Source organism: Narcine bancroftii, chromosome 3 (assembly GCF_036971445.1).
Source record: "Narcine bancroftii isolate sNarBan1 chromosome 3, sNarBan1.hap1, whole genome shotgun sequence".
Lineage (NCBI taxonomy): Eukaryota > Metazoa > Chordata > Chondrichthyes > Torpediniformes > Narcinidae > Narcine > Narcine bancroftii.
In genome coordinates, this window is record NC_091471.1 from 328,202,079 (window position 1) to 328,257,523 (window position 55,445).

At 49.0% G+C, this 55,445-nt stretch overlaps 1 protein-coding gene across 3 annotated transcripts; it reads left to right on the top strand.

Annotated features, from left to right (window-relative positions):
- Nucleotides 1-19,474: 19,474 nt before the first annotated feature.
- On the top strand, nucleotides 19,475-46,440 carry LOC138759164 (rho guanine nucleotide exchange factor 3-like). 3 transcript variants are annotated; one of them, XM_069929176.1, is made up of 12 exons: nucleotides 19,475-20,188; nucleotides 21,334-21,385; nucleotides 32,930-32,995; nucleotides 36,597-36,659; nucleotides 37,156-37,320; nucleotides 37,584-37,646; nucleotides 39,666-39,762; nucleotides 41,434-41,510; nucleotides 42,612-42,869; nucleotides 43,251-43,421; nucleotides 44,709-44,901; nucleotides 45,576-46,440. In XM_069929176.1, the coding sequence occupies exons 1-12, from the start codon at nucleotides 20,151-20,153 to the stop codon at nucleotides 45,836-45,838; spliced, it is 1,506 nt and encodes a 501-aa protein (XP_069785277.1). In that variant the 5' UTR covers nucleotides 19,475-20,150; the 3' UTR covers nucleotides 45,839-46,440. The 3 variants fall into 3 exon arrangements, with proteins under 3 accessions (XP_069785277.1, XP_069785280.1, XP_069785278.1); XM_069929179.1 differs by lacking the exon at nucleotides 37,156-37,320; XM_069929177.1 differs by lacking the exon at nucleotides 36,597-36,659.
- The last annotated feature ends 9,005 nt before the right edge of the window (nucleotides 46,441-55,445 follow it).

Genomic DNA, 55,445 nt, shown 5'->3' on the forward strand with positions numbered 1-55,445 from the left:
TCCATAGAACACTACAGCACAGAAAACAGGCCTTTTGGCCCTTCTATGCTGAACTATTTTTCTGCTTCGTCTCACTGACCCTACCGCTCCCGTCCATGCACCTATCCGAATTCTTCTTAAATGTTAAAAATTGAGCCCTCATTCACCACCTCAGCTTGTTCCACACCCCCACCACTCTCTGTGTGAAGACATTCCCCCCTAAACCTTTCCCCTTGCACCCTGACATGCACGTACAGATTGTTAACAGGCCTTTCCAGCCCTCGAGCCCAATTAACCTTTGAGCCCTACGTTTTGAACAGCGGGAAGAAACCGGAGCCACCCCCACCATGGGGGAAAATCCATGCCAACATGGGGTGGGGGGGGGGCGAATTTCAGCCCCTGCCGCAGTAATGGCATTGTGCTAGGCCAGACGTTCCGCCCCATACTGTCAATTTATGCAGGTGCAGGAAATGCTGTAAATTACATTAAAAAAAATTAAAGAAGAGAAAGTGAGGGACTCGTTGTCCGTTCCGTCTGGCAGCAGAGGGGAAGACGTCGTCCTTGTGGCGCTAAGCGCTTGTCTTCAGGCTCCTGAACCTTTTCCCTAATGGTAGCCGATTGATGGCCTGGGGGATGGGGGGTCTTTTAAGACGCCACCTCATGTCGATGTCCTCGATGGAGTGAAGTCTGGTGCACAGGATGTTGCAGGCCGAGTTCACAACCCTCTGGGGTTTATTCTTGTCCTGAGAGTTGGCGCCTCCGTCCCAGGCCAGAACGCTCTCTGTGGTCCACCTGTAGACATTTATGGGAGTCTTTAATGGTGTCCCAAATGCGCTCTGCGTTGGCTCAGTGCATATTCCTGCAGTCGGGGAAGGTGGAGTTGGGGGAGGGGGGTTGGTGCGGGGTAGGAGGGGAAGAGGTCGCAGTGGAATTGCTTGGAGGATTGTGTTCAGTTCTGGTCACCTCATTCTAGGAAGGATGTGGAAGCTGTGGAGAGAGGGCAGAGGAGATTGACCTAGATGTTGCCTGGGTTGGAGAACAAGTCTTATGGGGCAAGTTTAGTTGACCCTTTGGAGTGTAGAAGGATGAGAGGAGGCTTGATCAAGGTTGACAAGATTCTGAGAGGCAGCGGCAGGGTGGACGGCCAGCGCCTGTTTCCCAGGGCGGGATCAGCAAATAGCAGGGGTCGTCTGTACAAAGTGAAGGAAGGGGAATTTAGGGGAGATGATTTATTCACATATAAAGTGGTGGGTGCATGAAATGGAGGTGGCACTATAGGGGACATTTAAAAGACTCTCAGGCTGGCATGTGGATAAAAGAAAGATAGCGGGTTACACGTGTGAAGAAGGGAAGGTTTTATTTACATGAGCTGGCACAACAAAGCAGACCAAAGGGCCTGTATGGTGCTGCTCCACATTGTAAACTGGGAGGGATCCAGTAGCCAAAGGATTTGGGGTGAGCAGGTGCCATTTCATCCATCTGAACCACCGTTTCATCTGTCTGAACCGCCATTTCATCCATCCGAACTGCTCTTTCATCCGTCCGAACTGCTCTTTCATCCGTTTGAGCTGCCATTTCACCATTCTGAACAGCCGTTTCATCATTCTGAACAGCTGTCTCATCATTCTCTGCCATTTCATCATGGTGACGTGCCGTTTCATCCATCCAAACTTCCATTTCATCCTTCTGAAACCCCTTTCTTCCTTCCTCCCATTCATGGCAGATTCCCAAGGTACAGGTCAGCCCGCTGTTAACGCAGCCTCGCTTGGACAGAGGGACGGAGATTCCCCCAGCCTCAGATGGAGGGGCAGAGAAACCCCCAGCCTCGGGTGGAGATGTGGAAAGCCCCACAGCCTCGGACAGAACAGTAGAAAACCCCCCAGCCTCGGACGAAGATGCGAAAAGCCCCCCAGCCTTGAACGGAGACGTGAAGAACCCCCCAGCTTTGGACATTTTCATCTCACTTTCGGACAGTGGGATAGAAAGACTCCCTCCCTTGGACAGAGGAACAGAGAAGCTCCCTCTCTCAGATAGAGGGATGGAGAGCCCCCCACCCTCCGACATGCTCCCCCCACCTTCAGACAGAGAGATTGAAAGACCCTTTCCCTCAGAGAGAGTAACAGAGAAGCCCCCTCTCCCAGATAGAGGGATGGAGAGCCCTCCACCCTCCAACGTGCTCCCCCAACCTTCAGACAGAGAAATTGAAAGTCCCCTTCCCTCGGACAGAGGAGCAGAGAGGCCCCCTCTCTCAGATAGAGGGATGGAGAATCCCCCACCCTCCTACGTGCTCCCCCCACCTTTGGACAGAGGGATAGAAAGACCACCTCCTTCAGACAGAGCAATGGAGATAGCCTCACCCATGTTCAGAGCTAAAGAAACACCCCCACCTTCGGACGAGTTGACCCCACCGCCCAGAGATGGAGGGTCGGAGAGACCCCTGCCTTTGAATGATTTCCCCTCCGATTGGAGGGAAGCGAGGACCGGCCTTGACCCCCCCGGTGAGCAACCTGAGCCCCTGCCTGGAGATCTGGCCGGCAAAGAGGGGCTTCCTCTGGGAGTGGGATGGGTGAACGCCCGGGAGCTCAGCGGACCGTCTGGGAGCTCCTCGTCCCCGGTGCCCGCGCGGGTGGTTAGATGGCAGCCCCCGATGGAAGGCACTTTGCAGGACAGGCCTCAGGCCTCTCCCTGCCCAGGGATGGACCCTTGGCCCGGGCAAGAAGAAGGGCAAGCCAGGGCAGGCACAGGGACCCAGGGGGAGGTGGGGATCGAGCCGGACCTGGAGGCTCTGGTCACTCTGAAAGAGGTGGTAACACTGACCTCCCGCTGGGTGCAGGTTCTGGTCTTCATGAGAGTGGCTGCTGACAGTGCCAGCTCCCTGCTCTGGTGCACCCTCTACTTGCTCTCCATCCTCCTGCCTTAGGTCAGCCCCCTCCTCCTCCTCTGTCCCCTTCCCCCCCTCTCTCCCTCCGTCTCCCCCTCTGTCCCCTCCGTCCCTTCCACCTGCTCTCCACCTTCCTAGGTCAGGCCCTCTTCCCCTCCATTCCCTCTGTCTGACCCCTCTGTCCCTTCTCCCTTCATCCCCTCACACTCTGTCTCTCCTCTCCATATGCCCCCCTCCATTAACCTCTCCCCCTCCACCTCCCACTCCTCTGTCTCCCCTTCTGTCCTTTCCCCCCGACAATCTCCCTCTACCTTCTCTCTTCCATTTTGCCCTCAATCAGCCCCCCATCTCCTCTCTCCGAGGCTCCTCCCCCTTCTGTCCCCTCTTGCCTCCCCCCCCACTTCCCCAGCTCCATCTTCCTCACTGCCTCCAGCCTCTCTATCCAACCCCCACTCTCTCGTCCCCTCCCCCTCTCTCCTGGCCCCTCTTCCAATCTCTCACCCTTCTCTGACCTTTCCTCTCTCACACCCTCTCTGATCCCCTCTCTCTAACCCCCCCGGATCCCCTCCTCCTCCTCTCTAACCCTCCAATCCTCACCCTTTCTTCAACCTTAATCTCCTGTTCAACAGCCCCTCTCCTCCCTCTTCGACTCCCTCTCTGAACCCCCCCTCTTCCTGAACCTCTCTCCCCCCCATGACCCCTTCTCCCCCTCTCTGGCCACCTCTGCCCTCACCTATCCTCACCCCTTCATCCCCCTCTCCAACTCCCCCTGACCCCCTCTCCCAGCCTCTCCTGCCACCTCTGCCCTATCCCCCCTCCTCACCTACCCTCACCCCTCTGACCGCCCCTTCCCCCCTCCAATCCCTTATCCCCTATCTGAACACCCTCTCCAGCCACCTCTGCCCTATCTCCCCTCCCTCTCTGACCCCATCTCCAAACCCTTCTCCTCATCTTTGACCCCACTCTCTGACCCCTCTCTTCAACCCCCCCATCTGACCCTCTCCCCCCCTCTCCGAACCCCATATTCCCCTCCCCTTGCCTATCCCCCGATCTCAGCTACCCTCTCCCCCTCTGTGACTCCCATCTCCTGGCCCTTCCCCCCCTAGCCATCCCCCCCCTAGCCATCTGTCCCCTCCTCTCCATACCTCTCCATCTGTCCCCCATCCCTTTCACCCTCTCCCCCCCCCCCTCACCCCCTAACCATCCACCCTCTGAATTCCGACCCCTGCCGTGTGCCCTCTGAAAACCCATGTAGACTCTGTTTTCCCCACCTCTCCCAACTGTGAAACCCAATACCCCAGGTTTGAATCCCCGGCCTTCCGCCTCCCCCCCCCCCCACCTCGAGCCTGGAGAGATTCCCTCTGCTGCAGCCTGACTCCCAACGTGTCCAGGTGGGGAGGTGCTTCCCTCAAGGAAGCCAGTCTATGCCCATTTCCGTCTCTCGAGGGTTGAATGCACTCCTGACGGGTGAGGGGGCCCCCTGGAGCCACCTGCTGGCATGCCCAATGTGACTCCATCGGGTAAGCTCTTGGGGAGGTGGGGGGAAGGGGTCTGAAGCAGGTGGTCTGGGAGAGCCAAGCTGAACCCTTCGCTGTGTTGCCCTCACTACAGCAACCCCCTCCTGCACTATCTTTGTGTGTGCGTGTGCGTGTGTGTGTGTGTGTGTGTATGTGTACAATCTGTGCGTCTGTCCCTGTGTGTCAAACACTTGTATCATTTCAACCAAAGATAATAAAGTGTTGGCAAGTAACCTGGTGTTCTGCAACTCGAGTTCAAGTGCATTGTCTCAATGTGAGGGCAGCTGCGTAAATCTCCCACTTGGAGCCCTGTGCTCAGTCCTTGATGCCATAAGGAGGTGGAAGCTGTGGAAAGGGGGCAGAGGATATTGCCTGGTTTGGGGAGCAGGCCTCATGAAAACCGGTGGAGTGTGAACTTGGAGTGGTGGGGGATGAGATCAGGCAAGCAACATTGCAGACACTTCCAATTAAAGGTGGAACAGACCCAACGCTGGGGATAAAGCGTTCAGTATCCTGATTGGAGTGGTCTAGTATGAAAGGCCAAACCTCACCCATTCCTATCCTAGAACATGGAATGGCTGATTTACTGGGATGCGTGTGAAAGGGGCTTGAAATATTAATAGGAAGGTTTAATTGTATAAAAATGAATATATTTCCCCAGAGACCAGTACTTCAGATGCTGCCATCAAAACTTTTTTCAAGATCTAAATATGCAAGGAAATTTATTTGGAAAAGGAAAAATGACAAAAGTTTTGTTTGAAAAATTAACATGGAAATTTGAATCAATGTCCAAATTACAAATTGCAATTTACAAATTACAGTGACCAAATTACAATTTACACTTTATAAATTACAATTTATAATTTTACCAAATTACCAAATCAAATGATCAAATTTTAAAAATGATCACAGAGTAGCACAATTGAGGTTTCTCTCTACTTTTTTCCCCCCAAGAGGGAGCGAATAAAAGAGGAGAAGATCAGTCAGAGAATTTTATATATAAATGGAGACCAAGATACTCCACCTCTCTAAAATATTGCAGTAAAATACATTTGGAAATAGGAATAAAATTTTCAGGAATGATATTGAGTCAGAATTAATTTATTCCTTTTACAATAAATAATAAACTTTTTAATACTTGCTTTAACAAATGGAGTAAGACAGTAAAATATTGTTTTCAAGGTACGACTTTATATTTGTCGGAGGCTGGTACATACCTCCCAGGGTGGAGTTATGAGCCCAGTGGACCCCAAAACCCAGCAGCAATAGAAATTCACCAAGACAAATGGTTACTTAAACAAAAGTTACTTTTAATTTTCTTTAAAAATAAAAACAGGATCAAACTTTAACTTATTACTATTAACCTGACATAACCCCCTTCTAATTCTAAGTGCACGTGTATGTAATGTGTGTGTATAACTTCAGAAAAGTTTTTTGATTCACAGTCCAATCTCACTTCCCACTCCTTCAAGTTCACCGGGATCAGGCAATTCTTATTCTGTGCACGGAATTTAACATTTATGAATCTTCACCAGGCTCTGGTGCTTGAAGGGTAAATGGTTACCACTCAGAAAGGTTCTTGTTGGTTTTCAGAGAGAAATTTGTTGCTTGTTGGACACAAACTGATTCCTTCCGATCAGCCACTTCAGTGTCTTGCCGAAGAAACTTGCCCCATCATGGTTTTCCAGATGATAATTTCTTTCTTTCAGGTCTCCACAGAGTTCCTTTTCTGTTTCCCTTATCTCAGGTGAAACATTATACAGTCCTCTCCCCTTGTCTGGACCACAAAGGCTTTGAACAGGCTGAACTCAGAAAGCACAACCCGTCTTCAACATGGGGATTCAAAACCAGCTTCAAATGGCACTGCAGAAAACCATCAGTCTCTCTGTCTCTGTCTCTCTCTCTCTGTGTCACACTCAGAGAAAAACCTGTTTTACTCTCTCTGCTTGCAAAACCACATAACCTTCCTAAAACAGCGCACTCCACAAAAACAGCTTGCTGACTCCCAAAATCAATTTGTGAGTGATCCTCTCCATTTCCTGAGGTGGGCCCTTCCATTTGCACCTCGGTGAAAATCTCCAGCATAGGAGTCTATTGTCTTTGCAGACTTGAAGGCACCACCTTGTGTATAACTCTTGCATTTTAAAGTGAGATCTGTTTTGGTGGCTTTTTTTTAATCTATTTGTAACCTATCTAAAACTACACAATCTATCTTCCAAAAACATATCTGTACATGATATAAGATATAATTTGTCACAGTGGCCATTGCAGGCTCAAAATCTGTGCAGTCTCTGATGTCCTGCAAGAAGGCACGGAGGGTGGTGGTGGTGGTGGTGGGGGGGGGGGGGGGGGGTGGTGCTTGGTGCATAGGACCATGAGCTTTTTCCGATTTGTACTGTTGACCCTTGCTTGATGATCGCCTTGACCACATGCTTCCAGATCTCAACGTCCGGGTGCTGAGAGTCGATGTCCAACTCTCAGGAGTGAGAAATCTCTCCACGGTCCTTTCACATTTGAGCTGATTACATTGTGGTGCAGCAAACAGAGAACTCAGAATGGCTGCATGACAGGCTTGAGTCAGCTTAAAGCAGAAAGCACAGGGTCTGTGTGTGGCTCCCGGTCCCACCTGCCCGACTGGTTTAGGAAAGGGCCGGCTTGAGTCTTTATATGGGCCGGGGATTGGCAGGTGGGGCCAGTCTCCCGGGTTACCTAACTGCAGGTACAAGGGTGGCCCCCTGAAGTAGGCTGGTAGGAGTGGGCCATAGTGGTGATTATATCACCACAGCTTGACTTAAAATCAACACATATGAAATGATTAAAAAGAAAATATCACATTGTTACAAATTATTGAATTCAGGTTGAACGATATAAACCAGGGGTTCTCAACTTTTTTTCTTCCCACTCACATAAAAACTAGGTGTAGGAGCAGGCCATTTGGCCCTTCAAGCCTACCCCACCATTAATTTTGATCAGGGCTGATAAGTCCCCGTACCTGCCTTCTCCCCATAACCCCTCCCCTTATCCCCTTCGCCACAAGGGCCAAATCTAACTCTTAAATATAGATAAGGAACCGGCTTCAACTGCGGCAAAGATTCCACAGTTTCACCACTCTTGAGAGAATTTTTTTTTTCTCATCTCACTCCTAGAAGACTTCCCCCTTATCCTTCAAATGTGACCCCTGGTTCTGGTTCTCCCCAATATCAGGAACAACCTTCCTGCGTCGAGCTTTAAGAATTTTATATGTTTCTATAAGATCCCCCCTCAATCTTCTAAATTCCAATGAGTATCCAGCCTTTCGTCATATGCAAGTCCTGCCATCCCTGGTGTCAATCTACTGAACCTTCTCTGCATTTTCTCTATGGCAAGGATGTCTTTCCTGAGATAAGAAGACCAGAACTGTACACAATGGTCCAGGTGTGGTTTCACCAGGGCCCTGTACAGCTGCAGTAGATCCTCCCTGCTCCTGTATTCGAATCCTCTTGCTATGAATGCCAATATACCATTCGCTTTCCCCACTGCCTGCTGAACCTGCATGTCCACTTTCAACAACTGGTACAAAGCAACACCCAAGACTCGTTGCATCTCCCCTTGTCCTAATCGGACACCATTTAGGTAATAATCTCCTCTCCTGTTCTTGCCTCCAAAGTGGACAACTTCACATTTATCCACTATAAGTAATCCTGATGCCATCGGTGCTCTGTGATCAGGGAGGGGTTGCTTTAAGGTGGGATGTAAGTGGGAAGGGAAGGTTGAGAATCCCTGCTCTAGACCTAATTGTTACTGAAATATTTTACTTGAGTAAAATTGTCACTGGCCCAAATTGCCTTTGGAGTTATGAAATTGTGCACATAACTTTGTGAGGTGTCTGAGGAGATTCGGTGTGAAACTCATAAACGTCTACGTGGACCCATGGAGGTCATTCTGGCTGGTTGCATCACTGCCTGATATGGAGATGCCAACTCTCAGGACAAGAATAAACCCCAGAGCGTTGTTAACTGGGCCTGCAACATCACAGGCACCAGACTTCATTCCATCTAGGACATCGACACGAGGTGGCGTCTTAAACAAGGAGCCTCTATCCTCAAAGACCCCCCCCTCCACCCTGCAGGCCTCACCCTGCTACCATCGGGGAAAAGGTCCAGGATCCTGAAGATGAGCACAAGGATAGCTTCTTCCCCTCTGCTGTCAGATTCCTGAATGATCAGACTCTGCCTGACTTTTCGTGCTCTATTTTTTACAGTAATGTTGTAGGATGGTTATAATATGAGTGTTTACCCTGTGACGCTGCTGCAAAACACCGAGTTTCATGACTCGTTCATGACAATAAATCCTGATCCTGATTCTGAAACCATTGCAGCTTAGGCAGAATTCTGGAAAGTCAGTCCAAAGTTCAGTCATAGAAATCCTGCGTTGAAATTCAGACTTTTAAACTGACGCCAAGAGGTAATCACGAAGGAGGTGAGCGATCAGACTGCTGAAAACTCATGAATCCTTGTTGAGTTGCTTCCAGAGAAATGTCCTTTCGTACGACTGGTTGTCACACCCACCCTCCCCCACCTTTTCCTTGTGTATGCATTCCAGCCTATCCCTCCCACTCAATATCATTGTGGAACGGAGCAGGGGTGGCGCGAGACCATTTGGCATTCAGCCCATTGAGTCAGCCCCGCCATTCAATCATGAGGTGATCCATTTCCCCACTCAGCCCCACTGTCTGGGCTTTCTCCCCATGACCTTCAATGCCTTGGCTCATTGAGAACCTCTCCCTTAAATACACGCAATGACCCGACCTTTACATCTGCTCACTTCCACAAATTCCACAGATTCACCTCCCTCTGTGTCTCTGTTCTACGTGGGTGCCCTTCAATCCTGAAGTTGTCCCAGACTCTCCAACTGCGGGGAAACGACCTTTCCACATCTACTCTGTCCTCCCCCCCAATTCTCCTAAATTCCATCCAGGAGCCGTCAACCGCTCCCTGTACGATGACTCTTTCATTCCTGGAGTGAACCTCCTCTGAACCCTCTACAACGTCAGCACGTTCTTTCTTCAGCGAGGAGACATCAGGGGTAAGGACAGTGAGGCAGGAAATCCTGGATGGGGTGGGACATGGGGTGGGGTTGGAAAAAGGGGTTGATGGGGGAAGAGGGTGAGAAAGGGATGGTAGCGTAGGGAAAGGTCTCTGAAAATGGGAGGTTTTTCAACAAGAGAGAAAGGGTAGGAAGAATTGAAATAGGGAGAATGAAGAGGTGGAAGTGTCTGACCATCCCATAGATCCATGGAACACAACAGCATAGAAAGCAGGCCATTCAGTCCTTCTGGTCTGCGCTGAAATATCAAACCGCTAATCCCACTCACCTGCACCCAGTCCATAATCCTCCCAGACCTCTCCCATCCACATATCTATCAATTTATTTTTAAAAAGCACAATCAAGTCCACATTCAGTGTTAGCTAATTCCACGCTCCCACTAGCCTCTGAGTGAAGAAGTTCCCCCTGAACCTTTCCCCTTTCACTCTAAAGCCATGTCCTCTCGTATTGATCTCCCCCGATCTAAGTGGAAAGAGCCTATGTTTACTCTGTCAATCGCCTTCATAATTTTAAACACCTCGAACAAATCTCCCCTCATTCTTCTACACTCCAGGGAATAAAGTTCAAACCTGTTTAACCTTTCCCTGTAACTTAGTTCCTGAAGTCCAGGCAACATCCTAGTAAATTTTCTCTGCCCTCTTTCTATCTTACTGATATGTTTCCTGTAGTTTGGTGACCAAAACTGCACACAATTCTCCTAATTTAGCCTCACCAACGTCTTGTACAACTTTACCATAACATCCCAACTCCTAGACTCAATGCTTTGATTTATGAAGGCCAATGTGCCAAAAGTTCTCTTTATGACCCTGTCCACCTGTGACGCCCAGAGAATTATGTCTCTGTATTCCCAGATCCCTCTGTTCTACTGCCCGCCTCAGGACCCGGTTGATCAGTCCTTCCAAAATGCAACACCTCCCCATTGTCTGCATTAAACTCCATTGGACATTTTGCAGGCCATTTTTCCAGCTGGTCCAGAACCCTCTGCAAGCTTTGAAAAACTTTATCCCTGCCCACAACACCTCTGATCTTAGAGTATTCAAAGGGAAAGAAGTGTGGGAGCAGAAAAGATGCACAAAGGACGATGCCTGGGTCTGGAGAGACTGTTCTTTCTGATCTTAGGGAGGGGGAGAGCGACAGGAGGGACAATAGGGACATCACTATGGAGGGAGAACAGTTCCTCCCCACCCTTTTCATGCCACAACTGTAGGGGACTGGAGGGAATTTCAAAGAAAGTGAGAGGTTAAGGGGACTGGAGGGGGTTACAGAGGGAGAGGTGTAGGGGACCGGAGGGCGTTACAGAGACAGGGAGGGTTGTTAGAGACTGGAGGGAATTACAGAGTCGGAGGGTTGTAGGAGACTGGAGGGTGGTTACAGAGACGGAGAGGTGTAGGAGACTGCAGGGGGGTTACAGAGACTGGGAGGGGTGCAGGGGACCAGAGGAGGTTACAGAGACAGGGAGGGGTGGAGTTGACCGAAGGGGGTTACAGAGATGGGGAGGGATGTAGGTGAATGGAGGGGGTTACAGAGACAGGGAGGAGTGGAGTTGACCGGAGAGGGTTACAGAGACGGGGAGGGGGTGCAGTCCAATGGTCTGCTGTGCTGTATGCTGCTGAGTCCAGCCAGGGAGGAACGGACAGGAGACAAGACTGGAGGGTTTGGCAGCCTCGGCAAAGGTCAAGCAAATTCCCTGTGAGTCAGGCGCCGGGGTCAGAGAGCTGGCATTAGAAACCCGACTCCCCGGCACTGCCTGTCTGGCCTTGGATCTATCTTGCAGGGCAGGAATAGATCAACAGCACTGGTCACATTCCCGACACCAGTCACCGCCTACATGATACAGCCAGCTCCCTGCCCCTGGAACGCCCTCCTGTCCCCTACACCTCTCCCTTTCTTTATAAACCCCTCCGGTCCCCTACACCCCTCCCTATCTCTATAAAACCCTCCGGTCCCCTAGACCTCTCCCTGTTTCCTTAAAACCCTCCAGTCCCCTATACCCCTCCCTGTATCTGTAACCCCCTCCGGTCCCCTACACCTCTCCCTATCTCTGTAAACCCTTCCTGTCCTCCACACCCCTCCTTGTCTCTGTAAACCCTTCCTGTCCTCCACACTCCTCCCTGTCTCTGTAACACCCCCCCTCCGGTCCCCCACATCCCTCCCTGTCTCTGTAACCCCCTCCGGTCCCCCACACCCCTCCCTGTCTCTGTAACCCCCTCCGGTCCCCTCCACCGCTCCCTGTCTCTGTAACCCCCTCCGGTCCCCCACACTCCTCTCTGTCTCTGTAACCCCCCTCCGGTCCACACATCCCTCCCTGTCTCTGTAACCCCCTCCGGTCCCCCACACCCCTCCCTGTCTCTGTAACCCCCTCCGGTCCCCTCCACCGCTCCCTGTCTCTGTAACCCCCTCCGGTCCCCCACACTCCTCTCTGTCTCTGTAACCCCCCTCCGGTCCACACATCCCTCCCTGTCTCTATAACACCCTCCGTTCCTCCACACTCCTCCCTTTCTCTGTAACACCCTCTGTTCCCCCACACCTCTCCCTGTTTCTGTAAATCCCTCTGGTCCCCTACACCCCTTACCTGTCTCTATAAACCCTATCTCCCTCTGATATCTCTTGCTATTTCTGAAATTATGAGCTGATAATCCTCCCATCTCCCTCTCACCCAGTATTCGCAGGGCATGGATGGGGGTAGGAATCGGGTGACATTTCTCTCTTCTCTCTCTCTCTCTCTCTCTTTCTCTTTCATTCTCTCTCTCTGTTTCTATCTCTTCCTGTCTTTCTTTTTCTCTCCTTTTCTCTCTCTCTTTCATTCTCTTTCTTTCTGTTTCTCTCTCACTCTCTCTTTCTGTCTCTTTCTCTCTCTGTCTTTCTCTCACTCTCTCTCTTTTTCTGTCTTTCACACACCCAGGAGTCATTGCGCAGGGAAGGCCATGGTGACCTTCAGGTACATGACCAGCACAACGCATGTCTCCTCACGCCATCCCTTGCCAGGAAGGGGTTTCCAGTTCATTTTGAGCCCCTCCCTCTGAGGAAAGGGATTGGTGGTGAAGATCCAGTCTCTGGGAGAGGGTGGTGAAGCTGGGATGGAAGGTGATGGAGCTGGGGGAATGACTGGGGGAAAGCTAACACCGTAGGCGACAGCTGTGGAGGAGAGGATATGTCTGATCTCAGTCTGCATGCATCTCATCTCCACGGGCTACATTCCAGTTTCAGTGCTGTCTGGGGCTTGATACATTAATAACATTAGACAACATTTTTTTTACCCCTGTAGGTTTGTTTCCTGAAAAAAAAACTGAAGATTAGGATAGACAATGTTAAGCTGTGCACAAAGATAACTTCATATTTGCTGTATCACATAGGAAGTTGGAGAGATGTTAAATTAACTTTTATTGAATTCAGCATGTTTAATTGCATCGCGATGCTGACACATTGCATCAGTCTGACTGGCCTAAAACTATCTTGCCGCTTATCTTTGCTTGGACTCAGCATCTGATGCCTCTCAGGTCAGTGTCCAACACTGGACAATGAAGATTTTGCTTCCTGAACACTTTTGAGTGCATGTTCTAGATTTTGGGCTGCTGATCACGAAAACCACCTCTAAATTTACCCATCACATCCTGTCCTTTCTGTACAACCTATTGTGATTTCCTCTCATATTTTAAGTCCACTTCAAGCCGACAGAACCAGGAAGTGTGACACGTCCTTGAAAATTCATTTTCTGCGCTCACACACGGACTTCTTCCTGGACGATCTCAGTGATGGATGCGGTGAAAGGTTTCACCAGGACTTTGTGACTGTGGAAAAGTGGCATCGGGGGGGGGGGTGGAGGGGGGCAACTGGAATCTGTCAATGCCGGCCAACTATTGTTGGCACTGACCTGAGAGGAATCAGATGCTGAGTACAAACGAAAATCAGCACCAAAACATTTTTTGGTCGGTCAAACGAATGTATCGCGATGCAATTAAATGAGCTGAATTCAATAAAAGTTATTTTAACGTTTCTCCAACTTCCTGCATGATCCAGCAAATCTGAAATTAAGTTTGTGTTCAGCTTGCCGTTGTCTATCATAATCCCCAATTTTTTGCAGGAAGCAAATCTTCTGGAAAAAAAATTCTTCTCCAGAGTTAGAAAGAAAGAAAGAGAGAGAGAGAGAGAGAAATGTCGCCTGATTTCTACCCCCATCCATATCCTGTGAACACTGGGTGAGAGGGAGATGGGAGGAATATCAGCTCATAATTTCAGAAATGACAAGAGATATCAGAGGGAGATAGAGTTTATAGAGATAGGGAGGGTGTAGGGGACTGGAGGGGTTTATAGAGAGGGAGGGGTGTAGGGGACTGGAGGAGATGACAGAGACAGGGAGGGGTGTAGGGGACTGGAGGAGGTGACAGAGACAGGGAGGGGTGTAGGGGACCAGAGGAGGTTACTGACAGGTTGGTCAGGCAACAGATGTCCAGATTCCCAATTTTTTCCCTGGAGAAAACGTCTGTGCCACATGTCCTGCTGGGTGGGATCTTGACCAAAGCTGTCTGTAAAAAGTCCCATCCCACACCTCTTCCCTGCTGATCTTGGCTCACAGCCAGTGACAGACACAGTGGAAGGTTTTGCCAGGACATTGTGGCAGTGGTAAAGGGCATCTGGAATCCGTCAATGCTGGCCGACTACACTGGACACAATTTTTCTTTTTCCACCAGAAAGTTTACGGATGACACAGAGGTCGGGGGTGGGGGGGGATGGTGTTGTGGATGGTGGCGGGGTGGGGTGGGGGGTACCATCAGATGTTACTGTGGGAGGTTGATGGGATGCAGGACCGGGCTGAAAAGTGGCAGGTGGAGTTCAACCCAGTTCATTTTGGTCAGTCAAACATGATGGCAGAACGTAGCATTCCGGGTCTACAAGACACTGTGTAGGTTAACTCTGTGGTTGAGAGGGCGCACGGTGGATTGGCCTTCATCCATTGTGGGACTGAATTGAGGAACCGAGAGGTCACGTTGTTGCTATATCAGGAATTCCTCCCCCCCCCCACCCCCCCCTTGGAGTCCTGTGCTCAGTTCTGGTCACCTCACTACTGGAAGCGTGTGGAAAGGGGGCAGAGAAGGTTGCCTGGTTTGGGATCGGGTGGAGTGTGAACCCGGCCTTTTCTCCTTGGGGACGAGAGGGGTGTCTGAGAGGCATTGACCGTGAGTGTCATCAGAGGCTTTTTCACCAGGGCTGAAAGGGCGGCCACAAGAGGACGTGGGTTTAAGGTGCTGGGGAGTAGGGACAGAGCAGACGTTGGGGGAGAAGGTTTTTATTAAAAACTTTATTTAGTATTTTTTTCAATAAAAATTAACAGACTTTTACAGAATAAGTAGTCTAATGATAAAACAGTAAAACAAACCCATCCCCTCTCCCTCCCACAACAGATCCCTAAAGGGAAGCATTAAAAATAAACAAAAACATTCAGTAATTTATAGTATTACTAAATTTCATATTCTTCATATATGGTGTCCACATCTTAACAAAAAAAATCATAATTATTATGTAAATTGTATGTTATTTTCTCCATATAGATACATGACCAACTCATTCTGCCATCAAACTACATTTAACTCCGCTTCATCTTTCCAAGACACAGCAATTCATTTACAAGCAACTTTCAATGTGAGACGAATAAACATTGTCTGAAACTTATCCAACCCCAAGTCCACTAATGGAGTAAAATAACTGAACAAAAAAAAATTTGGATCGAAAGGAAATTGAATTTTAAACAAATTTTGATGAAAAATCCTAATTTTAAACCAGAAAGGATGAACTTTATCACAAAACCAAACAGAAGGTATAAATGTTCCAACACATAATCCACACCTAAAACACAAATCTGAATTACTAAATCCATATTTTTTCAAATTTTCAAGGGTTAAATATAACTGATGCAAAAGGGTTGGGGGGGAAAGGTATTTTGATGCAGAGGATGGTGGGTGCGTGGAATGGGCAACGATGGAGGAAGTGGATATGATAGGGTCTTTGAGGAGATTTTTGGACAGCCTAGAAAAATAGAATCAGAATTTACTGTCATGAACAAGTCATGGAAATCACAGCAACATCACAGGGCAAACATACAGTGCACGAAAAGTCAGGCAGGGTCTGTGGTTCATTGATCATTCAGGAATCTGACAGCAATTTTTTTAATGGGTTATATGATTCCTTTAAGGGAATTAGGGTTGGATAAATTTCAAATTGGATTTATATATTTAGCGTTGTCTGTAGCTTGAAAATGTGTAGCAAGTACGTGGAAAGATAATATAGTGATTAATATAATGCGATGGCAGAATGAATTGAAAGCTTATATTGTTATGGAAAAAATTACATTTAATCTACATGACAATTATTCTTTTTTTGTGAATAAGTGGTTACCATATTTGGAATAGATGTATTTAGATATATTTTGATTTATTATATACTTTTAGTTTGTTTATTTTTAGCTCTCCTTAAGAGAGTTGGCTGATGGGCTGGTGGTGGGGTCTTTGAGAATAGAGGCGGCTTGACGGGGTGAAGTCTGGTGCCCGTGATGTCGCAGGCTGAGTTCACAACCCTCTTGTCCTGATAGTAGGTGCCTCCAAACCAGGCAGGGATGTGATCGGCCAGAATTATTTCCACAGTCTGCCTGTAGAAGTTTACGAGAGTCTTTGGTGATGTATTGGATATCCTCAAAGTATAGCCGCTGGCGAGCCTTCTTTGTGGCAAAAGGGTCCAGGAGAGGTTGACCCCTACCCCCAGGAATTGGAAGTTCTTGACCCTCTCTGCAACTGAGCCCTGGATGAGGACTGAGTTGTGTTCCCCTGACTCCCTCCTGAAATCCACAATCATCTCCTTGGTTTTGCTGATGTCGAGTGTAGGGTTGTTCGACGAGCCGATCCATCTCCCCACTGCACGCTTCCTCATTGCCATCTGGGATTCTACCGATGACCGTGGGGTCACAGGCAAACTTGTAGGCAGCACTGGAATTGCATCAGTTTGGCCCAACACAGCCCTCTTACCCCAGAGGGCTATGAGAAAGCCTCATAACTTCTAAGGTGGGGATATGTTTGGTGCAACTCTGCGGGCCAAAAGGCCAGTATTGTGCTGTTGGGTTTCCTATGTTTCCACAAGTTTTGCTTTTTGAAGAAAAATTGGGGATTACAATAGACAATGTCAAGCTGAACACAAAGATAATTTCAGATTTGCTGAAGTTGGAGAAACATTAAATGAGCTTTTGTTGAATTCAGCACGAATAATCGCGTCATGATGCTGACACATCGCACCAGTCCAACCGGCCTAAAAGATGTCTTGCTGCTGATTTTCAATTGGACTCGGCATCTGATGCCTCTCAGGTCAGTGTCTGATGTTGATGGATTCCAGTTGCCCCCCCCACCTCCCCCCCCCCGATACTGCTCATTGAACACAGGAGGCGGCACTGTTGAAAAGTAAAGCGGGTCGTGTCGAGGAAGCACGGAGGTTGCAGAATGATTTGGACAGATTGGTGAATGGGCAGTGAAGTGGGAAATGAGTCAAAATGTTGGAAAGTGCCCTTCGATCGCAAAAACAAATGGGCGGCCTTGTTTCTAGATGGGGAGTAAATTGAAACTCCCCAGATTCAAAGGATAGCTGGGAGCCATGGTGCAAGGCAGCCTGAAGGCCAACTCACAGGTGGAACCGGGGGTAAAGAAGGCCAAAGCGTTCATTTCAGGAGGAATTGAATCCAAGAGCAGGGGTGTGATGTTGAGGCTTTATAAGGCCTCACGTGGAGCATCGTGAGCATCGTGAACAGTTTTGGGCTCCTCGCTGAAGAAAGGACGTGGGGACATTGGCGAGGATTCAGAGGAGGTTCACTCCAGGAATGAAAGGGTTATCGTACAGATGGCTCTTGGTTGGAATTTAGGAGAATGATGGGGGGGGGGTTCCTAATTGAAACATTTTGAAAGGCGCGGACAGAGTAGGCGTGTAAAGGTTGTTCCTCTGTAGTGGGAGAGTTCGGGATAACTTCAGGATTGAAGGGCGTCCTCTTAGAACAGAGGAGGAATTTCTTCAGCCGAAGGGCAGTAAATCTGTGGAATTTGTTGCCACAGGCAGATGCGGAGGCCGGGTCATCGGGCACATTTAAGGCAGAGGTTCTCGCAGAGCCAGGGCATTGATGGCTATGGGGAGATGGTCGGGGAGTGGAGTTAAGTGGGAGAACGGATCAGCTCTCGATCAAATGGCAGGGCAGACTCGATGGGCTGAATATCTTATGTCTTATGGAAAGGTTAAAACAGGTTAGGATTTTATTCCCTGGAGCGTAGAAGAATGATGGGAGATTTGATCGAGGTATTTAAAATTATGAGGGGGACCGACAGAGTAAATGTAGGTTGGATTTTCCCCACTGAGGGTCAGTAAGATCCAAACCAGAGGACACGGGTTAAGGGTGAAAGAGGAAAAGTTTAGGGGGAACCTCTTTACACAGAGAACAGTGGGAGTGTGGAACGAGATGAATTTTAACTTTTAAGAAGAATTTGGACAGGTTCGTAGATAGGTGAAGTATGGACTGGGTGCAGGGACTGGACACAATAATAGTTCAGCACAGACTAGAAGGGCTGAATGGCCTGTTTCTGTGCTGTAGTGCTCAATGGTATTGATCACAACCTCCCTCCGCCAGACCAGGTGCAGGTGGGCATGGGGGGGTTGAAATGTCAGGTTAAACCCCCCCCCCCCTCCCGTTGGCTCACGAGGAAGCTGACTCACTCGAGGGGCATGGGGTCTCACAGGCTGTGCCCTCATTGGAGTGCGCCTCGCTGTCTGAGAGTCCTTCAAGGCATGTTGCGGGGGTTAAGGGTCAGGCATGGATGTCCAAGCCAAGGAGCGTGGCATGGAGGGAGGGCTTCCAGGTGGGATGTCCCCTCCCCCCACCGGAACTTCCCGCCAGTTGCAGACCCAGGGAGTCCTACCACCTGGCCTTGCTGCTCACAGCTCTGGACAGGCTTTCAACAGGCCGTAAAGGAAATGGCAGCACCTGTAATAGGCAGTGGACTGCGAGCGGTTGCAGACTCTGTGGGGGAGTGGGTGGGGGGAACAGCAGACGGGTGCAGGGCACCAGAAAACGGGGAGTACTGTACTATTACAAAGGACTTTTGAAGCCTTCTCCCGATCGAGAGGTGCTGGGATAGGAAGGTTCTGTCTGGGTGGTCTTGGTGGGGACGACACCGGCTGCGGACGCTGTGAAGAGACATGGCGTGGGTAGAGGGAGAGCTGGACGAGAGGGAGGGGGTGAGAGATGAAAGGAGCGAGAGAGAGAGAGAGAGAGAGAGGGAAAGAGACGAGAGGAGAGAGGGATCGATAAAGGAGGGGGACTGCGAGACGAGGAGTGAGTGAGGTGGGTAATGAGGGATAGATGAGGGGGGAGTTTGAGATGAAGGGGAGAGTGGGGGGGAGGGGGAATGAGGGGAAAAGTGGGGAGAGGGGAAGTGGGGTGGGGAGAAGGTGAGAGCAGAGGGGAGGGGAAGAGGGGAAGAGAGAGGGGCAGAAAAAGTAGAATGAGGAGGGGGAGAGAGGTGGAGAGAAAGGGGGAGGGGAGAAGGAGGAAGGGGGGAGAGAGTAGAGAGGGAGGGGAGGGGAGAGAGATGGAGAGAGAATGAGGGATAGACAGATGGCGGGAAAGAAGAGGGAGGGAGGGAGAAAACAAGGGTTGGATATGAGGAGGGGAGAGAGAGGGAGGGGAGAGGGGGAAAGAGAGGGGAGAGAGAGGAGAGAGAGGGAGAGAGAGTGGGGAGAGGGGGAGGGAGGAGAGAGAGCGGGGAGAGAGATGGGGGAAAGAGGGGAAGAGAGAAAGGGTTAGACATATGAAGAGGGGAGAGCGAGACGAAGGGAAAGAGAGAAAACAAGGGAAGTGATAGACAAGTGAGGGGGAGAGAGAGAGAGAGAAAGAGGGAGGGAGGGATGGACAAATGAGAGGGAGGGGGAAGTGAGATAGAGAGAGAGAGGGGGAGATAGAGGCGAGGGAGAGAGAAGGAGGGAGGGAATGGGATGAGGCAGGGGACAGACGAGGTGAGGTGGGGACGGACAACTTCCTGCCTCCTCCGGTTCCAACAGCAGCTGCACAATCGTTTAACCCATCCATGGCCGGCACAGTGTTAACCCTCCGACATCCACCACCAATGACGTACCCCACTGTCCACTGCCGAAGCTTGGCAACCCTCTGGCCTTCCCATCAATTTAATGTTCTGGTGGGTGGTGCCTCCTCCCGTCCAAGCCTCCCCTGCCTGAGAATTGAACCCTTGCGGCTCCTGACCCCTGTCGCATCCAGAGTCACCCCCCCACCTCTTCCCTTTCCCAACCAAATTGAACCCCTTCCTGCTGCCAACAGACCAGTTCGAGTACTCGACCCCAGGCCGACTTGAGGGGGTGGAGGGGAAGCGGGGGAGGTGATGCAGAAGGCCGTCTCTACCCCCCCTCCCCACGGTCCAGCTTCCTCCTTCCTTCAGGCACCTGCTAGAGGAAGTGGCGGCCCTCGCCGGAGGTGACAGGAAGTCTTCTACTGTCTCTCTCTGAGCTGAGACCGGCACTCCGCAGGCAGGCGGTGGCCTGCGTTTTCCTCCTTCTCTGTTTGCCCCCGCTCCTCCCGCCCCCACCCCACCGCCCAGAGGCCTAAGAAAACCGTTGTTGAAGCTGTCCCTCACTGGCCGTGGAGGAGCGAGCCAGCGATGGAGGCAGGCGTGGACAGTGCAGAGGAAGAGGCAAGGTTGGAGACGGTGGGGGGGGGGGTGTGGGGAAAGAGGTTGGGTGGGGGGGGAGAGAGGAGGTGGGCCTGGGAAAAGATGGGTAGAAACCAGGGGGTTTGAAACTGAGTGGAGGGGGGACAGAGTTGGGGAATGGGGGAAACAGAGTGGAAGGAATGGTGGGGGGAGATGGGGGGCAGACAGAGGCGGTGAACAGAGGGGGTTTAGAGAGGGGGAACAGAGTTGGGGGAACAGGGGATCAGAGGGAGGAGACAAGGGGTGGGGGAACAGAGAGGGGAACAGAGTTGGGGAATCAGGGGGAGGAGATGGAGAGGCAGACAGACAGGGAACAGAGGGGAGAGAAACAGGGAGAACAGAGGGGGATAAGGAGGTGAGAGACATGGGAGGACAGAGGGGGAGAAACAGAGGGGAGAACAACAGGGGAGTCAGAGTGGGAGACTGGGGGGAAATAGAGGGGGAACAGAGGGGGAGAAATAGAAGGGGCGAAATAGAGGGGGAAGAACGGAGACAGAGGGGGAGAAACAGGGGAGGGAACAGAGGGGGATAAGGAGGTGAGAGACGTGGGGGTAGAGGGGGAATAGAGGGGGAAGAGAGGGGAGGAGAAACAGAGGGGGAAATGGAGAGGGGAGCAAAGGGGGGAACAGAGGGGGGAACAGAGGGGGAGAAGGAGGGAGGAAATGGAGGGGGGAACAAAGGGAAGAAACAGGGGGGGATGGAGAGGGTGCAGAGGGTGACACATAGGGAAATCAGCTTGCACCGCGAGGACTTCCTGTCCCTAAGTAAAGACGGCTACAGATGCTGGGAGCCCGAGATGAAGCAGGAAATACCTGTGGCTCTCAGCAATGTTTATGTGCAAAGAGGGAGAGAGGGGAGACAGAGAGAGAGAGAGAGAGAGAGAGAGAGAGAGAGCGAGAGAGACACACGGAGTCAGAGTATCTGGTGTGGGATCAAGGAATAAATTGGCCTCAAATGGCCATAAGGGTTGAGGAGAGAGACACAACAAAGGGGTGAGGTCAGGGTTGAACTGGGGACGTCATGAGAGAGGGGGTGCCATTGGCGGGGAGCTCAGAATGGCGCGGCCTTGGAAAGTGGCCGTCTCTGCACTCTCCCGCAGTTGCTGAATGAAAAATCTGTCTCTTTGCCACAGCTTCGTCCCGAGAGAGAGATCGTACACCTCGGGCTCCCTATCCGATGTGGGGGTGAGTAATGGGGCAGGGAAACGTGGGGCACCTGCGCATCCCTGGGGATGGGGACTGACTGTGCCTGCGCTTAGATGCGCGTCTGAGACTGCACTCAGAACAGGCCCATACAGGGGCCCCTTTGGGGCTTGGGTAATCATTGGCCTGTGTTCCATGTCCAGTGGCCGATGTTAAAAATATAATTTTGGGAGGCATGGTTTGCGCAATGCTGTGACAGAGCCTGCGACAGGGGTTCGAATCCCCGCACTGTCTGTGAGGAGTTCATACGTTCTCCCGGTGTCTGCGTGGGTTTTCCCCCTGAGAGCTCCAGTTTCCTCCCCTTGTTCGAAATGTGCCGGGGATTGATTAGGTAGCACTCGTGGGCCAAAAGGGCCTGTTACCTTGCCACATTTTAAATTTAAATAGCGTTGGGGTCATGCACGTCGGTAGATGAACTAAATGGGCAGACGATTTTCTAGAGGAGAAGACTGCAAATCCCCACATGCCAACGGAGCTGGGAGTCCTCATGCAGGACGGCCTGAAGGTCAACTCATAGGTGGAGTCGGGGGTGAAGAAGGCAAACGTGATCATTTCAAGAGGAATCGGGTACAATAGCAGGGTTGTGACATTGAGGGTTTATAAGGCCCTGGTGAGGGTTCATGTGGGGGTATTGTGAGCAGTTTTGGGCTCCTTGTTTTTTTGAAAAATTTTTTATTTTTCACACTATAAACCACATTGATCAAGATACATAGATTTTCCTTTACAAATATATACAGTGTCATTTTCTCCCCCCCCCACCCTCCTCCCCTCCCACCCTCCCTACCTCCCCTCCCATTCATTTAAAGTTCAGAATCTAAGATACATTAAACCCGTCAAACAATGTTGTCACTCAATAAAAATAAACAAGAAATTCCACTGGCAATTCTTTTCATTCTCTTCTCCTTCTGTCATTTTAGGTGGTAGATGTCCCCGGTAGGTTTTCTCTATTATGTTTCATGTATGGCTCCCATATTTGTTCAAATATTGTAATATTATTTCTTAAATTATATGTTATTTTTTCTAATGGAATACATTTATTCATTTTTATATAGCATTGTTGTATTCTCAGTTATCTTCTAATTTCCAGGTTGAAATAATACATTTTTTTGCTACAGCTAGGGCTATCATAACAAATCTTTTTTGTGCTCCATCCAAATCAAGTCCAAATTCTTTGTTTTTTATGTTACTTAGAAGGAAGATCTCTGGGTTTTTTGGTATATTGCTTTTTGTGATTTTATTTAATATCTGGTTTAGAGCTTCCCAAAATTTTTTCACTTTTTCACATGTCCAGATTGCATGAATTGTTGTTCCCGTTTCCTTTTTACAGCGAAAACATCTATCAGATACTGTTGGGTCCCATTTATTTAACTTTTGAGGTGTAATATATAGCCTGTGTATCCAGTTATATTGTATCATATGTAACCTCATATTTATTGTATTTCTCATAGTTCCTGAGCATAACTTCTCCCATGTTTCATTCTTTATCTTTATGTTTAGAACTTGTTCCCATTTTTGTTTAGTTTTACTATTTGTTTCCTCATTCTCCTTTTCTTGTAGTTTAATATACATGTTTGTTATAATTTTTTTGATTATCATTGTGTCTGTAATCACATATTCAAAATTACTTCCCTCTGGTAACCTCAGACTGCTTCCCAATTTGTCCTTCAAGTAGGATTCAGTTGGTAATATGCCAACACTGTATCGTGAGTTATATTATATTTATCCTTCATTTGTTTAAACGATAATAATTTATTTCCTGAAAAACAATTTTCTATTCTTTTGATCCCTTTTTTCTCCCATTCCTCGGTTTCCCCCCTTTCCATAAAAATTTCCTTATTATTTTCTTTAACTCCTTAAAGAATTTTTCTGTCAAGTGTATTGAAAGTGCCTGAAATAGGTATTGTATCCTTGGGAAAATGTTCATTTTAATACAGTTTATCCTTCCTATTAGTGTTGGTGGTAAGTCTTTCCAATGCTCTAAGTCGTCCTGTAATTTTTTAATTAGTGGATAATAATTGAGTTTATATAGATGGCCGACGTTTTTATTTATTTGTATACCTAGGTATCATATTGCTTGCATTTGCCATCTGAATGGTGATTCTTTCTTAAATTTTGAGAAATCCGCATTATTCATTGGCATTGCTTCACTTTTATTTGTGTTAATCTTGTATCCCGACACTTCTCCATATTCCTTCAATTTCTTATGTAATTCTTTTATTGATATTTCTGGTTCTGCTAAGTATATTATAACGTCATCTGCAAATAGATTGATTTTATATTCCTTGTCTTTTATTTTTATCCCTTTTATTTTATTTTCTGTTCTTATCAGTTCTGCTAGTGGTTCTATGGCTAACGTGAACGATAAGGGTGATAGTGGGCATCCCTGCCTTGTTGATCTGCTTAATTTAAATTGTTTTGATATATATCCATTTACTGTCACTTTCGCCAATGGCCCCTTATATAATGCTTTAATTCAATTAATATATTTCTCTGGTAAACTGAATTTTTGTAGTACTTCGAATAAATAATTCCATTCTACTCTGTCAAAGGCCTTCTCTGCGTCTAAAGCCACCGCTACTTTTGGAGCTTTATTTCCTTCTACTGCATGAATTAAGTTAATAAATTTACAGATATTGTCTGTTGTTCATCTTTTTTTAATAAATCCAGTTTGGTCTAGATTTACTATTTTTGGTACATAGTTGGCTAATTTGTTTGCTAATAGTTTAGCTATTATCTTATAATCTGTGTTAAGTAAAGATATTGGTCTATATGATGCTGGTGCGAGTGGATCTTTCCCTGTCTTTGGTATTACTGTAATTATTGCTGTTTTGCATGAATCTGGTAAGCTTTGTTTTTTGTCAATCTGGTTGATTACTTCCAGGAGGGGAGGAATTAATAAATCTTTAAATGTTTTATAGAATTCTATTGGGAATCCTTCCTCTCCTGGTGTTTTATTATTCGGTAGTTTTTTATTATCTCTTGTATTTCTACTATTTCAAATGGTTCTGTTAATTTATTTTGTTCCTCTATTTGTAATTTTGGTAGTTCAATTTTAGTTAAAAATTCATCTATTTTGTCTTCTTTCCCTTCGTTTTCAGTTTGGCATAATTGTTCGTAGAATTCTCTGAAGTTTTCATTAATCTCCGTTGGATTATATGTGATTTGTTTGTCTTTTTTCCTTGATGCCAATACCATTCTCTTAGGTTGTTCTGTCTTAAGCTGCCATGCTAGAATTTGTGCGTTTTTTTCTCCTAGTTCATAATATTTCTGTTTTGTCTTCATTATGTTCTTCTCCACCTTATATGTTTGTAGTGTTTCATATTTTATTTTTTAATCTGCCAATTCTCTTCTTTTAGTTGTGTCTTCCTTCATTGCTAATTATTTTTCTATATTTGCTATTTCCCTTTCCAACTGCTCTGTTTCCTTTCTTTTAAATTTTTTTATTTTTCACACTATAGATCACATTATTCAAGATATACACATTTCTTCTTTCAAATATATACAGTGTCGTTTTCTCCCCCCTCCCTCCTCCCCTCCCCCCACCTCCCCCTCCACCCATTCAAAACTCTGAGTCCAAGATGCATCAAACCCATCGAACAATGTTGTCACTCAACATTAACGAACAAAAACTTCCACTGAGTCAATTCTTTCCATTCTCTTTTCCTTTTGTCATTTTAGGTGATAAATGTCCCAGTAGGTTTTCTCTATTATATTCCATGTACGGCTCCCATATTTGTTCAAATAATGTTATATTATTTCTTAAACTATTTGTTATTTTTTCTAATGGAATACATTTATTCATTTCTATATACCATTGCTGTATTTTCAAATTATCTTCTAATTTCCAGTTTGACATAATACATTTTTTTGCTACAGCTAGGTCTATCTTAACAAATCTTTTTTGTACACCCTCCAAATCAAGTCCAAATTCTTTATTTTTTATGTTACTTAGGAGGAAGATCTCTGGGTTTTTTGGTATATTACTTTCTGTAATTTTATTTAATATCTGGTCTAGATCTTCCCAAAATTTTTTTCACCTTTTCACAAGTCCAGATTGCATGAATTGTTGTTCCTATTTCTTTTTTACAATGAAAACATCTGTCAGATACTGTTGGATCCCATTTATTTAACTTTTGAGGAGTGATATATAACCTATGTATCCAATTATATTGTATCATACGTAATCTCGTATTTATTGTATTTCTCATAGTTCCTAAACATAACCTCTCCCATGTTTCCTTTTTTATCTTTATGTTTAGATCTTGTTCCCACTTTTGTTTAGTTTTATCATTTATTTCCTCATTCTCCTTTTCTTGTAATTTGATATACATGTTTGTTATAAATTTTTAATTATCATTGTGTCTGTAATGAGATATTCAAAATTTCTTCCTTCTGGTAACTCAGACTACTTCCCAATTTATCCTTTAAATAGGATTTCAATTGGTAATATGCCAGCACTGTATCGTGAGTTATATTATATTTATCCTTCATTTGTTCAAAGGATAATAATTTATTCCCCGAAAAACAATTTTCTATTCTTTTAATCCCTTTTTTCTCCCATTCTCTAAAAGACAGGTTATCTACCATAAAAGGGATTAGCTGATTTTGCGTCAGTATTAGTTTTGATAATTGGTAGTTTGTTTTATTTCTTTCTACATGAATCTTCTTCCAAATATTAAGCAAATGGTGCAATATTGGAGAATTCCTATGTTTTACCAATTTTTCATCCCATTTATATAATATATGTTCAGGTATCTTCTCCCCTATTTTGTCTAGCTCTAAGCTAGTCCAATCTGGCTTTTCTTTTGTTTGGTAAAAATCTGATAGATATCTTAATTGTGCGGTTCTTTAATAATTTTTAAAATTTGGCAGTTGTAAGCCTCCTTGTATATACCACTCTGTTAATTTATCTCGTGCTATCCTCGGTTTCCCCCCTTTCCATAAAAATTTCCTTATTATTTTCTTTAACTCCTTAAAGAATTTTTCTGTCAAGTGTATTGAAAGTGCCTGAAATAGGTATTGTATCCTTGGAAAAATGTTCATTTTAATACAGTTTATCCTTCCTATTAGTGTTAATGGTAAGTCTTTCCAATGCTCTAAATCTTCCTGTATTTTTTTCATTAGTGGATAATAATTAAGTTTATATAGATGGCTGAGGTTTTTATTTATTTGTATACCTAGGTATCGTATTGTTTGCATTTGCCATCTAAACGGTGATTCTTTCTTGAATTTTGAGAAATCCGCATTATTCATTGGCATTGCTTCACTTTTATTTGCATTAATCTTGTATCCCGACACTTCTCCATACTCCTTCAATTTCTTATGTAATTCTTTTATTGATGTTTCTGGTTCCATTAGGTATACTATAACATCATCTGCAAATAAACTGATTTTGTATTCCTTGTCTTTTATTTTTATCCCTTTTATTTTATTTTCTGTTCTTATCAGTTCTGCAAGTGGTTCTATGGCTAACGCGAACAATAAGGGCGATAGTGGGCATCCCTGCCTTGTTGATCTGCTTAAGTTAAATTGTTTTGATACATATCCATTTACTGTCACTCTTGCCAATGGCCCCTTATATAATGCTTTAATCCAATTAATATATTTCTCTGATAAACTAAATTTTTGTAGTACCTTGAATAAATAATTCCATTCTACTCTGTCGAAGGCCTTCTCTGCGTCTAAAGCAACCGCTACTGTTGGAGTTTTATTTCCTTCTACTGCATGAATTAAGTTAATAAACTTACAAATATTATCTGTTTTTCATCTTTTTTTTATGAATCCAGTTTGGTCTAGACTTACTATTTTTGGTACATAATCAGCTAATCTGTTTGCTAATAATTTAGCTATTATCTTGTAATCTGTGTTAAGTAGAGATATTGGTCGATATGATGCTGGTGCAAGTGGATCTTTCCCTGCCTTTGGTATTATTGTAATTATTGCTGTTTTGCACGAATCTGGTAAGCTTTGTGTTTTGTCAATCTGGTTGATTACTTCCAGGAGGGGAGGAATTAATAAATCTTTAAATGTTTTATAGAATTCTATTGGGAGACCATCCTCTCCTGGTGTTTTATTATTCGGCAGATTTTTTATTGTCTCTTGTATTTCTACTATTTCAAATGGTTCTATTAATTTATTTTGTTCCTCTGTTTGTAATTTCGGTAGTTCAATTTTAGTTAAGAATTCATCTATTTTGCCTTCTTTCCCTTCGTTTTCAGTTTGGTAGAATTCTCTGAAATTTTCATTAATTTCCGTTGGATTATATGTGATCTGTTTGCCTTTTTTCCTTGATGCCAATACCATTCTTTTAGTTTGTTCTGTCTTAAGTTGCCACGCTAGAATTTTGTGCGTTTTTTCTCTTAGTTCGTAATATTTCTGCTTTGTCTTCATTATATTTTTCTCCACCTTATATGTTTGAAATGTTTCATATTTTATTTTTTTATCTACCAATTCCCTTCTTTTAGTAGTGTCTTCCTTCCTTGCTAATTCTTTCTCTATATCTGCTATTTCCTTTTCCAACTGTTCTGTTTCCTGATTGTAATCCTTCTTCATCTTAGTTATGTAACTTATTATTTGCCCTCTGATGAATGCTTTCATTGCATCCCATAATATAAACTTATCCTTCACTGATTCCGTATTTATTTCAAAATACATTTTAATTTGTCTTTCTATGAATTCTCTAAAATCCTGTCTTTTAAGTAGCATGGGGTTTAATCTCCATCTATACATTCTTGGAGGGATGTCCTCTAACTCTATTGTCAATATCAAGGGTGAATGGTCCGATAATATTCTAGCTTAATATTCTGTTTTCCTAACTCTATCTTGGATAGAATAAATCTATTCTTGAATATGTTTTATGTCTATCCGAATAATATGAATATTCCTTTTCCTTTGGGTGTTGTTTCCTCCATATATCCAAAAGTTGCATTTCTTGCATCGATTTAATTATAAATTTGGTTACTTTATTCTTTCTGTTAATTTTTTTCCCGGTTTTATCTATGTTTGAATCCAAATTGAGATTGAAATCCACTCCTATTAATATATTCCCTTGCATATCTGCTATCTTCAGAAAAATATCCTGCATAAATTTTTGATCTTCTTCATTAGGCGAATATATATTAAGTAAATTCCAAAACTCCGAATATATCTGACATTTTATCATTACATATCTTCCTGCTGGATCTATTATTTCCTCTTCTATTTTAATTGGTTCATTTTTACTGATTAATATAGCCACTCCTCTAGCTTTTGAGTTATATGACGCTGCCGTTACATGTCCTATCCAATCTCTCTTTAATTTCTTGTGCTCCACTTCAGTTAAGTGTGTTTCTTGCACAAATGCAATATCAATTTTTTCTTTTTTCAGTAAATTTAGCAGTTTATTCCTTTTGATTTGGTTATGTATTCCATTAATATTTTAAGTCATATAGTTTAATGTAGCCATTTTATACTTTGTTTATCTTTCCCTTCCGTTTCCTCATCATCACCTTTCCTTCTCATCCATTTCTGCTTTCTTTCTTTGAACAGTTTATAAGACAACATTTTTAACACATTAAACTTTCCCCTTATTCTCCTACCTAATATTTCTTTAACCCCATTCTCCCCTCCCTTTCCTGAGTTGCCCATTATCCCTTGTCGGGCAACCACATCTCCCCTCTCAATTTGGATTTGCGAATTCACTCGCAAGCGTCAACTGATTTTGCAGTGACCGTAATTTCTCCCTACCCAGCCCCCCCCAGAAAAGATTTCAATTTTTATATACAACAAAGGTCACTCTCTAAATTCCCTCTTTACTCCTCTCTTCCCCTTTTTTTCCCTCATTAATTCTTCTCTATACACTATATATTTTCTTTTAAATGCACATACACTTATGTAATATATGTATTGTATATGTATATAGTCCTATACACACGTCTTTTTAGTTCGCAGTCTTTTGTACTCTCGTTACACATCTTCATCTCTCAGTCTATTTTGTAATTGTTCTGCAAATTTTCGTGCTTCCTCTGGATCCGAGAATAGTCTGTTTTGCAGTGACCGTAACTCCTCCCCACCCAGCCCCCCCCAGAAAAGATTTTAATTTTCATATACAACAAAGGTCATTCTCTTAATTCCCTCCTTACTTCCTCTCTTCCCTTTCTTTCCCTTATTAATTCTTATCTATACTCTATACATTTTCTTTTAAATATGCATACACTCATGTACACACATATATACATATAAACATATATATTAGTGGATATATATATATATATATATATACCCATATACACACATACATATAGTTCGTGGTCATTTTTGCTCTCGTTACATGTCTTCATCTCTCTGTCTGTTTTGTAGTTGTTCTGCAAATTTTCGTGCTTCCTCCGGATCTGAGAATAGTCTGTTTTGCTGCCCTGGAATAACTATTTTAAGTACCGCTGGGTACTTTAGCATAAATTTATATCCTTTTTTCCATAGGATTGCTTTTGCTGTATTAAACTCCTTCCTCTTCTTCAGGAGTTCAAAACATATCTGGATAGAAAAAAAATTTTTGACCTTTGTATTCCAGTGGCTTTTTGTCTTCTCTTATTTTCTTCATTGCTTTCTCCAATATATTTTCTCTTGTTGTATATCTTAGGAATTTTACTAAAATGGATCTTGGGTTTTGTTGTGGTTGTGGTTTAGGGGCTAATGTTCTGTGTGCCCTCTCTATTTCCATTTCTTCCTGTATTTCTGGTCTTCCTAGGACCCTGGGGATCCAATCTTTTATAAATTCTCTCATATTCTTGCCTTCTTCATCTTCCTTAAGGCCCACTATCTTTATATTATTTCTTCTATTATAATTTTCCATTATATCTATCTTCTGAGCTAACAGCTCTTGTGTCTCTTTAACATTTTTATTAGATTCTTCTAATTTCTTTTTTAAGTCCTCTACTTCCATTTCTACGGCTGTTTCTCGTTCTTCCACCTTGTCCACTCTTTTTCCTATATCTGACATGGCCATCTCTAATCTATTCATTTTTTCTTCTGTACTTTTAATTCTTCTTTTTATTTCACTAAATTCTTGTGATTGCCATTCTTTTACTGATTCCATATATTCTTTAAAAAAAAATCCATTGTCTTGCCCTTCCCTTCTTCTTCCATTTCTCTGTGTTCTTCTTTTTCTTCCTCTGGGTTGGTCCCTTGATTTCTTTTTACTCTCTTCTTTCTTGTTCTCATTGTTTTCTATGTTCTCTTCTTGCTGCTGTGCTGTGGCTGTCATTCTCAGCTGTGGAGATCGACTCCTCAGCTGGTTCCCCCTCCCGTCAGTGTTTTTTTTGTCTTGCGCATCGTGCATGCGCGGTTGCGCACTTTTGCTTGGCTCCGCGAGCCATTTTTGTAGTCTCGAGCTCGGGACTTCGACTGACCTGAGGGAGCGGGCTTCTCTCTCCACAGCGGGCCTCCTCGGACAGGTAAGGCCTTCACCTTCTTCTTCCGATGTCTTTTCTTCTTCTCTTCTTCCCGTTGCTTTTGACTTTTCTTTCTTCGCTGCTATTTTCTTCCCACCTTTACTTTCACTTTATTTTAATTTTCGTGTTTGTGCCTTTGTGTTTTCTCTGTTTTTTTTAAACTTTTCTGGAGAGGGCTGGAGTTCCCCGACCGGCCACTACTCCATCACTTGACTCCTCCTGGCTCCTCGTTGATGTGCTGACATTGAGAGGTTTCAGGAGGTTCACTCTGTGAAAAAAAGGGGTTATCGTACAGGGAGCGTTTGATGGCTCGGGTGGAATTTAGGAGAATGGGGTGGGGGGGGAGTCTCGAATGTTGAAAGGTGCAGACACATGTAGAAAGATGGGAGAGTCCAGGACAACTTGAGGATTGAAGGCCGTCCGGTTAGAACAGACATGGAGGGATTTCTTCAGCCTGAGTGAATCTGTGGAATTTGTGGCTATGGGTGGTCATGGAGGCCAGGACATTGGATATATTTAAGGCAGAGGTTCACGAAGAGTCAGGGCATCGAGGGTTATGGGAGAAAGGTCAGTCAGTGGTGCCGAGTGGGAGAACGGGTCAGCTCATGATTGAATGGCAGGGCAGATTCGATGGCTGAATGGCCTATTTTTGCTCCTGTATCTTAGGTTATGAGACTGGGTTCAAATCCTGTCAGGTTTTTCTTGGGGCTCCAGTTTCTTCCCACCGTTTGAAAATACTGGGGGGGGGGGGCAATGGAGGTTAATGGGGTGTAAATTTGGCTTGTGGGTAGAAATGGCCTGTTACCATGCTGTATGTCTAAATTTAAAATTTCACTTTAAAGGAGATGGGGGCAGAAGTGGGAGGAATCGACGTTAATGACGTCTGGTTTGAGGGGGCCCAGTCAGAAAATGAGGTGATGGGTATTGGAGAGTGCAGTGAAGGATTGACTGCACATGGGGCACAGTTTGATAAAAGGTCTGCATAAAGGACATACACGGTGAACGGTCAGGCACTGCTACGAGTGCAGTAGAACAGACGAATATGGATCAGCGGGGAAATGGGCTGCAAAATGGCAGATGGAGTTTAATGCAGACAAGTGTGAGGTGTTGCATTTTGGAAGGACAAACCAAGAAAGGACATACACGATGAATGGTCGGGCACTGAGGAGAACAGAGGGATGTGGGTATATAAAGACATAATTCCCGAAAAGTGGCATCACAGGTGGACAGGGTCGAAAAGAGAGAGTTGGCACATTGGCCTTCAAAAATCATTGTATCGAGTCCAGGAGTTGGGATGTGATGGTAAAAGAGTCCCCTCTCCCTCTCCCCTCTCACTCTGTATCTGTCTCTCTTTCTTTCTCTCCCCTCTCTCCTACTCACTCTCTCCCTCTCTTTCTCCCCTCCTCTCTTTCCCTCTACCTATCCCCTCTCCCCTCCCACTCTCTCCCTCTCCTCTTCTCTCTCACCATCAACCGCTTACCCTCACCCTCCCTCTCCCCTTCACTCTCTCTCCCATCTCTCTCTCTCCTCAGCCCTCTCTCTCCTCCTCTCCATCCTCTCTCCCTCTCTCTCCCCACCTCTTTCTCCTCTCCCTCATCCTCCCCTCTCCTCCTCCCCTCTCACTCCCCACCCACTTTCTCTCCCCTTCTCTCCCTCCCTCCCACCCCCTCTCCGTCTCCCCCTCACCCTCTCCCTCTCCCCTCCTCCTCTCCCCTCTCCTTCCCCTCTCTTCCTCTCCCTTGCCTTCTCCCTCCACCACCCTCTCTACAATAGCATTACCCCCTATCAGCAGGGAGTGCTGCGCAATGCCTCTGCCTTTCAGTTGCGTGTACTGGACTGCGTTGTGCTGAGCTGGATGCCGCGTAACGGGGTTTGCGGTTGCGATGAAGGTTGTGTTTGGAGAGTACATTGGCCAGTGCTGCACAAATTGTGCATGGTGAAACTGGATTGCCCCGTAAAATGTGGTGCTCGGAGCAGGGCTGTGTAATCGGTGTGCTCACCATTGCAGGGTCATGTGTTGAGTGACTGTGTGTGTCTGGCAGTGCAGCGTTACAACAGGTCTGTGTCAGAGTACATTTTCAACGTCCTGTCATTTCAGAAGAAGCGCAAGCAGGGGACGGTGGCCGAGGAGAGTCGTGATCAGCTGAATCCGGACACGGGGAAGGTAGGTCTGCTTGGGGACTGCGTATCGGAACGTCCTGCGCTTGTTCGCATATTACGTTCCCCCACATCCCTCCCCGTCTCTGTAACCCCCTCCGGTCTACACCCCTTCCTGTCTCTGTAACCCCCCTCTGGCCCCTACGGTCCTCCATGTCTCCATAATCCCCTTTGGTTCCCCCCACTCTCCCAGTCTCTGTAACCCCTCCAGTCCCCTACACCCCTCCCTGTCTCTGTAATGCCCTCCGGTCCCATTCACCCCTCCCTGTCTCTGTAACTCCCTCCGGTCCCTACAGTTGTGGTGGGAAAAGGGTGGGAAACTCTTCTCTCTCCATAGGGATGGCCCCTACTGTCCCTCCTGCCTCTCTCTCCCCCTCCCTCAGGCAAGGAGAACAGTCTCTCCAGACCCAGGCATCGTCCTTTGTGCATCTTTTCTGCTCCCAAACCTTCATCCCCTTGAATACTAACATTAGAGGCATTGTGGACAGGGATAAAGGTTTTCAAAGATTGCAGAGGAATCTGGACCAGCTGGAAAAATGGACTGAAAAATGGCTGATGGAGTTAATGCAGACAATGGGAGGTGTTGCATTTTGGAAGGACTGATCAAGAAAGGACGTACACGGTGAACAATCGGGCCCTAAGGAGTGCGGTAGAACAGAGGGATCTGGGAATACAGAGACATAATTAATTGGAAGTGCCATCACAGGTGGACAGGGGCGTAAAGAGAACTTTTGGCACATTGGCCTTCAGAAATCAAAGTATTGAGTCCAGGAGTTGGGATATTATGGTAAAGTTGTACAATATATTGGTGAGGGCCAAATTTTGGAGAATTGTGTGCAGTTTTGGTCACTGAACTACAGGAAAGATATCAATAAGATAGAAAGAGTCCAGAGAAGATTTACTAGGATGTTGCCCTGACTTCAGGAACGGAATTACAGGGAAAGGTTAAACAGGTTCAGATTTTATTCCCTGGAGTGTAGAATAATGAGGGGAGATTTGATCAAGGTGTTTAAAATTATGAGGGGGACAGACAGAGTAAATGTAGGTCAGCTTTTTCCACTGAGGGTTAGCGAGGTCCAAACCAGAGGGCATAGGTATGCACAATCAATAACCACAAGCAGACACGAACTGAGTGGTCAAAGGCTTTAATGACCAGAAACATCAAGCATGTCTCGACATGCTCTGTCCCAGATCCAAGGCAGATATGGAAGGGAGGAGGCTAGGGGCCAACTAGAAACGTATGGGGAGGAGTTACGGGGTTGGAGGCAGGCCAGACTGTACGGTCGTGTGAGGTTCCCACCTGCACTACACCATGGGTTAAGGGTGAAAGGGGAAAAATGTAGGGGAAACATCTTCGCACTGCGAGCGGTGGGACAGAGGCAGTGAATGTGACTCAATCTTAATGCTTAAGAATAATTCACATTGGTTTTCTTGCATCTTTTATACCTGGTGTACACTTCTCTCTTCCTCCATGGCCACCAACCTTGCCTTCAATCCAGCACTCCCAAAAATTTCACCTTGGAATGCCCTCGCCCATCCTTACCCAAAAACATGCATGCTAGATCTGTTCTCGTTTCCTCAACATTGGCCTTTCTCCAATTTAGAATCTCAACCCGAAGCCCAGACCCATCTGGTGATCATGGTGCTAAAATCACAGGACCCAAAATGTTCTCCTACACCTGTCCTGACCCATTCCCCAATAGAAGATCTAGCCGGATCTTCGGTAACACCAGGGCTGCCCCCGGTTCAGACCCACAGAGAGCAAGGAAGGAGACATAGTGCTTCCCCCAATCCCCGCAGGGTCCAACCACCAAGTTCGACTGCAGTCTGCTTCAAACAAACATTTAAGGGGACCTGACGGCGGCTTTATTTTTGGTGGGAGGGATGGGGTCTGCGCCCAAGGTCGGCGTTTAATACGGTCGTACCCCGGAGGTCAGTGGGGCAAGTGTCCTTGCTAGGGCTTGACACCCCCTCTCTGGATCTTGGACTTCCTAACGGAAAGGCCACAATCTGCCTGGCAGAATGTCAAGCACCGTCACGCTGAGCACCATTGTACCGCAGGGCTGTGGGCTCAGCCCACTCCTGATCATGCAACCTGACCCATGTCTGTGTTGCCAGAGCCATCTCCAACAGTGTTGGCCAGTTGGTGGATCATGCAACGGTCACCGGCCTCGTCAGCAACGTCGAGGGGTCGCTCTACAGAGAAGAGGTGGAAAATCTTGAGAGGAACCACCTGAGTCTCAGTGTGGATAGGATGAAGGAGATGATCGTGGACGTCGGGACCAGGAACGACTACCCTCCTCATGTCAACCACTCTGTAGTGGAGAGAGTGGAGAGAACCATGTTCCTTGGAGTTCACGTAACCAGTGACCTCTAGCGGACACTCAACATCCCCTCACTGGTCAGGAAGGTGCAACTGTGACTGCACTTCCTGAGAAGACTGAAGGGGGCGCTGTCACGTTGACCTTCTACAGGAGCTCTATCGAGAGCTCCCTGGCTGGCTGCATTGTGGTGCGGTACAGTCACTGCAGAGAAACGGATTAGAGGTCCATCCACAGAATGGCAGAGAGGTCTCCCTCCCCCTCCCATCGACATGATCAACTGGATTGTTGGCTGAAGAGGGTGCGCAAAGTTGGTCCCCAAGAGAAATTGGCGGAGGGGTTACGGTGGCTGGCCCGCACTCTCTCTCTGCCTCTTTCTGTCTGCCCTCGCAGCAAGCAGCGGCCGAGGGGGAGGGGGCAGAGGAGTGTGGAAGAGAAAACAAGGAGGGGGGTAGGGGATGGCGGGGTAGGGGGGATGAAGGGAGGAGGGGAAGAGGAAGCAGAGGGGGCTGAAGAGGGGAGGGGAGTGGGGAAGAGGGAAGCAGAGGGGGCTGAAGAGGGGAGGGGAGTGGGGAAGGGAGGGGGAAGGTGAGGGGAGGAGGAGGATCAAGGGAAGGAGGGGAGAGTTGGCTCAGTGGAGAGGAGCCCTGACCCCATTTGACATCCACTCTCTCTCTTACCCCTTCTCCCCTCCCCCTTCTCCTCCCCTTCCTCCTCTTTCACCTTTCCCCTTCTCTCCCCTTTCCCCTCCCCTTCCCGTCCCTTCCCCTCTCCCCTTCCCCCTCTCTCCCCTTTCCCCTCTACCTTTCCCCTTCCCCTCTCCCCATCTCTCACCCTTTTACCCCCTTTCCCCTCCTCTCCCCTTACCCCTCCTCTCTCCCCTCCCCTTCCCCCTCACCCCTTCCCCTCTCTCCCCTTCCCCCTCTCCCCTTACCCTAACTCCCCTTTCCCCTTCTCTCTCCCCTTCCCCCTCTCTACATCCTCTCTCCCCTTTCCCCTTCTCCCTCCTCTCTCCCCTTCCCCTCTCCCATTTACCCCTCCTCTCTCCCCTTCCCCCTCTTTCCCCGCACCCCCATCCTCTCCACTTCCCCCTCTTTCCCCGTAACACCTCTCCCTCACCTATCATCCTCTCTCTCCCCTTTCCTCCTCTCCCATTCCCCCTCTCTTCCATTCTATCTCTCCCTCCCCCTCCCCCTCTCTCCCCTTCCCCTCTATTCTTTCCCCACTCTCCCCTTCCTCCTCTCACCCCTTCCCCCTCTCTCGTCTGACCCCCACCCACCCCCTCAGGAGCCCAGCAATAAACGGGTGAAGCCAGTTTCCCGACTGAAACGTTTCAGCCAGACCTTCCAGGTACAGGAGTGAGGGACTGGAGGGTGTGCAGGGGGACCGGGGGAGATGGGATTGGATCATGGGAAGGGTAGGGAAGGATCGGGGGGGGTGAGGTCAGGAAGGAGTGGGGAATGAGGTGAGGATGAAGAATCAAGGGGAGGGGAGGAATTGAAAGGTTGGGGAAGAATCGAGGGGAAGGGAGAATCGAGGTGGGTGGAATCGAGGTGGGAGATGGCATTGAGGGAGGGAGGTCAGGGGAGGGGCAAAGTACAGACAGGGGTGAATCCCAGCAATGGAGGGAGAATGGGATAGGACAAGGCCCTTCCTTGGAGGGCTGTGTGAGGCAGGGGAGGCAGAAAGGTGGGGAATAAGGGAGGTGGGGTGGGGGGAATTCTCTCCGGACACCCCAGAGTCTTCGTCTGTGGAGCAGCGGAGGTCGGGTAGGGTCTGAGGGGAATCTCCGAGCTTCTGCGTTGACCCCTGTCATTGGGGGTGGGGGTGGGTTTTGTTTCTCCAGCGCCTCAGCTTTCGCATGGATGTGAGACCCCCTTCCCTCACACCATCCCGGCCCTGGGGCAGGGGTCGGGCCCCGTCCACCAGGTCCCGGTCCAGCAAGCTGTGGAGTGAGACTTTTGATGGCCTCGGCGAGGAGCTGTCAGTCCGCGAGGTCAAACGGCAGGAGGTGAGGGGGCGTTGGGGGGGAGGTGGGAAGCAGAAGGGAGAGGTGAGGGATAGGGAGGGAAGTGGGAGAGTTCGGTCAGGGGCTGGGGGGGGTCAGGGGATGGTGGTCATGAAAGGTCAAGGTGAGAGCGGCATGGGGTCTGAAGTCAGGGGTCAGAGGGGGCTTAGGCCTGCGAGGTTGACGGGGTTTGGGGTCAGGGAGCGGGGAGGGGGGTGTGGGATGCTTGGCCAGAGCTCTAACCTCATGCTGGGATCTCCCCCAAGGTAATCTTCGAGCTAACGCAGGGGGAACAGTCACTCATCGACGATCTCAACACCACCAGGAAGGTGAGGTGTCGGCGTGGATCTGCCGGGGGCCACCCATATGAATCCACATCCCTCCTCATCCCTTGCCGCAGTCTCCAGACTGACCCCCCCCTCCCGCAGGGACCACTTCCTCTGTGAGTCTCATCTCCCTCCCCACTGATCGGCCCCTACCCCACTAACGCCCAGACCTCCCTCCCTCACCGCCATTCGGGGCCCCAAACTGCCCTTGCCTGGTGAAGCAACACTTCACTTGGGTATCTGCATTTCGGTGCTCCCACTGTGGCCTCCTCTATGTTGGGGAGACCGGGAGATCAAGCACCTCAGCTTTGTCTGCCGCAGAGGAAGGACAAACCAGAAGGGTGAGTACACAGTTAATGGTCGAAATCTATACATCCCTCAATGTCGCCATGCAGGTTGATAGGATAGTTAAGAAGGCCTATGGGACGCTGGGTTTCATTAGTCGGGGGGAGTGAGTTCAGGAGTCAAGAGGTCATGTTGCAACTCTACAAATCTCTGGTGAGATTCCACTTGGAGGATTGTGTTCAGTTCTGGCCACCTCATTACAGGAAGGATGTGGAAGCTCTGGAAGGGGGCAGATGAGATTCACTGGGATTGGAAAATAAGTCTTTATGAGGCAAGGTTAACAGAGCTGGGACTTTTCTCTATAGAAGGATGAGAGGAGACTTGATAGAGGCCAACAAGATTCTGAGAGGCATAGACAAGGTGGACAATCAGCGCCTGTTTCCCAGACACCAGAGGATGTTTGTACAAAGTGGGTTTTTTTTACACAGAGAGTTGTGGGGGGCCTTGCCAGCGGGTGGTGGTGGAGGCTGGGACATTTAAGTGACTTAGACAGGCCCACGGATGGAAGAAAAATAGAGGGTCACGGGGCAGGGAGGGGTCAGTATTTTTTTAAGGAATATATGGGTCAACACAACATTGGGGGCAGAAGGGCCTGGACTGTGCTGTAGTGTTCGCTGAAACAACTTACCCACCTCTATCTGATCCACGCCTTTCATAATTTTATACATTTCTATCAGATCCCCTCTCATTCATCTAAACTCCAGTAAGTCCAGAGCCAGATGCCTCAATCTCTCCTCATAGGCCAACCCCCTCATCCCTGGAATCAACCTGGTGAACCTCCTCTGCACCACCTCCAAAGCCAGTTCGCCCTTCCTCAAGTCAGGAGACCAGAAATGCACCCAGTTCTCCAGATGCACCCTCACCAGGACCTGTACAGTTGTAGCAGGACCTCCCGGATCTAAAACTCGATCCCCCCGGCAATAAAGGCCCACATCCCATTTGCCTTCAAACCCGCAAATCAATCTTTTGCGATTCATCCCATGTCCTTCTGCACGGCAGCAGGCTACAATCGCTTACCGTTCAAATAATAATCCGATCTTCCATTCTTCCTTCCAGTGTGGATCATCTCACATTTACCAATGTTGTGCTCCATCTGCCAGACCCTTGCCTACTCACTGAACCTATCTATGTCCCCCCATGGACTCTCCATGTTCTCTGCACCATTTGCTCTTCCACTCAGTTTAGTGACAGCAGCAAACTTGCCAGTGACCTCAAGAACTGAACGCCAATCGGCCTTTAAAGTGGCCCAGTGTGAAAGCAAAATCTGCTCAATGCCAGTGTCAGGTGATGTCATCTTATGCTGGGGATTGCCGGCCTCGACCCTTAGTAGATGCCAGCGTTTAAATCAGGCAAGTGTGAAACAGGCAGCAACTTTGCAGGCACTTCCGATTAAAGATGGAAAAGACCCAACACTGGGGTAAACTGTTCAGTGTCCCGGTTAGGAGTGGTCTAGTGTGAAAGGCCAAACCCCCATTCCTATCCCAGGAATGGCTGATTTACTTGGATGCAAGTGTGAAAGGGGCTTTAGATACACAACACTCCGGCCCCCCTTCAAGATCGTTAATGTATTTATGGAACACGAAAGAGGATACAGGGGAAAATTGGATGGGGGTCGGTGGGGAGCGGGAACAGGGGATCCACAGCTCTCGGCTCCTGACAACACTCTCTGTCCCACAGGCTTACCATGAACCGATGCTGAAACTCAACATCATGTCCGAGGGGGAACTGGCTCAGATCTTCGGGAGCATGTACTCTCTCATCCCCATCCACGAAGGTAGGGTGTACAGGTCCAAGCACAAACAGACACACACACACACACACACACACACACACACACACACACACACACACACACACACACACACACACACACATACATACAGACACCCATACACATACCCATGCACACACCCAAACACGCACACACACACACACACACACACACACACACACACACACACACACACACACACACACACACCCACCCCTACACATATGTGCGTGTGCACACACACACGCACGTGTTTAGGTCCCGATACCGCAAGGCTTTAGGTCCTGACACAGATATAGCAAAGTGTTCCACAGACGATTCTATGTCTGTCCTGGCCCACCTGGAGATCGACTCCTCGTTCACTGACTTTCAGCTCGGCGGTTAATGTGATAATTCCCCAAAGACTGGTGGAGAAGCTGTCCTCGCTGGGACTCTTGTCACTGGATCCTGGACTTCCTAACGGAAGGACCGCAGTCTGTATGGGTCGGTAGCAGAATATTGAGCACCGTCACACTGAGCTCTGGCAAACCTCAGGGCTGTTCACTTGGCTAGCTCCTGTTCGTGTCACTGACCCACAGCTGCGTTACCAGATCCAACTCCAACAGAGTCATCGTTTTCAGATTCCACAGCGGTCGTCAGCCTCATCAACGACAACGAGGAGTCACTCTACAGATAAGAGGTGGAAAATCTCGTAGTGCGGGGCGAGAGTAACCACCTGGGTCTCAACATGGACAGGAGATGGACTAAGGAGATGATCATGGACGTTGGGAGGACCAGGACGACCACCCTCCTCTACACGTCAACCACTCTGTAGTGGAGAGAAAGTGGAGAGCACCGTTCCTTGGAGCTCACGTAACCAGTGACCTGTCATGGACACTCAACATCTCCTTACTGGTCACGAAGGCGCAACCGCGACTGCACTTCCTGAGAAGGCTGAAGGGGCCACCATCACGTCAACCTTCCACAAGAGCTCTATCGAGAGCACCCTGGCTGGCTGCATCACAGCCTGGGACAGTCACTGCAGAGAAATGGATCAGAGGTCCATCTACAGAGCAGCAGAGAAGTCTCCTTCCCTCGCCCATCAACATGATCGACCAGGATCATTGTCCGAGGAGAGTGTGCAAAATTACTGAGGACCCACCCCTGCACACAGCATCTCTCAACAGCTCCCGTTGTGGAAGAGATACAGGAGGATCAGAGCTAGAACCACCAGGCTGAGGAACAGCTTCTTCCCATGGGCTGGACGACCAAAAGGAACTGCTCACACTGACCCTCCAAGACTCTCATAGACATGAAACAATGTTTAATCGATGAATACTTGTCCTGCATCTGTGTGCGGGTTGTGACTGCGTGTTTTGCACCGAGGACTACAATCAGACATAATGAACTAAATTGGGCTGCGTGTTTGCCGTAGCGGTTAGCACAACACTTTTACAGCCCCAGCGATCGAGACCGGGGGTTCGAATCCCTGCGCTGTCTGTACAGCACGTTCTCTCCGTGTCTGTGTGGGATCCCAACATTTGAAACTTACTGAGAGCTTTAGATTAATTGGACGGCCCGGGCTCCTGGGGACGGAAGGGGCTGTTACCGTGCTGTAGGTCTGAATTTTAAAATTTAATTCAAATTTAAAGTTCGACGACTTGAATATAATGGACCCTCTCACCTTGTGCTTAGATCTTCTCAGCCGCCTGCAGCAGGTGAGGTCCGAGGATGGGACGGTCAGGGAGATTGGGCAGACTCTGCTCGACTGGGTGAGTCTTCCATGTGAGTCTGCACCTCCCCCCTCACCTGTGGGCTCAGCACCATCACCACCCCACCACCCACTGCCATTCCTCGCCCCCATCCCGGACCCTCCTCCGCTTCCCTCTCCCCACACCCTGGCTCCTCCCTCCTGTCTCTCCGCCCTCATCCTCCCTTCCTCCCTCCCCTCTCGCCTCCCCTTCCCTCCCTCCATCCGCCATCGCCTCCCACCCTTTCTCCCTCTCTCCCCTCCCTCTCTCTGCTCTCTTCCCTCCCTCTCTCTGCTCTCTTCCCTCCCTCTCTGCTTCCTCTATCCCCCTGCTCTCTCTGCTCTCTCTCTCTCCCCCATCATTTTCTCTCCCTTCCCTCTCCCCTGCTCTGACCCCTCTCTTCTCCCATCCCTCCCTCTCCTTCTTTCTGACCCACCCTCTCTGCCCCATTCTCTTTCCTCCCCGACCTCCCTCACTCTACCAGTCTTTCTACTCCTCTCTTTCCCTCCGTCTCTATCCCCTCATTACCCCCTGACCCCCCCTCTCTCCCTCTAATGCCCATCAATGACCCTGGTTCTCCCTCTCTCCCCCTCCCCTCCCCGTTCTCTCCCTCTGACCTCTTCTCTTCCCCTTCTAGTCTCTGGCACCCCCTCCCCTCTGGTCCTTTTTTGACCCCTGTCCCCCTCTCCCCTCCCACTTTTCCCCCTCATCTGAACCTCTAACCCTCTCTCCTCCTTCTGTGACCTCCTACTTCCCTCTTTCCCCCCCTCTATTTTGCCCCCTTCTCTGACCCCCTGCCCCTCTCTCCTGCCCCTCCAGCTCCTCTTGATGGCCGCCTATGAGATGTACTGCTGTAACCAGGTGCGGTCAAAGGCCTATCACCTCTCTCTGACCCCCCCCCAACCCTTCTCACCCCTCTCTCTGACCATCTCTCTCACCCCCTTCTCTGACTCCCTGCCCCCTCACCCCCACCCCTCTCTGACCCTCTCTCGCTCCCTTCTCTGACTCCCTGTACCTTCTCACCCCTCCCATTCTGACCCTCTCTCTCTCTCTCTCTCTCTCTCTCTCTCTCTCTCTCGCCCCCTTCTCTGACCCCTGCCCCCCTCTCCCGCCTCCCTCCAGCTCCCCTCGCTGGCCGCCTACGAGGCATACTGCTGTAACCAGGTGCGGGCGAAGGCGCTGCTCGACGTGAAGCGACAGGAGCAACGGGTCGATGAGTTCCTGCAGCTCTGTCAGGAGTCAGCCTTCAGCCGCAAGCTCGACCTGTGGAGCTTCCTCGACCTGCCCCGCAGCCGGCTGCTCAAGTACCCACTGCTGCTGCGGGAGATGGGGAGGCACACCCCGGCCGATCACCCTGACCAGGCCCTGCTAGGCCAGGCTGTGAGTCCCAGGGCTGGAGAGAGGGGTCATGGGGGGTGATGGGGGGAGGGGGGAGAGTGGAGGGGGGTGAGAGAGGGGGGAGAGGGTGATGGGTAGGCACACCCAACTGATCGTCCTGACCAGGCCCTGCTAAGCCAGGCCATGAGTCCTCTGGGTAAGGTGAGGGGCGGGTGGTGAGAGAGGGGGAGAGATGGGCCAGCTGGGCCCAGATGGGCCAGAAAACCCCAGCCAATCACCCTGGGAGCAGGGTGGGGGGGGGGGAAGGAGGGGGGTGGGAAGGTGGAGGGTTGAAGGGGAAGGGGGTAGGAGGGAGTGAAGGGGAGGGAGGTGAGGGGGGCTGGTGATACTGGGAAGGTCATAACCACCCAACCTTGCCTACAGAATGACCTGCTCCAGGCCATCGTGAGCCGCATCGACCAGCGGGCTGGCGTTTCTGAGTGCCAGTTCTACCGACAGTGCCTGCGCTCCCTGCACCCAGATGGGCTCCCGGACGACGTACGTCTCTCCCGCCGGCTCTGGTGTCATGGCGAACTCCGCGGCAACAAGGGGGCTGTGAGTGTCTGAGCCCCTCTCCCCTCACCCTTTACCCCTGCACTCCTTCACCTTGAACTGTGGAACACTACAACACAAACAAGCGCCTTCGGCCCTTCTAGTCCATGCCGATCCACTATTCTGCCTCATCCCACTGACCAGCACCCTGTCCGTACCCCTCTCATCCACATACCTGTCCAAATTCTTCCTAAACATTAAAATCAAGCCTACATTCACCACCTCAGCTCATTCCATACTTCCACCGCTCTCTGTGTGAAGAAGTTCCCCCTAATCTTTTCCCTTTCACACTTAACTCATGTCCTCTGATTTGGGTCTCATCGACCCTCAGTGGAAAAAGCTGACCTACATTTACTGTCTGTCCCCCTCATAATTTGAAACACTCCCATCCATGGACCCGTCCAAATTCTTAAATGTTAAAACTGAGCCCACATTCACCAATTCAGCCAGTTCCACACTGCTCTCCGCGTGATGAAGTTCCCCCTAAACCTTTCACTCTTAACTTCCACCCTCAGTGGAAAAATCCAACCTACATTTACTCTGTCTGTCCCCCTCATAACTTTAAACACCTCGATCAAATCTCCCCTCATTCTTCTACGCTCCAGGGAATAAAGTCCGAACCTGTTTAACCTTTCCCTGTAACTCAGTTCCTGAAGTCTGAGCAACATCCAAGTAAATCTTCTCTGCCCTCTTTCTATCTTATTGATATCTTTGCTGTAGTTTGGTGACCAAAACTGGACACAATTCTTCAAATTTGGCCTAACCAATGTCTTGTACAACTTTACCATAATATCCCAATTCCTGGACCCAATACTTTGATTTATAAAGGCCAATGTGCCAAAAGCTCTCTTTATGACCCTGTCCACCTGTGACGCCACTTTCAGGGAATTATGTCTCTGTATTCCCAGATCCCTCTGTTCTATTGCACTCCTCAGTGCCCAAACATGTATGTCCTTTCTTGGTTTGTTCTTCCAAAATGCAACACCTCACACTTGTCTGCATTAAACTGCATTGGCCATTTTGTAGCCCATATTCCCCGCTGGTCCAGATCTCTCTGTTCTACCGCACTCCACAGCCTTCACCCTGACCATCCCACCCCTCAACCCATCATTCTGGACCCCTCTGCCCTGAACCCCTCACTTCTGAACCACTGACCTCACCTCCCACCCTTTCAACCTCTCCCCCTCTTTCTTTCTCTCTCTCTCTCTCTCTCTCTCTCACTCTCTGGTCCTCCCCCTCTCTCCTTTCACCCCCCTCCCCACTGATGCCTTGTCTCCCCCCTCCAACCAGAAGCTGCGGGTATTCCTGTTCGAGCGGGCTCTGGTAGTGACACAGCCGGTGAACCGCGGGCCGCATCCGGCAACATTTCAGGTCCACCGCCCCCCCATCCCCGTGGGGCAGCTGGTGCTGGAGGATCTTCCTGATGGGGAGACCACGGTCGGGGGGTCCATCCGGGGAGCTTTCAGCCCCGGCACCGAGAGAGGTGAGGGGGGGCAGTAGCGGAGGGAAGGACTGGGGATGGGGTGGGGGGGATGGTGAGAATGGAGAGGGAAGGATGGGGATGAGAGAGAGGGTGTGTTGGGAAGGGATGGGGAGAAGAGAAGAGGGTGGGAAAAAGGATGAAGGGAAGTAGTGGAGGTAGGAGAGAGGGGAGAGGGAGACTGGATTGAGAGGGATGTGAGGGAAGGAGGAAGGAGAGTGGAGGGAGGATGGAACCAGAGGGAGGAGGGAACTGGAGGGAGGGAGGAGGTAGTTCAGGGGAGGGAACCAGAGGGAACTGGAGAGAGTAGGGATGAAAGGGATTAGAGGGAGCGGAGAGATGGGGAAGGAATTGAGAGAGGGAGAGCATAGAGGGAGGTAGGGAGGGGAGGGAGTTGGGGAAAGAGAGTGGAGGGTGGGGAAGGAGGTAGGGAACTGTAGAATGTAGGGAGGGAGGGAGTTGGAGGATGGGAACTGGAGCTAGTAGGGACAGAGGGAGGTAGGGAACTGGAGTAAGAAGGGAGGGAGGGAGTTGGAGGGAGTTGGAGAGAGGGAGGGAGTTGGAAGAGGGAGTGGAGGGAGATAGGGAACCGGAGCAAGAAGGGACGGAGGGAGTTGAAGGGAGGGAGCGGAGGGAGAGGTTTGGCCTTCTCACTGACCCCTGCACCATCCCTCCAGCCAGGAATATTTTCCGGGTGAGAAGCCGTGATCGTTTGCAGGGCCAGACCCACACCCTGCAGGCCAGTGACAGCTTCAGCAAGCAGCAGTGGGTGTCCTGCATTCGGCAGGCGGTCATCAGTGCCCGGGACTCCAGCAGCTCGCTGTCCCGAGACGATCCGACCCTCAGCTCATCTCCACCACTGGATCAGATCGCGGCGCTCACCCTCGACAGCCAGGGCTCCAGACACAGCACAGACATAGACATGGAACATGCCGTGTGACACAGACAGACACACATGACAGTTTGCATGCTGCCAAGTGCTGGGCAGGTCCATCAAACTCTCTTGTCGTTAGAGCAATGTTCTCAGCACCGTCCCGTCACACACTCCAGGGGTCAGACACAGTGTGAACCTCCCTCCGCACCATCCCATCACACACTCCCCGGGGTCAGACACAGTGTGAAGCTCCCTCTGCACTGTCCCATCACACACTCCCGGGGTCAGACACACAGAGTGAACTTCCCTCCGCACCGTCCCATCACAAACTCCTCGGGGTCAGACACAGTGTAAGACTCCCTCCACACTGTCCCATCGCATACTCCCCGGGGCCAGACATAGGGAGAAACTCACTCCGCACTGCCTCATCGCATACTCCCTGGGGTCAGACACTGAGAGAAACTCACTCCGCACCGTCCAGTCACACACCCCAAGGCTCATCACTGCTGAACCTCTCTCCCCCATCCCATCAAAAATCCCCAGCATCTGCAGATATGTTTCTTTACCTTCTGGTATGTTCTAGAAAACGATGAACATGATAATTTGAACCTGTATATAATGTGTAACTTCAAATACTCTTTTATAAAAAGATTCTTTTAACTTTTGAATGAATCACCTTTGCTAAAGGTAAAAAAGCGGTCATACACAGAGTAAAGCTCCCTCCACACCGTTCCATCACACACTCCTGGAGTCAGACACAGAGTGAAGCTCCCTCTCCACCGTCCCATCACACACTTGCAGGGTCAGACAAAGAGTGAAGATCCCTCCACACCGTCCCATCACACACTCCCGGGGTCAGACACAGAGTGTAGATCCCTCTGCCCCGTCCCATCTCATAAACCCAGGGTCAGACATTGGGAGAAACTCTCTCCGCACCATCCATTCACACACCTCAAGGCTCATCATAGCTGAACCTCTCTTTCCCATCCCATCAAAAACCCCCAGCATCTGCAGATTTGCTTCTTTACATTCTGGTACGCTCTAGAAAATGATGAGCATGTGATAATTTGAACCTGTATATAATGTGTAATGGAGAAGGGTTCAGAGAGCTCATTGCTGTATCTGACCCGACCTTGTTGGTTTTCGTGCAGTTGGATAACCATGTTGAGGAACTTTGGGGGGCATCCGAGGTGCAAACGAGCCTGCAGCTGACGTGGACATTTACCCCTCCATAAATCTTCGTCCGCGAAGCCAAGCCAAAGAAGAAGAAAGAAGATATAATGTGTAACTTTTATAAAAAGATTAACTTTTGAATGAATCACACTTGCTAAAGGGAAAAAACCGGTCAGACACGGAGTGAACCTCCCTCTGCATCATCCCATCACACCCTCCCGGGGTCAGACACAGAGTGAAGCTCCCTCTGCACAGTCTCATCACAGACTTCAGGGGTCAAACAGAGAGTGAATCATCCTCCGCACCATCCCATCACACACTCCCAGGGTCAGACAGAGAGTGAAGCTCCCTCTGCACTGCCTATCACACACTCCCGGGGTCAGACACAGAGTGAAGCTCCCTCTGCACAGTCTCATCACAGACTTCAGGGGTCAGACAGAGAGTGAATCATCCTCCGCACCATCCCATCACACACTTCCAGGGTCAGACAGAGAGTGAAGCTCCCTCTGCACTGCCTATCACACACTCCCGGGGTCAGACACAGAGTGAAGCTCCCTCTGCACAGTCTCATCACAGACTTCAGGGGTCAGACAGAGAGTGAATCATCCTCCGCACCATCCCATCACACACTCCCAGGGTCAGACAGAGAGTGAAGCTCCCTCTGCACTGCCTATCACACACTCCCGGGGTCAGACCAGAATGAAGCTCCCTCTGCACCTTCCCATCACACACTCCTAGGGTCAGACAAAGAGTGAAGATCCCTCCGCACCGTCCCATCACACACTCCCGGGGTCAGACACTGGGATAAACTCCCTCCGCACCATCCATTCACACACCTCAAGGCTCATCATAGCTGAACCTCTCTCTCCCACCCCATCAAAAAACCCCAGCATCTGCAGATTTGCTTCTTTACATTCTGGTACGCTCTAGAAAATGATGTGCATGTGATAATTTGAACCTGTATATAATGTGTAACTTTTATAAAAAGATTAACTTTTGAATGAACCACATTTGCTAAAGGGAAAATACCAGTCAGAAACGGAGTGAAACGCCCTCCGCCTCATCTCATCACACACTCCCGGGGTCAGACACAGTGTGAAGTTCCCTCCGCACCATCCCATCACACACCCGGGGTCAGACACAGAGTGAAGCTCCCTCCGCACCATCCCATCACACTCTCCCGGGGTCAGAGGCAAAGTGAAGCTCCCTCCACACTGTCCCATCACACTCTCCCGGGGTCAGACGCAAAGTGAAGCTCCCTCCGCACCGTCCCATCACACACTCCAGGGGACCGACGCAGAGTGAAATTCCCTCTGCACCGTCCCATCACTCACTCACCGGGGTCAGACACAGAGTGAAACTCCTTCCACACCGTCCCATCACACACTCCCCGGGGTCAGACACAGAGTGAAGCTCCCTCCGCACTGTCTCATCACACACTCCGCAGAATCAGGCACAGAGTGAAGCTCCCTCTGCATCGTCCCATCACACACTCCCGGGGTCAGACGCAAAGTGAAGCTCCATCCGCACCGTCCCATCACACTCTCCCAGGGTCAGAGGCAAAGTGAAGCTCCCTCTGCACTGTCCCTGCACACACTACCCGGGGACAGACACAGAGTCAAGCTCCCTCCACACCATCCCATCACAGTCCAGTGGTCAGATACAGAGTGAAGCTCCCTCCGCAATGTCCGATCACACACTCCCGGGGGCAGACACAGAATGAAGCTTCCTCTGCACCGTCTGATCACACACTCCTGGGGTCAGACACAGTGTGATGCTCACTCCGCACTAATCCATCACACACTCCCCAGCATCAGACACAGAGTGAAGTGCCCTCTGGACCTTCCCATCACACACTTCCTGTGGTCAGACACAGAATGAAGCTCCCTCCCATCTTCTCATCACACATTCCCGGTCTCAGACGCAAAGTGAAGCTCCCTCCACACTGTCTCATCACACACTTCCGGGGTCAAACACAGAGTGCAGCTCCTTCCCCACCGTCCCATCACACACTCCCGGGCTCAGACACAGAATGAAGCTCCCTCTGCACTGCCCCAGCACACACTCCCGGGATCAGATGCAGAGTGTACCTCCCTCCATATCATCCCATCACACACTAACCGGGGTCAGAAACAGGATGAAGCACCCTCCGCACCGTACCGTCGCACACTCACCAGGGTCAAACCCTGAGTGAAGCTCCCTCTGCACCATTCCATCACAAACTCCCGGAGTTAGACACAGAATGTAGCTCCCTCCACACTGTCCCATCATTACACTCCTGGGGTAAGACACAGCGTGATGCTCTCTCCACGCCATCCCATGAAGCTCCCTCCATATCGTCCCATCACACACTACCAGGGGTCAGACACAGAGTGAAGCTCCCTCCGCACAGTCCATTCACAATCTCCCGGGGTCAGACGGAGTGAAGCTCCCTCCGCACAGTTTATTCACACACTCCAGGGGTCAGACACAGAGTGAAGCTCCCTCTGCACCGTCTCATCACACAATCCCGGGATCAGACACAGAATGAATCTCCCTCAGCACCATCCAATCACACACTCCCAGAGTCAGACACAGAGTTAAGTTGCTTCTGCACCGTTCCATCACACATTCCCAGGGTCAGTCAGAGTGAAGCACCCTCCGCACTGTCTCATCACACACTCCGCAGGATAAGACATAGAGTGAATCTCACTCCGCACCGTTACATCACACACTCTCCGTGGTCATACCCAGAGTGAAACTCCCTCCGCACCATCCCATCACACATTCTCAGGGTCATACACAGAATGAAGCTCCTTCCACACTGTCCCAACCACATTCACAAGGATCACACGCAGAGTGAAGGTCTCTCCACACCGTCCCATCACTCACTCACCGGGGTCAGACCCAGAGTGAAGCTCCTTCTGCACCAGCCCATCACACACTCCACAGGGACAGACACAGTGTGAGGCTCCCTCCGCACCAATCCATCACACATTCCCCATGGTCAGACACAGAATGAAGCTCGCTCCGCACCGTCTAATCACACAATCCCGGGATCAGACACAGAGTGAATCTCCCTCCGCACCGTCCCGTCACACAATTCCGGGATCAGACACAAAGTGAAGCTCCCTCCGCACCATCGCATCACACTCTCACCAGGGTCAGACAGAATGAAGCTTGCTCCGCACCGTCCAATCATAAAGTCCCGGTGTCAGACGCAAGTGAAGCTCCCTCCGAACTGTCACATCACACACTCCCCTGGGTTAGACCCAGAGAGAAGCTCCCTCCGCATATCACATCACACACTCCCGGGATCAGACGCAGAGTGAACCTCCCTCCATACCATCCCATCACACACTACCCGGGGTCAGATACAGGGTGAAGCACCCTCCGCACCGTACCATCACACACTCAACGGGGTCAGACCCTGAGTGAAGCTCGCTCTGCACCATCTCATCACACATTCCCGGCTTCAGAAGCAAAGTGAAGCTCCCTCTGCACCGTCCCATCGCACACTACCGGGCTCAGACACAGAGTGAATCTCCCTCCGCTCTGTCCCATCACACACTCCCCATGTCAGACACAGTGTGAAGTTCCCTCCGCACCATCCAATCAAACACTCCAGGGGTCAGTCGCAGAGTGAAGCTCCCTCCGCACCATCGCATCACACACTAACCGGCGTCAAACGCAAAGTGAAGCTCCCTCCGCACCATCCCATCACACACTCCCCAGGGTCCGACACAAAGTAAAAATCCCTCCGCACCGTCCCATCACGCACTTCCCGAGGTTAGACACAGTGTGAAGTTCCCTCCGCACCGTGCCATCACACTCTTCCGGTGCCATGTGCTCATCGAGCCAGGGGATGTCCAGTGGCTGATATTGGCTGATATTGGCTAGCTGATTTGCTACTGCATTATGTTTTGCCATGTTCATCGTCGCATTGGTCTGGGCATCAACGTGATGTACGGTTATCTCACAATGATGGGAAGCATCCTACAACAGCTGCCACAACTGTTTACCCCATAATGGGTAGTCATGTACCAGCCAGTCATTCTTTTGCCAATCAGTCATCCATACCACTAGTCCATTAGCCACAGCCCAGGAATCAGTAAACAAGTGAAGATGGTGATCATGGGGGTCTAAGTGGTAAAGTGACTGCCTTCAACTCAGCATACTGACTGGAGCCACCTTCCCCCTCCTCTAATAAGTGAGTTCCTGACCTGGGATGGTAAGCCACCACCTTCCACTTCTGCTTTCCTTGCACCATCAGTAAACCAGGCATCCTCTTGTTCTGCTGGAGTGAGTGAATCATATGGTTTTCCCCACTGAACTGGTGAAGGGGGTAGGGGAGGGGGGGGAAAGGTGGGTTCAACGTCCTCATGACGGGACGGAAGATCAGCCACCTGTTCGTGTATGCGGCCCACCCCTTCAGGCCCTCTGGTTGCACGACTCTGAATATACCACTTCCATTTAACAATAGAAGACTGTTGAGCCCGCCCGATCTTTAAATTAGTGTCATTAGCCAGGACCCAGTTCATTATTGGAAGTGCAGGCCCCAACTGGACATCTGCATCGCTTGTCATTCTTTCCGTCTCCAGCAGGGCCCAGTAACAGGTCAGTAACTGTTGTTCAAAAGCAGAATAACGAGTGGCAGCCTCAGGCATGGTTCGTGACCAGAATCCCAGTGGGACTTAGCGGCCCTTTTGTTTCTGCCAGAGGCTCCAGGAGGCTACATGATCAGTAACGGAGACCTGTAGTTCATAGTGGGTATTTGGAAAGCAGGGAGAAATGGGCAGGGCCTGAAGAATAGCCTGCTTGGTGGACTGGAACACCCTTTCCTGATTGTCACCCCATAAAAAGTCTGTTTTCTTTCAGGTAACCTTCTATAGGGAACGTAAAAGCAATGCCAAATATGGAATATGGCGTCGCCAGTATCCCAATAACCCTAGGAAATGACTAGGTCTCCTTTTTACTAGTATGAGTGGCCAAGACTGCGATCTTATTGCGAACTTTATCAGGAACCACCTGTTCTCCAGTATGCCACTGAATTCCAAGGAAGATAACTGTCTGGGACGGGCCCTGAACCTTGGAGGGGTTAATGGCCCACTTTCTTTGCATCAGGGTATCTTGGACACTCTCTATAACTTCCTGTACCATCTCTTCCATGGTCCCTTGGATCATCACATCATCAATATAATGGTGAATTGAGAGAGAAGGCTATACTGGCACCGTCTCCAAATCACGGGCAATTAGGTTGTGGCAAAGAGTGGGAGAGTGTACATAGCCCTGAGGGAGGCAGGTGAAGGTAGACTGGCGCCCCTTCCAGGTAAAGGCGAACTGATCCTGTGAGACCTCATCTATAAGAATACTGAAGAAGGAATTAGCGAGATCAATGACAGCATACCATGTTCCCGAGTTCCCAGTAGCAATCTTTTCAATAAAGGTAACAATGTCCGGAACTGCCGAAGCAAGTGGTGGGGCATGTTTGTTCAAAAAACGATAGTCATCTGTCATTCTCCAGGAGCCACCCGGCTTCTGGACTGGCCAAACAGGGCAATTAAAGGGCGACATTGCAGGCCTCACTACCCCTTCTTCTTGCAAAGCATCGATGGTGGCAGTAATCTCTTCCTGCCCCCCAGGGAGGCGATATTGTGGAATGCATACTGGTTTTGGGGGGGGAGGCACCATCACAGGATCCCACTTAGCCCAACCCACCACTAGTCTTTTTGTAATAGTCCGAATTCCAAATCCAAATCCCCCTTGGCTAGTATTAAGGGCCGTACAGGCCAACATATTAATACCCAGGATACACTCGTCAGTGGCAGCCACCAGGGTTTGTAACCATACAGGGGAAGGGCCATCACCCACCATGGTGCGGACTTTTATTTCCTTCCCCAGGGTGATCGCTTCTCCCATCCCCTCTATTCAAAATGTCGGTCCAGACCAGAGGTCGGGGTTACCAGGAATCACCGAGTGCTCCGCACTGGTGTTGACCAAGGCCAAATATTGGCGGTCATTACCCCCACCCCAATAGATTGTTAACAGTATGTAGGGCCGCAGGTCCCCATGTATCCATCGTATCTCAATGGAGTAGACACGGGAACCCCACCCGCACCCTCATGCCTTAGTAGGGTTCGGGGGCTTCCAGGCCCACATGCTACTATTATCCATAAGAGCCTTTTTAACCAATTGTTGTATCTCATCACGGGTAACTGGAGCAAGAGAAGCTGGCTCGATAGGAGCAGAAGTGGGAGCAGAAGGCACAGCTGGGCCAGAAGGACTCAACAGCTGGGGATGATGTTCCCCTGCCTTCCTCTTATAAAGGGCATAAAGGACCGCAGTAGGTTTCCCATCAATATCACTTTTAGGTATGCCTAACTTTAACAAGGTTAGAGAAAGGTCCTTTCTTGTCGGTCCGTTATTAGCAGTACTCCCTCTTTTCATCCTGCTTGTCTGATTTAACCTGGGTTGTACGTGAGTGGATTTTACTTCCCAACTCTAATTCTCTAAGCCCAGATAAGGCGTGCACCGCCTCAGACACAGGGTGCCCGATTAGCGGACTAGTTACGGACAGAACCAGTCCCTGTACACTGGGTTGGGAGGAACAAACCAATTGGGTGTGCATTCCTGCCATGAATATCTCTTTGTTAGAGTTCCCCCCATGTACCCACAGCCTCAAACGCCCTGCATACAAGGCAGAAGCCAGGGCCTGTTGATGAATTACTGCTATACCCTCCTCTGGGGTGTCCCAATTGTTCTGCAAATGTAAATCCCAATCTACTGGTGACAGGTAGGGCATCCCCTAGAGTGGCAAGTAAGTAATCCACCTCTCTTCCTCTACTCCGCAGCTCAGCAATGACCCAGATATCAGTAGTCAATGTTCCTAATCCCAACAATTCCTCAGGGATTAAATATACATTACCCCCTCCTTGCTCCCAAACACGCAGGAGCCAGGCTGCCAGAGTTTCTCCCACCTTTTGCCTAAATCGATCTCCAATGGCAGCCAGCTCTTTTATAGACACAGTGTTTGAGCTACCGAAAGAAAAAATGCCAACTGCCAAAGTGAGGCAATGACTGCACACTTGTAGTATTGACACTCTTGACCCCTGCTCCCACTTTGGCCCACAGGATCCTTTGCCCAATGGACAGGACGAGGCCTAGGCCTACCCGTAGAGGGGGTGGGCCATTGAACGTAAGCAGAGGTTCAGGTACCTTCCCCTGGGTCCTCTAGTGAGATTAGGGGATCATCTACCTCTTCAATCTCTTCAGTTACATTCTACCCCTCTCCCTCTCTGTCTGTTTGAAAAATCCGCTCCCTTACAAGGCAGGTGTGAACAGCGGGTGGAGAGGGTCGTATGTTAGACACATGCTGAGGAGTATCTGCATTATTACCATGGTCATCATTCCTGATATTCCTGTCCCATTCATCAAAATTACATCAAGATCGTCGTCATTCCTTATCATGGCACGAATACGATGTGGATCGGGTTCTACTCCATGCCTTTCTTTATCTGCACAGAGCTGCTGCCGGAGTTTAATATTACGGCAGATTATTTGGACATATCCTCCCATTCTTTGGCTCTGCCCTGACTGGTGGGAACAATCTCGCTCATCATGGAACAGCGTTGTTGCAGGGCTTCTAGCTCTTCCTCTAGTTGCTCTCTCTTGTGCTGAGATTCTACTCCTCGCTGAACTGATTCTGCTTCATGCTGAACAGAGCGGCGTAAGGCTGTGGCCAGCAGCCAAAAGCCATCTGTCAGCGTCCCCTTTTTAACAGGAAATTTACTTTCTCGAAGGAGAGTGGCAACCCACGCTCCCAAAGGTGCAGTTGATGGATCTAACTTCTCATCCCAACTAATGGGTGGTCCCAACAAAGACAGGGTATTGGCCAACATGCCAAACCCATCATCTTTGGAAGTCCATCCCGGAATCAAGAATTGCTCAGGGCTCATCTCTTTCTTTCGTTGAAACATCTCGAGACCAATCCTGTTGACTACTCCAATTGTCCTGGGTAAATTTGTACCTCACACTTTGTTCGTTTTAGATTGGTCACAGTGTTTGAGCTACCGAAAGAAAACAGACACACACACTGAGAGCACTTCAGTTTATACAATTCTTTATTACTAAATCTAAAGCTGAATTCAAACTACAATATGCAAGCCCTTCCCAATTATACTTATCAACGCCTGGACTGGTGTCAACTGCCAAAGCGAAGCAATGACTGCACACTTGTAGTAGGTTGTCTGGGCGCCAATAGCAGCTTCTCCACCTCCCCTGACTGGGACGTTGGTTGGAGTCTAGAAGTTCTTCTTGCTGAGAGATGTTGCCACCTCTGGGAGAGTCTCAAACTTCAGCAGTGGGACCATGGCTTATATTAGCCAAAAGTTGTTTACTCACAGCTTATCTCTTTGAATAAATGATTTAATTATCTTCAAGGTCTCCTAACAGTCTGCGACCATCAAAAGACAACTGCATCTCTGGGCCTCATGGTGGAATTTAGATAATGTCTACTGATTCA

What these genes read in the sequence shown, in the direction of transcription:
- LOC138759164 (XM_069929176.1), top strand. Translation starts at nt 20,151, where the DNA reads ATGGAGGCAGGCGTGGACAGTGCAGAGGAAGAGGCAAG. An exon ending in TCTCATCCCCATCCACGAAG is followed by an intron (nt 39,763 to 41,433) that starts GTAGGGTGTACA and finishes CCTTGTGCTTAG; the next exon opens with ATCTTCTCAGCCGCCTGCAG. An exon ending in AGGCCCTGCTAGGCCAGGCT is followed by an intron (nt 42,870 to 43,250) that starts GTGAGTCCCAGG and finishes CCTTGCCTACAG; the next exon opens with AATGACCTGCTCCAGGCCAT.